This window comes from Muntiacus reevesi, chromosome 4 (assembly GCF_963930625.1).
Source record: "Muntiacus reevesi chromosome 4, mMunRee1.1, whole genome shotgun sequence".
NCBI classification, from domain to species: Eukaryota; Metazoa; Chordata; class Mammalia; order Artiodactyla; family Cervidae; genus Muntiacus; species Muntiacus reevesi.
This window is the reverse complement of record NC_089252.1, coordinates 141,514,878-141,586,966: the sequence shown is the minus strand read 5'-3', so window position 1 is coordinate 141,586,966 and position 72,089 is coordinate 141,514,878. Positions and strand designations below refer to the sequence as shown.

Here is a 72,089-nt window from a genome sequence, read left to right as displayed (position 1 = left end):
GGCAGCAGCGGCGGCAGGTCCGGCGAATTTAGAATTGGCGCCTCTGGAAAGTTAAGGTGGGTCGAGCGATGCCCAGGCCGGTGCTGACCACCTCAGGAGTGCTCGGAGACGCTGCTAGGAGCCGCGTCCCCTGTGGCCAGGGATGCCGCGTAGCCACCCTGTGCTTTGCTGGGGGCGGAGGGCGAGTTGGGAGAAAGGGCGAAACTGGGAGACTTGGGGATGCAGACGGGGAGTTGTGCCCTGATCCGCGTTGCGGAGCGTGGAGAAGATGTAATCGCAAGTGATCGCGTCTCTGATGCCGGCCGGGGCGCTCTGCGGAGCTGGAGCTGTCGAGATAAAGCCACATCCTGCTCCTGGCTCTGATTGCCGCCAAGTGATGCTAGAAGCGCCTCTGGGATGCTTTGGAAGGGTGGTTCTAGTCTTCCCTTTATAAGAAATGTCTTGCCTTCCCTCCATTGATCGGGCTCCGGCACTGCCAGCGGCACTGCCAGCACCTGCTGCCACTTAGAGACACTTAGACTTTTGAATACCAGCTTCTTAAACCATCCCGCTGGCTGCTAATAGGCTAAATTTCCTTGGGGCGCGTAAAGAAACATGTCAGCATACATAAGCAGAAAAAACTACTCAAGTTTAAGAGATGGGACTCGCCCTCTCCCCCCACCTCCTCAATAAAAAAAGAAAGTGAAACATTGTAATTGTTGAAACTGAAATTTTGAGCTGTTGTAAATGCTGGTAACTGGATAATTTTTTGCAGTTTTAATTTTGGAAGTTAAAAAAATAAGCAAGTCTTGAAAGAGCCTCTTTATCCTCTAGCTCTGTTCCCCATTTTTAAGCTTTGTCAAGTCCTGCGAGTTGGAGGCTTGTAAAATTAGCATAGAAATACGACTTTCAGGCCGTGCACTTGAATTCCTTATTATCTCTTAAGTAGCTGCCTGTGGGGTAAAAGTATGGGGGTGGTAACGTTGGGCCTAGAATTCCACTTTGAGTTGTCTTTAAAACCAGCTTTAGGTGTAAACAAGGAAAAAGAATTGGCTGTTCCCTGTATTCAAATTCGGAAAGCCAAGCATAAGTTAAGGACCTCTTTATAGAGTATTTCATAATCACCGTGAGATTCAGTACTCAATTGTCTTGAAAGAGATGAACACTTTGTATTCTTGGAACCCTAATCTTTTTATTCTGAATTTAGCGTCTCAGGATGTTTGAAGAATATTTAATACATTTTGGTTCATTTAGCCTCCCCCCCCCACACTGCAGTCTTTTTAGCTTTTTGTGTATTAGCTATTATTTTGCAATGGATAGCAGATTTTTCAATCCAGCATTTATCATTGTAGACTATTCATGTTGAAATGTAAAGACAGTCTGATATTGAACAAGTAGTTCAGTACATATATTGCAGAAAGTTAGTGTTTGGGGGCTGATTTGGTTGTGCATGCCTTATTTTTCATTAAAAATATTGATTGTCCGAAGTTTTTTAACTTAGAAACTTTTTAATGATTCGTGAATCTGCATTGAATATTGAGGGAGGAGAGGAACAGGCCGAGCTGACTCCATCTTGAAAAAGAAGGAAACTCCATCTTGCACTTTCAGTGAGCTTTGAACTATGTGCCTGGTAGCAATGGGGATAACATGCCTATGGCAGAACTGGCCTCCTGGACTGATAAACACCAGATTCCATACCAAGATTTCCCCTGGCCAAAAAGAATGTAATAATCCCCTATGTAGTCAATCACCTCTGTAATCTTTATGGCACCCTTTGTTGTAGGCTACATTGTATAACCAGCTGACCCTTCTGATTATGAATCATGGCTGTAACCTGATTGTATCTCTCTTTAACACTTTCCAGGCTAGGTTTAAGGAATTTGGGGATGTGGGCTTGAGCGTACACTTAAGGTATTTAAGATTTTCACAAAAGTTGGTTCGGGTCCTTGACTAAGAGGAGACTCTGCCTTGGGCCCACCTGTGTAATAAACTGCACTCTACTATCTGCATTGTCCTTCCGAGTGAGTTTGTTTCTCGAAACGCGTGGCTACAACAGTATAATACACAATAACAAAACATTTGGAATATTTAAAATGGGAAATCCATTGATGATTTGGGTTAAATGTTTGAAGTATATTGTTCTTACCAAATTGTCTTTACCCCTCTTTTTCACAGATTTTTTTTAATGTTATAAAAAGGAATAAGGTATCAATATATACCCTCTACCAACATTTACACCCTTGAATCTTACTGAGTATTATTGATAGCATTTGTGGTTCACAAGAGGATTTCCTGTTTGTTGGATTGCTTGAGGGCAGTCTCTGATTATATTTTATTTGTATCCATAGCACCTGACTTACTGCTTTAACATGAAGAAAAAAACCTCTGTAAATGTTGCTGAATTGGGTTTTTGGTTGGTAGAAGTACAGCGAAAGGCAACATTTTGGCGTTACCAAGAAAGCAGGGGAAAAAATGAGCTTTGAAGTTTTTCTCCTTTCTACAGTGTTAGCCAGAAGACACATTGCCTTGTCCTAATGAAGTTGTCTGGTTGAGGGAGAAGAGAGGCTGGAGCATGGGCTTAGGAGTCTAATCAAGATAGGAAATGTATGTTCAGTCACTTTCTGGATTCAGTAATGGAGACAGTTTTGCCATTAGACCCAGCCCAGGCTCCTCTATCCATGGGATTCTCCAGGCAAGAATACTGGAGTGGGTTACCATTTCCTTCTCCAGGGGGTCTTCCCAACCCAGGAATCAAACCTGGGTCTCCTGCACTGCAGGCAGATTCTTTACTGACTGAGCTATCACTAGGTTAAAATATAAAAGGATTCTACCAATACTGACTTCTGGCAAAGATTACTGTAAGAAGTACAATTGATTTTTCATAGCACTTCAGACATCATAAAATCTTTATTATAAAGAATTCATTTTACATGGAGTTTTACATGCCATAGAAAACTAATTTATAGTCCAAGAATATACTTGTTAGGCTAGATCATAGATGTGCTAGAATAATAGTCTGGCATTTTACACAAAGTGTTTGAACTCAATTTATGACCCATAGTAGAATGCTCAGTCTTTTTTATGAATGTTTCCCCTATTGTTATGAAATTAGCTACAGTAGGTTGGTATAATGATAAGTATTTTGGAACAAAATTGCCTATGAAGGCAATACTTGTAAGTTGTGATGGGTGAGGAAATCAAATAATCTGGCAGCAGAACTTGCTTTTCAGGAGTTTTTTCGTGTATCATCAACTAGCTTCAGTCTCTGTGCCTCTGGAGAGGCGTGCTAGAGACTAGAAGACCCAGGGAAAGAGTCTCCTTTATTGTTTAATAAGGAGTTTCAAGCGAGATCAGAGTAATTACAGATTCTAGATCTCTAGGGGAAGAAAGAATAACCAGAGCTTTTCTAAGGAAAAAGGGAAGGAAATAACGTCATGATTGACAAGGAGACATGCCAAAATACAAAACGGGCATAATAGCTTACCTAAGAAGAAGCAGGGAGAGTATGAGAGCCCATTTTATTTATTCGTTCAATAATTTGTTCATTCAGAAATATTGAATCCCTTTCTATGTACCAGGCACTATGCTTGACCCTGTGCATTTTATGAACATCTCTTGAGAGGAGAGGAACTATGGCAGTGAAATAAATGGAAAGTTGAAAACTGCCTATAAGGAGTGGATAGACTTTACTCTGACACGGTGGATGTCCTTTGCTGTGATTAGTCGCTCAGTCATGCCTGACTCTTTGCAACCCCATGGACTGCCAGACTCCTCTGTGCATGCAGATTCTCCAAGCAAGAATACTGGAGTGGGTTGCCATGCCCTCCTCCAGGGGATCTTCCCAACCCAGTGATCAAACCCAGGTCTCCCACATAGCAGGCAGGAATCTAAGCCACCAGGGAAGCAATTCTGTGGATCATTATTTTCATTCTTATCCAAATGCATGTAAAGATTGTGGTGGTTAGTAACTCCTAAGACCAACATCTTATTGAAATTCCCATTTCTTCATATCTTTTATTATGGAAAATAACAAAACTTCCTACTTTTAATAGCTTTTAGAGGATCTGTTTAGGGTATTTGGTATTTTAAAAGAAAAATCAGTCTTGTTACAAAAATTATTGGCTAAATACTCAGCATATGCCATTCTTTAATATCCATCTCTCTTGGGAAGTCTCAGGATAATTTTTTTTTTTTTAATGAGATAAAGATGATTACTGTGACAGTTTTATTTAAATATTCCACTTTACTCCCAGTGATACATTTTTTTTTCTTTAGTAAGAATAGAATTTATATAAAATGTACATACCCATATCCCAGTTATGAAAGTTTAAAAAATTAAACTTATTCACATGTGGTCATTTGTATATAAAAATATTTTAACAAAAGATGTGTGTGAAATAATCATAGATCAGAGTAGAAAGGTACATATTGTGCCACAATTTGAAAACTCTTACAGGTCATGTTAAAGGAGTTTAGATTTATCATATGGTCTTTTAAGACTTTTAAACAATCCTTTAGTAATCATAAAAGCTGTGCCTATAAGATACACTAAGAATTATATAAAATATAAATCGTATGTGACGATTACTTGAAGTATGAACTGTAAAAGGAAAGTTTCTTAATAGAGCATGATGATGTTATGCTAGTGACTATTCAGATTTTAAAATACTCTTTCTAGAAATGTATACTAGCCATTTCCCTCTTCTTTGTCACTTTTGAAAATAGTAATTTAGCTTGGCTATTTTTGTGTCTGTGTGGTAATGTCTAGACTTTCCTAAAAACATATTTTTAAAGAGAAAAATTTGAAAACTGTGCTACTAATGATACTGATTATAAAATCTAAATCACTTTCACATGATTGATCTTTGGTCCCTAGCCTCTTGTAGGAACTTCCAAAACTATAAGTATATGGTAACTTTCCATGCTTCCTAAGTGTCTTCTAAAGAAACCAAGGTAGAGAGCAAGTAGCCACCTGAGAAAGATCATTGTGTTAAAGATAACTAAAGTTTATAGCAGAATGTTAATTTTTGAAGTAAAAAATTAGCCTTCCTAATTTTTAAGTGATTCTTGTAGCTTTTAGTAATACTTATATTTGGAGGACAAAAATATAAGGGTCTCTACATAACATACCAAAATTTAAAGTAACCAAATTAGGCTTGGGGAAGTATGTCTCAGTTTGCTTTTGTAGAAGATCAATTTTGGGTATCTGAAAATTTGTAGCATGGAGCAAGATACATGGTAGGCTTTGGTTAAGAATAGAGAAAGTAGGATAATGATGTCACACAATATCAGAAAACTTTCTGAGCTGGTTAAGAGAAGGGGGCAGTTTTGGTCACTAGTGATCAGTGACTTTCTATTTTAAATTTCTGATTTAAAAACCATAAAGAAAACTGAAATGAGACCTGCAATTAATCCTAGTTGATAGATTGTGCCAAGAATTTGGTAGCTTGTATGGCTGTAGAACCTATAGGATCTTCATAAAGCATTTACCTTGCTTTTTTTAATTAAGGAAATTAAAAAGATGTTTGAGAAATAGTCCCTCTGTTACCATAGGGAACCTCTCCAACAGATAGGTGGCAGAGTATGGATGTGTACACAAATAAACACAAGGATTCACTTTTGGCCTTTTAGGAAGTTAGGAGAGAACACACTTTTCTTAACTAGAAATACTTTGTGAAGGAGTTGGGGCTTGGAGGGTAGATACAATTTTTAAAAGGTGGAGGTGAGGGAATGAGGAAGATGAGTTCAGGAAATTGACTGGAGATGATACTTTTTGGCATGACAGGAATAATGAGGCAAAGAAGATAGGTTGAAATCTGGAGAATTTTGGAAGCATGACTGGCAAATGTATAATATTTTTCATTGCGGTATTTGAAAACCTGCCCTTTAGTTATTCGTGACCTGCATTTTTTTTAAAAAAAGAAATAGAATAGGAAATATCAGGATACATCATTTTTATAAGAATTGTGAAACTTTTGTGCCAGGTATGTGTGTTATATGTATACACACATGAACCTGATGTAAAGTTTCTCTGAGTCTTTGTTGAAGTTGGAAATTCACTGCTTTATTTGACTATGAAGAACAGAGAATTTTAAGTACAAGTGCTAAAGGCTGAAAGTAAAACTCTAATTTGGCAGGAGAGTAATAAAAAGGAAAGCAAGAGTCCTGATGATGGGAGATCAGTTTGGATATTACTCCTTTACTTGAAGAGTGGTTTGTCCCTAATGAGAGTGATAGTTCTGGAAATGGGAAGGAATAAAGACTTGGGGAATGGTAATCCCTATACACATGGGCTTCCCTGGTGGCTTAGTCAGTAACGAATCTGCCTGCAGTGCAGGAGACCCAGGTTCAATCTCTGGATCGGGAAGATCCCCTGGAGAAGGAAATGGAACCCACTCCAGTATTCTTGCCTGGAAAATTCCATGGACAGAAGAGCCTGGTGGGCTATAGTCCATGGGGTTGTAGGAGTCAGACACGACTTAGTGACTAAACCACCACCAGCCCTATGTATGAAAAATTGAATGTTCACATGGAAAAGATGGGAGAGAGAAGTCAAATAAAACACACAAAAACATCAAAAATTTCTAGCCTGGGTATTTGAATGATAATACAGCATCTTTAATAAGAGAATATTGGAAAAGCTAATTCTGTGATGTCAAGATGTGTAGGTAAGCTGACTTTGAAGTGTGCCTGGCACTGGTTCAGAAAGGTTAGGTCTAAAGATAGACTTGGTAGGCAGCTATCTAGATCTGACCAGTCTCTGTTGGTACAATGAGTTTATTACAGGAAGAGATTTGAAGAGCCCTTAAGATAGATTCCACAAAGTCCTCACTGGGTGGTTCAGTTCAGTCGCTCAGTCATGTCTCTCTCTTTGCAACCCCATGGACTGCAGCATGCCAGGCTTCCCTGTCCATCACCAACTCCCGGAGCTTGCTCAAACTTATGCCCATCTAGTCCATAGTGCCATCCAACCATCTCATCCTTTGCCGTCCTCCTCTTCTCCTGCCTTCAATCTTTCCCAGCATCAGGGTCTTTTCCAGTGAGTCAGTTCTTCACATCAGGTGGCCAAAGTATTGGAGCTTCAGCTTCAGCATCAGTCCTTCCAATGAATATTCAGGACTGATTTCCTTTAGGATTGACTGGTTTGATCTCCTTGCAGTCCAAGGGACTCTTGGGAGTCTTCTCCAATGCCACAGTTCAAAAACATCAATTATTGGTGAAGTCAGGTAGGCCTTAGAAACCATCACTACGAACAAAGCTAGTGGAGGTGATGGAATTCCAGTTGAGCTGTTTCAAATCCTGAAAGAGGATGCTGTGAAAGTGCTGCACACAATATGTCAGCAAATTTGGAGAACTCAGCAGTGGCCACATGCCTGGAAAAGGTCAGTTTTCATTCCAGTCCCAAAGAAAGGTAATGCCAAAGAATGCTCACACTACCACACAATTGCACTCATCTCACATGCTAGTAAAGTAATGCTCAAAATTCTCCAAGCCAGGCTTCAGCAATATGTGAACCATGAACTTCCAGATGTTCAAGCTGGTTTTAGAAAAGGCAGAGGAACCAGAGATCAATTGCCAACATCTGCTGGATCATCAAAAAAGCAAGAGAGTTCCAGAAAAACATCTATTTTTGCTTTATTGACTATGCCAAAGCCTTTGACTGTGTGGATCACAATAAACTGTGGAAAATTCTGAAAGAGATGGGAATACCAGACCACCTGACCTGCCTCTTGAGAAACCTGTATGCAGGTCAGGAAGCAACAGTTAGAACTGGACATGGAAAAAAAAATTGGTTCCAAATAGGAAAAGGAGTACATCAAGGCTGTATATTGTCACCCTGCTTATTTAACTTATATGCAGAGTACATCATGAGAAACGCTGGGCTGGAGGAAGCACAAGCTGGAATCAAGATTGCCAGGAGAAATATCAGTGACCTCAGATATGCAGACACCACCCTTATGGCAGAAAGTGAAGAACTAAAGAGCCTCTTGATGAAAGTGAAAGAGGATAGTGGAAAAAGTTGGCTTAAAACTTAACATTCAGAAAACTAAGATCATGGCATCTGGTCCCATCACTTCATGGCAAATAGATGGGGAAACAGTGGAAACAGTGGATGACTTTATTTTTCCGGGGTCCAAAATCACTGCAGGTGGTGATTGCAGCCATGAATTAAAAGACGCTTGCTCCTTGAAAGTTATGACCAACCTAGACAGCATATTAAAAGCAGAGACACTACTTTGCCAACAAAGGTTCGTCTGGTCAAGGCTATGGTTTTTCCAGTGGTCATGTATGGATGTGAGAGTTGGGATTATAAAGAAAGCTGAGCGCAGAAGAATTGATGCTTTTGAACTGTGGTGTTGGAGAAGACTCTTGAGAGTCCCTTGGACTGCAAGGAGATCCAACCAGTTCATCCTAAAGGAGATCAGTCCTGGGTATTCATTGGAGGGCCTGATGTTGAAGCTGAAACTCCAATACTTTGGCCTTCTGATGCGAAGAGCTGACTCATTTGAAAAGATCCTGATGCTTGAAAAGATTGAGGGCAGGAGGAGAAGGGGACAACAGAGGATGAGACGGTTGGATGGCATCACTGACTCAATGGACATGAGTTTGGGTGGACTCTGGGAGTTGGTGATGGTCAGGGAGGCCTGGCGTGCTGCTGTTCATGGGGTCGCAAAGAGTCGGACACGACTGAGTGACTGAATTGAACCTAACTGAAGCCTTCTTTATGGTCCAACTCTCACATCTATGCATGACTACTGGAAAAACCATAGCTTTGACTAGACGGACCTTTGTTGGCAAAATGTGTCTGCTTTTTGATATGTGTCTAGGTTTGTCACAGCTTTTCTTCCAAGGAGCAAACATCTTTTAATTTCATGACTGCAGTCACCTTCTGCAGTGATTCTGCAGTGAACATGTGGAGCCCAAGAAAATAAAGTCTGCCACTATTTCCATTGTTCCCCCATCTATTTGCCATGAAGTGTTGGGACCAGATGCCATGATCTTAGTTTTTTGAATGTTGAGTTTTCAACCAGCTTTTTCATTCTCCCCTTTAACTTTCATCAAGAGGCTCTTTAGTTCCTCTTCACTTTCTGCCATAAGGGTGGTGTCATCTGCATATCTGAGATTATTGATATTTCTCCCAGCAATCTTGATTCCAGTTTGTGCTTCATTCCAGCCTGGCATTTCGTTTGATGTACTCTGCATATAAGTTAAATAAGTAGGGTGACACTATACAGCCTGGTTGTACTCCTTTCCCAATTTGGAACCAGTCTGTTGTTCCATGTCCAATTCTAACTGTTGCTTCTTGACCTGCATAGAGGTTTCTCAAGAGGCAGGTCAGGTTGTCTGGTATTCCCACCTCTTTGAGAATTTTCCATAGTTTGTTGTGATCTACATAGTCAAAGACTTTGGCATAGTCAATTAAACAGAAGTAAATGTTTTTCTGGAACTCTCTTGCATTTTCTATGACCCAGTGGATTTGACAATTTATCTCTGGTTCCTCTGCTTTTCTGAATCAAGCTTGAACATCTGAAAGTTCATGGTTCACGTACTGTTGAATCCTGGCTTGGAGAATTTTAAGCATTACTTTGCTAGCGTGTGAGACGAGTGCAATTGTGCGGTAGTTTGAGCTTTCTTTGACATTGCCCTTCTTTGGGATTGGAACGAAAACTGTGGCCTGTGGCCACTGTCCTGTGGCCACTGCTGAGTTTTCCAAATTTGCTGGCATATTTAGTGCAACGCTTTCACAGCATCATCTTTTAGGATTTGAAATAGCTCAACTGAAATTCCATCACCTTCACTAGCTTTGTACCTAATGATGCTTCCTAAGGCCCACTTGACTTTGCATTGCAGGATATCTGGCCTTAGGTGAGTGATCACACCATTGTGGTTATCTGGGTCATTAAAAAGATCTTTTATGCATAATTCTATATGTTCTTGCCACCTCTTGTTAGTATCTTCTGCTTCTGTTAGGTCCATACTATTTCTGTCCTTTATGGAGCCCATCTTTGCATGAAATGTTCCCTTGGTATCTCCAATTTTCTTGAAGAGATCCCTAGTCTTTCCCATTCTGTTGTTTTCCTCTATTTCTTTGCATTGATCACTGAGGAAGGCATTCTTATCTCTCCTTGCTATTCTTAGGAAATCTGCATTCAGATGGGTATATCTTTGCTTTTCTCTTTTGCGTTTTGTTTCTCCTTTTCTCAGCTATTTGTAAGGCCTTCTCAGACAACCATTTTGCCTTTTTTGCATTTCTTTTTCTTGGGGATGGTCTTGATCACTGCCTCCGGTAAAATGTCACAACCCTCTGTCCATAGTTCTGGGTGGTACGTATAAGCAATTTTGTGCTGGGGAATCACAACAAGTTGAATATTTTACCTATAGTCTGATGTGTGCGTGAATTAAACCCTTGACTAAAAATACTATATCTAATAAAATTTTGTTTTATTTCTCTTCTAGTCATTTTAGCTTTTTATTTTATAATTGCTTTAATGGTATGCTAACTCTGTAAAATAATTAGCTTTCAACAAGTCAAATTATTTTGTAAACTTTAGAGATTTGCTGAAGGAAATTTTAAAAATAAAGGTACTTATTCATTGATATAGCATGAAAAGTTTGAATAGCTTGGTTTTCTTTGAATAAATTAAAATTTTTGTTGTCTTTAAGCAGTGAAGAATGACAGAAGCTTTCAGAATATTTATAAATCCATCTGTGGTTAAAATAAAGATAGCATATTTGGTTTAAGAAAAGCCTTTTCACAGCTGTTATTTGGAATTTCAAGTGTGAAACTTTTAAAAAAATGTATGAGAAAATGATATAGATAGTTTTAATCTTTATATACAGATTTCATTCAGAACATCTTGACTATTTGTATGTTGCTATTATATATAGGTACAGGTAATATTTTACCAGAATCTATATGGGGAATGCAAAAATGTTTTGTTAATTCTTTGTGAAATGAATATACTGCCAAAAATTACTTGTGCTATATGCTGGAGCCAGAGTTAATACACAGCCTCTCAGCAGTGGATTAGCAAATGAAAAGAAGTGCTCTGAACCCAGGAGAAGAAGATAAGTGTCAAGAAATACTCCCATCCCCCTTTCTTCTCTTCCTGGCTTTTAGTTCTTTGTGTGTTGAGGCTCCTCTGGGGATACCCTAGTAACTCTCTCTGAGCTGTGGCTCCCAGCAGCAAAGCAAACTGGAGATCCCTGGAGGCTGCAACCTGGCTCTCTAGACCCTGCTTTCTTCCCTGCCCTTGCCTTGGCTGTCCACCCCCTACTGGTTTCTTTCATAAACAGACTGGGTGAGTAGGCCCCCTACTCTAAAATATTGATCTCGTGGTCTGTCATTCCACTATTCTGATTTCACTTCTTTGGATTTTTAAAAAGATTTTTTCTGAAAGATCCCCTTTTAAAATGCAAATATCCCTGGGAGAGGTCAGACCTTAGTCCTCAGCTAACATCTCAATTGTCAGTTAGCACCTAAATTCACCTTAGTACACAATTTGCCTGAGAAGAACCCTGGCTAAAAGTGATAAAACTAGTGGGAAGCTAGCATTTATAATAATAGTAATAGTAGTAACATTATTATTATTGGAAGGTAAGATGTACTAAGAGCCAAATTATTAGCAGCCAAGAATTGTTGTAAGTGCTTTACAAATATAAATTTTCCTAAATCCCTCATCAACCTGTTGTTGTTATTACCACTGTTATTTTACAGATAAGAAAACAGGTATGTGGAACGTAAATGCTTGTGTTAGACTCAGGCATTTGGATTTCTTAGGGCTCTCTGTTTTGCTGTGAGACCTTCCCTGCTATATGGCCTGTCAGAGAAGTGGCATCTGATCAACATCACCATTTTGACAATTTTGCATCAAATACAATCATGCTGTTTGATTATCGGCCACTTCCTGTTGAAGGTCAGGGGTCTTGCCATCATCTAAATAGATTTTTTAGTAACAACTGTAATGAAATTGACAAATTCCTTGTAACTAAGAGAATGTATTTGCAAGATATAGAGGAGAAGGAAGTAAAGAGACTAGTTTATAATTTAGCACTATCTTTCCTACTTAAAACTTATACAAGTAACACATTCGTTATTTTGAGGAATTTAAACTATGGATTAATAAAATAATTTACAGTCTGATCCTGAGATAACCCAAAAGTGAATGAATGAATATGTGTATGTATATATACATATGTTTTCTTCTCGAGGCTTTTTTTTTCTTTTGAGCCTTATTTTCTGAATGTTCTGCAAGATGTCAACTCATACCACCTCTTTAAAATTTCAGAATAAGGGACTTCCCTGGTTGTCCAGTGGTTAAGACTCCACACTTTCAATGCAGGGAACGTGGGTTCAATCCCTGGTCAGGGAGTTAAGATCCTATATGCTGCATGTGTGGCAAAATAAAAAATAAATACATAAAATAATAGAGTAAGAATGAAATAATTTTCCTTGAGTGTAAACAGCATTTCCCACTTCATCTCTGCAAGAAGTTGAACTGATAATTATTGTCTGTGACTTGCCAGAAATGTGTTTAACAAAATTTTCTCTGTTTTCTTTTTGTGATCCCTTTCAAATAAAAAATAACCCTAGGTTCTTCTCTTGACCCCCATATTGAGTCAGTTCTTTGAACCAATGTTTGGTCTGCACTGATCTACCTCTGCTTCTATCGTGGCTTCAACAGTGCTGCATCTTTAGTTTCCTTGTAATATTTGGAACAGAAGTCTCCCTTAATCATACTCATCCTTCCTCTAGATCTGCCATTCAGATCCCTCTGTACCTACATATCTGATGGTGTCATTCTCCTTTATAGAATTCTAGCGTGGCTTCTTATTGCCCCTTGTAGACCATGGAAGCAGGCTTTGGGAATGATTCAGGCAGCGAATTCTCCAGGTCCCAAGTAGCAGTTAAAAGGGAAGTTTGGAATGTATTCTTGTTCCAGGTGGCCACGTCCCCTTTACTCTGCTACTGCACATAATGAGGAACAGGAGAGCCCCTAAAGTGTCGGGTCTGGGCCCCCATTGTTTGATAAAGTGTGCTGCTGCTCTGTGGAGAGTAAACTTTCAGTGGCAGCAAGTATCAAAAGTGGGAGACCACTAGGAGCCTAACTGCAGTAATCTGCTTGACTTTGGCTTTGTCCAGGGTGGTGGTGGTGGTGTTCAGTCACCAAGTTGTGTCTAACTGTTTGAGACCCCAGGGACTACAGCATGCCAGACTCTTCTGTCCTCCACTGTCTCCTGGCGTTTGCTCAGATTTCTGTCCATTGAGTCAGTGATGCTATCCAACCATCTCGTCTTCTGCTGCCTCATTCTCCTTTGCCTTCCATCTTTCCCAGCATCAGGGTTTTCTCCAGGTAGAAAAGGTGAATTGGCTCTTTGCACCAGGTGGCCAAAGTATTGGAGCTTCAGCATCATTTCTTCCAATGAATATTCAGGATTTATTTCCTTTCGGATTGACTGGTTGATCTCCTTGCAGTCCAGAGGACTCTCAAGAGTCTTCTCCAGCACAGCAGTTCAAAAGCATCACTTCTTCAGCACTCAGCCTTCTTTATGGTCCAACTCTCATATGCATACATGACTACTGGAAAAACCATAGCTTTGACTATATGGACTTTTGTTGGCAAAGTGATGTCTCTGCTTTTTAATATGCTGTCTAGGTTTGTCATAGCTTTCCTTCCAAGGAGCAAGCATCTTTTAATTTCATGGCTGCAGTCACTGTCCATAGTGATTTCAGAGCCCAAAAAACTAAAACCTGTCACTGCTCCCACTTTGATTTCCGCTTTGATTTGCCTTGAAGTATTGGAACTGGATGCCATGATCCTAGTTTTTTGCATATTGAGTTTTAAGCCAGCTTTTTCACTCTTCTGTTTTACCTTCATCAGGAAGCTCTTTAGTTCCTTTTCACTTTCTTATGTTAGAGTGGTGTCATCTGCGTGTCGGAAGCTGTTGATGTTTCTCCCGGCCGTCTTGATTCCGGCTTGTGACTCACCCAGACGCATCTCTCATGTTGTCCTCTGCACATGAGTTTAACGGGTGATGGCATGCAGCTTGGTCATACTCCTTCCTCAATTTTGAACCAGTCACTTGTTCTGTGTCTGGTTCTAACTGATGCTTCTTGACCCACATACAAGTTTCTCTGAAGACAGGTAAGGTTGTCTGGTAGTCCCATCTCTTTAAGAATTTCCCACAATTTGTTATGATCCACAGTCAGAAGATTTGGCATAGTCAATAAAGCAGAAGTAGATGTTTTCCTGGAACTTTCTTGCTTTCTCCATGATCCCATTAATGTTGACAGTTTGATCTCTGGTTCCTCTATCTCTTCAAAACCCAACTTGTACATCTGGAATTTCTCAGTTCACATGCTGCTGAAGCTTGGCTTGAAGGATTTTGAGCATTACCTTGCCATCATGTGAAATGAAAACAATCATATGGTAATTTGAACATTGTTTGGCCTTGCCCTTCTTTGGAATTGAAAGGAAAACTGACCTTTTTCAGTCCTGTGACCACTGCTGAGTTTTCCAAATTTCCTGACATATTGAGTGCAGCACTTTAATAGCATCATCTTTTAGGATTTTAAATAACTCAGATAGAATTCCATCACTTCCACTAGCTTTGTTCATAGTAATGCTCTCTAAGGCGCACTTGACCTCACATTCCAGGATGTCTGGTTCTAGGTGAATGACCACATCACTGTGATTTTCCAGGTCATTAAGACCTGTTTTGTATAGTTCTTCTGTGTATTCTTGCCATCTTTTCTTAATCTTTTCTGCTTCAGTCAGGTCCTTAACGGTTTCTGTCATTTATCATGCCCATCCTTGCATGAAATCTTCCCTTGGTATCTCCAGTTTTTGTAAAGAAATCTCTAGTCTTTCCCATTCTGTTGTTCCCCTCTATTTCTTCACATTGTTCATTTAGGAAGGCTTTCTTATCTCTCCTTGCTATTCTCTGGAACTCTGCATTCATTGGGATATATCTTTCCCTTTTTCCCTTGACTTTCACTTTTCTTCCTTCCTCAGCCATTTATATAGCCTCCTCAAGAACTACTTTGCCTTCTTGCATATTTTTCTTGGGCATGGTTTTGATCACCACCTCCTATACAATGTTATAAACCTCCATCCATAATTCTTCAGGCAGATTCTTCAGATCTGTCTACCAGATCTAGTCCCTTGAATCTATTTGTCACCTCCACTGTATAATTGTAAGTGGTTTGATTTAGGTTATACCTGAATGGCCTAGTCGTTTTCCCTTTCTTCAATTTAAGCCTGAATTTTGCAGTAAGGAACTGATGACCTGAGCTATGGTCAGCTCCAGATCTTTTTTTTTGCTGACTGTGTAAGGATTCAGGGTGAAAAAGTAGAGATAATAAGTAGTCAGATTCTAGATATATTTTGACAGTAGAACCAAATATTTTTACTTACGGATTGGTGTGTGGGGACAGAGAGAGATTGGAGACAAGTATGATCTCAGGATTATTAACCTCAGGACCTGGAAGGATTTAGGATAATGGAGTGTATTAATCACTGATGTCTTACTTTTGCTATTAGCAACTATTGTTGTTTGCTTACTCAGATAAAATACTGTATTTGAATGGATTTTGGACCTCAGGAAATCTTGAGGGAAGAGGAGTGCACATGTGAGGTCTGGGTTTGGTAATTTTAAATCTATACTTGACACACCCTGTATCTAAAAGTGAAGAAATTGTGGTAGGCAGGAGTATCTGATTGCTAAGACATTTTACAAGCAAAGAGGTGGAAAGAAAGCAAAATCAGCTTTACCTTTTTCGTTTTCTTAGGATCTGGAGATGGCATCTGCAAGTACCGTTGAAATTCATATTGCTGTTCTAAAAATTTCAACGCGTTGATCATGCTGCACACAATATTCTGAGTGTTCTGTATCTAGATCCTCAACTGCAGCCCAAAGTTTGTGTTCAATTTATGTTAAATCAGTGAAGAAAACACTTCATGATGTCCTACTTTTTAACTAGATTTTGTTTTATTGTTTTTAGGTACAGGTAGCAGATGTGTTCCTTTGATTGATAAAGGAACAAGTTTGATCAAAATCAGATTTCTTTTATTATGTTGGGGTTTGGGGATTGTGGGCTTGTTTTTTGGAGTAAGCCTCTAATTTCATATAATGTTTAGGCATGCAAGAATGTAAAAGATCATTATATTGACACTGATTTCTTATTTTTCCTTTTTTTCCTGTTATTTGCTTATACATCTTTGCACATTCCTGAGAGTCTAGTCAAACACAAAAGACAGAAGGGGAGAATACTTTTCTCTTAAGGCAAATTGTCAAGTCTATCAAATCAGAGTATGTTACAGAGCCATGAATTAAATAAAGGTCATTATGGGTATACTACTGGAAAGCCAAATTTTAAATAGTATTTAAAATTAGAATATTTAATATTATTTAAATAAATAGAGTGTAACATTGATTTATTCTCTGTAGATGTGTGTTAAATGTTTATTGTTTACTGAACATTTGCTATGTGCCAGATATTTGGTTATTTCAGTCCTTTAACAATTCAGTGAAGGTGGTATGATTTTCCCTGTTTCACAGATGAAGTTTAGAGAAGTTAAAATGTTTGCTCAAGTCAGATATAAAGCAGTATGTGGCAGAGGTAACATTCAAACGTAAGTTTTTCTACTTTAGCCCCCATGCTTATAACTATGATTATATTTTAGTAACTCCACTTAGGGCTCTTGGAATGTAAGATGTATTTAGGTCTTGCCAGTCCCAAAGAAAAAGGAATGACAATTGGTAAATGGAATGTGAAAAGTAGTCACTACCCATTTTTTACCAGTAGATGGTAGCATAAAATTGAAAACAATGCTTTTGAAAGGGAACCGTCAGAGAAGGTAATGTGTGTGTTCTTTCAGAGCAAGGCGGATGAGAGATTAGTGAAGTCTAGTGTAAATGAAAAGTGAGAATTGCCTTTGGTATTATGACAGGCAGCCCAGATATTAGGACCAGTGAGAGCAAATTAACAAAATTATTCCTGGAAAAACAATTCCTGGAAAAATACCTTGTAAAAAGAAAACTATTGGCTTTTTGTTTTTCTTTTATTAAAAATTGACATTGTTCTTAGTTTTCAGATGCTTCAAGTGTTGTCAACAGAGAGTTGTTTGGATTATGTGTTCCTCAGCTAGATTAAATAAATGCTAACAATGGATAAGTGCCAACACATTGGGCAGTTGCGGCTTGCTCAAGACCATTCCATCCTCAACCCGCAGAAATGGCATTGTGTGGACTGCAACACAACTGAGTCGATTTGGGCTTGCCTTAGCTGTTCTCATGTTGCGTGTGGAAGATATATTGAAGAACATGCACTCAGGCACTTTCAAGAAAGCAGTCATCCTGTTGCATTGGAGGTGAATGAGATGTATGTTTTCTGTTACCTTTGTGATGCTTATGTTCTTAATGATAATGCAACTGGAGACCTAAAGTTACTACGAAGTACATTAAGTGCAATCAAAAGTCAAAATTATCACTGCACCACTCGTAGTGGAAGGGTTTTACGGCCTATGGGTACAAGTGATGATTCCTATTTCTTACATGATGGCACCCAATCTCTGCTTCAAACTGAAGACCAAATGTATACTGCTCTTTGGCACAGGAGAAGGATACTCATGGGTAAAATCTTTCGAACTTGGTTTGAGCAGTCACCCATTGGAAGAAAAAGGCAAGAACAATTTCAGGAGAAATTAGCAAAAAGAGAAGTGAAGAAAAGACGACAAGAACTATTAGAACATCAAGCTAAAGCAGAATTAGAAAGTATGCCTCCCAGAAAGAGTTTACGTTTGCAAGGTCTAGCTCAGTCCACCACAGTAGAAATAGTTCCTGTACCACTGCAAACCTCAGCATTGCCAGCAAAAGATAAAGTAGTATCTACCTCAGAAGATGTAAGATTGAAAGAGGCTGATGACTCCTCTGTTAAACGAAGGCCAACAGTAACTCCTGGTGTAACAGGATTGAGAAATTTGGGAAACACTTGCTATATGAATTCTGTTCTCCAAGTATTGAGTCATTTACTTATTTTTCGACAATGTTTTTTAAAACTTGATCTGAACCAATGGCTGGCTGTGACAGCTAGTGATAAAACAAGATCATCTTATAAGCATCCTCCAGTCACAGATACAGTATCTCAAATGAATGAATGTCAAGAAAAAGAGCCATATTCTGTGCACTTCAGACATCCAAGTTTATCATCAGGACTAAGTGGCGGAGCACCAAAGAGTAGAAAGATGGAACTTATTCAGCCAAGGGAGCCAAGTTCACAATACATTTCTCTTTGTCATGAATTGCATACTTTGTTCCAAGTCATGTGGTCTGGAAAGTGGGCCTTGGTCTCACCATTTGCTATGCTACACTCAGTATGGAGACTAATTCCTGCTTTTCGTGGTTATGGCCAACAAGATGCTCAGGAATTTCTTTGTGAGCTTTTGGATAAAATACAACATGAACTAGAGACAACTGGTACCAGGTTACCAGCTCTTATCCCTACTTCTCAAAGGAAACTTATCAAGCAGGTTCTGAATGTTGTGAATAACATTTTTCACGGACAGCTTCTTAGTCAGGTATGGATTTTTTAAAAATCTTATTGTCATCTTGGGAAATTCATAAAGTGAAGCCTAAAAAATGCATATGCTTTGTATAGCTAATATGTTAGTGTTAGTACTATTCTCAGGTCAAATTAGATCACTTTTACAAGTATGTATGAAGACGTCAGCTCATTCCAACAGTTGTTTCACCTTCATGAATCATTGGAAGTAGTTTTATGTCCATGGTATTAAAGCTTTATGATGGGGGTGGGGCGGGAATTAGGAAACAGAGCTTCTTAGGTTAATAATACCGCATTCATTCTCTGAGGGATTGAGATGAGTTTAACTGCACAAGGAACAGATTTGAAGATACTTTTGTACTAGGAATGGTTTTGGTGCACACTTAGTAGTTTCAGGAACCAAAAAAGTAACCCTGGAGGATTTCCTGTAAAACCAAGGGAGCAAGAACTGAAAACTTAAATAGGTAGATAGGAAAGTTTCAAGGTAAATAGATGTGATTTTATTTAGAAAGATTAAATGGTTTTCCTCTATTTTAATTATAGCTGTAAAAATTTCCCTTTGTGACAGTCACAGAACCAGAATCTTCCATCTAACTGATGATTCTCTAGAATGAGTAGACTCTTGGGTAGACTATTACTAGACACCAGCTCTCTTCTTTTCCAGAGCATAGAACTTTAAAAAATGTGTGTGTTGTTATTTTTTAACTGAGGCAGTTGAGTCACTATACACATATTCAGTTGAACTGTTCGTCAGTTAAACTTTCATGGTAAAGATACCACCTTTTGTTTTTATAGCATACTTTTCTGGAATATAGTTTAAATATTTCTTTGACGTTTATTTCACTTCATGTTTCAGAAATGTCTAGATTCTACATTGTGTGACTTAGCAAATAAGAGTTGTGGTTTTGGGGGTTGCATGCAATATTATTTTTCTATCACCTTTCTTTGTCATTTTTAACTTTTTATGCAAAAGTTACCTATATAGTACAGTAAATCTGTGTAGAAGAAAAGAAGAAAATCATACATTAGTCCCAGAGCTCCACACAACCCACGCATAAAACTATGAATATTTTGGTATATTTCCTTCTAGTTTTTTCTGAATATCTATACATATTTTTGCTCTAATTATATGGTCATGTGGAATTTACCTGCTTCTTTTTCCACTTTATTTAATAATTAAGGATTTTTCATAGTTATTAAAATATTTGGTCTTTTTTTTCACATTTCAGTGTCCAGCATATGTATATACCATAATTCTTTTTAACCATCCCCCTATTGTTGACTTGTTAACTATTTCCAATTTTTCCATTATTATAATGTCACAGTCAATTACTACAGTTTTTCTAATGATTTCCTTAAGACAGAGTCCTGGAATTACTTTGTCAAAGGGTAATACTTTTGATATGTGGTTGCAGATTCTTTTCCAGAAAGTTACCATTTCATGTTTTGAATAGTGTGAGAGTGTATGTACTTGTTTTTTTCCTTTATGGATGAATTTTGAATTTAATAAAAGTTGTTATGCCATCACTTTGCTCTCTTCCTTTCTAATGTGTAATAAATACTTAGAAAATTGGTCTTTTCAGAAGATTCAGAGGTTGGTTGCTAGAATGGCTTTTTGAACCTGCCATATTCAAGAAACTGTTCTCAAAAGGTCAAACCTTGGTCCTAGTGAGTCCCCAAACTATTAACACTAGGGGTATTCTTCTTTTCTTTGTGTCAGTGTATTTAATTTAAAATGTAAATTACAATTGGCTTCTTTATTTTGTTGTGTGTTCCAGGATATATCTTTTGTGAAAATGTTTAGTAATATTTCATATCATGTGGATTATTAGATCTTTAAAGTTTTATCTTCAGTTATGGGCAGTGTTGGCATTAAATCCTGCTGAATGCTTTACCAAAGTTATTCTTTCCTTTTTCAGTTACTATATTTCCTATGTAAGTCATCAGAAAGGCTTCCTGTTCTTTGAGGTTCCTATATTTTGATCAGGATTTTAATGTAGTGTTGTTTGCTTTAAATGAAAGTATTTGTATGTATTTTATATATACTATCTTTTGAAATTAGTGCTTCAAAATTGGTATATACTAATTCAAAATTGGAAATTGGTAGTACTTCAAAATCTGGATATACTAATATACTAACATAAAAGTATGCTATATTTTAAATTTTGCATATAAAAATATACTAATAGCATTTTACTTGCATTATGGTTAAGAAGTTATAGGGATTTGGGAAGAGAAAACCCATCAGTGAAAGATGAGAAAGGAAAAAGGGCAAAGAATTTCAAGTCTAATAATCTAAGCACATTAAATGTATATAAATATATATTATATGTATAGACACACATACACACACATATGTATACACACAGTGTATATCTAATTAAGTGAGCCCATAGTTTGGTTTTTGTTTTTTTTTTTTACTAAATTCAGACTTGACTGAACTTAGTAAAAAAAAAAGCCCATAGAGCATTTTGAATGCCTCATAGTTAAAGCCCATCAATGCATAGTGGGTTTATGGAAGAAAATATTATTCCCTGAAAATAATATAAAGCAGATCATTTAGAATTCTGATAGTACATTTTCAGAAGAAAAGCTTATTTACAGATAATGACTTCTAGTGAAAGGAGTAAATATTTTGACAGAAGGATTGTAATCTGAGAAACTAATATTTCTATTTGCAGGTTACATGTCTTGCATGTGACAACAAATCAAATACCATAGAACCTTTCTGGGACTTGTCATTGGAATTCCCAGAAAGATACCAATGCAGTGGAAAAGATAGTGCTTCCCAGCCGTGTCTGGTTACTGAAATGTTGACTAAGTTCACAGAAACTGAAGCTTTAGAAGGAAAAATCTACGTGTGTGACCAGTGTAATTGTAAGTAGAGGCTGTATATTCTCTTTGTTTTTCTAAGGTTAGCAAAGAGAAACACAAATGAGGGGAAACTGGAAGAAATTCCCTAAGTAACAGGTATAGAAATAAATTATTTATCAAAAGAAATTTGGGCTACATATTTCTGCTTTTTAATTGGTTTGTGAACTATATGTTTGTTTTGCCTTCTTGATGACATTAAAATATTTTTGATCCTATAGTAAGTTGTAGAAAGGATTCATAAAATAAAATTTAAATTTAATATGTGAGTAGAATAAAGTAGTGAAGGGGAATAGTAAAAGGTATTTAGTACTGAATGAAATGATTAGTTTATGAGTCTTTTTGGTGCACATCAAAACATTGATATATAGATAACATATGTATATGTGTGTGTATACACACTTGGAAAATAGGAAATAATATACACTGCTGGACTGCTGCAATGGACATTGGCTTCATAAAAACAAAGATTTATTAAAAAATCATCTATTGACTGTCTCCTGTAATTAGTCATTGTTCTAGTCATTGTGGAAAGAGGAAAGACACTTTCAAGATGCTCAATACCTAATGGAGGAAACAGGTAGACAAGGTCTACTGTGATAAGCTCTTCTAATGGAAGTGAGCATAGGAACCCAGCACTGGGGGATGAAACAGTCGTTTCAATTAAACAGAAGCATCCTCTTCCAGAGAAATGGTAGATAAAACCACATCAGATTGCTACGTCTTCATCCGGTTTCTTTATCTCTAGCAACGTGTAGTACATGGCATTTTAAATGTTTATACTATATATTTGCAGATATTCTCCTTAATCTCCATGTCTGAAAAAAAAAATGACTCTAGGGCGTTAGATAATACACTCCTAAGGTAACATAAAAGAACCAGTGGCTGTTCCAGCATTTAAAAAATGGCATATAAGTTGCTGGTATTCTAGAACAACTTATACCAACATTGTTTTCCGAGTGCTGCCTATTATGAAATCTGTTGTAAATAGGAGCCTAATATTTATAAGATTAGAAGAAAATAAACTTTTATTGATAAAGTGTATAGTGTTTATTTTCTTGAACATAAATGTGAATGGTCCTAGATGTTTTCTTCACCAAATCTGGGAGTAGAAAGATATGAAAATAAATGCAGAAAATTATAACATGTTTATATCTGCTGGGTCCACCAAATAAAGGCCTAAAAGAGCTGTTTGAATTTAATCTATGATGGTGAATGTTTAAAACTATAATTCAAGGAGTTAACATCCTTTGTCTAGCTACACTTGTACCATATATTCTGGGAGACAACCCAAAGTTAAGTCCGTAAGATCCTGCAGCAGTCTGATACCTGGATCTCCGGAGCATAGACCTGGAGGAAAGACTTCTGGTGGAAAGAGGAGTTGGGTTAGAGGACAGCCTCATGGTGGACTGATTCCACTTCCTATAAGAAGTAGCTTCTCCTGTGGCTGGCTTTGCGGTTGATAATACAAGTTGAAGGATAATTCCTGGACATCAGGAGCAAATTTTGGTAGCCAATGGCCTAGAGAGAAGCTGCAGCACAAGGTCCATAGGTGGACCTCTAGAGATAGCAGAGGGTAAAAAGAATCCTCATTTCCCCTTGTTTGACATCTGATACTAAAATAACAAGACACCGAAGGAGATCTCCGATACAGAGCTAATGAAGGCTTGCTTTCTCAGGCGGTGCTGGGTTGGATCTCCAGGAAGTGGGCAGGGGTGCTCTGGGCAGAAATTTTCCATGCCCATGGGATCCTGATTAGTCTCAAGAAGTGAACTGACCATGATTGATTAGACTTTGGTAAGAGTATATTAAAGTATGTGTTTAGGGAGTAATTTTTCCTTTTAGTTGGCATAGCCAAATCCATTAAAAAAATATTACAGCACTATATCTTTCTGTTGCCTTATTTCAGGACTATATTAAATCATGTACAGTGTAATGTAGGGGATTGGTTCCAGGCACACCTACTTATACTGAAATCTGCCAATCTGCCAAACCATCCCTGAAGATTTCACATCTACAGATTCAACCAACTGTGGATGTAAATTTCAATCCATGGTTCGTTGAATCTGTGTGTGCAAAACATACAGTCAACTGTGTCAACTGTGATTGAAAAAGATAAAAATCTGCATGTTAGTGGACCCATGTCGTCCAAGCCTTTGTTGTTCAAGGGTCAGCTGTGCTTATTATTTGTTTACCTGTCTGCCTTAACTAGCTCATAAGTTTTGTGTGTGTGGTTTACATGATTGTGGGATTCCCTGGTGTTTCAGATGGTAAAGAGTCTGCCTGCAGTGTGGGAGACCTGAGTTCGATCCCTGAGTCAAGAAGATCCCCTGGAGAAGGAAATAGCAACCCACTCCAGTATTCTTGCCTGGAAAATCCTATGGATAGGAGCTGTCCATGGGGGCTACAGTCCATGGGGTCACAAAGAGTCAGACATGACTGAGCGACTTCACTTTCACTTTCTTTTACATGATTGTTAAGTGTCTTGAGAGCAAGGCCATGCCTTTATCTTTAGCCCTGTATAATGCCTATAACTCAGTAGATGTTTAATTGATAATACATGTCTGAATTATTTTGAGTTTACTCAAGCATTTCATTGTATCCTTAAATTTGCATCTCATTCTGTCTTTGATATCATAGCAAAACGTAGAAGGTTTTCCTCAAAACCAGTTATACTCACAGAAGCACAAAAACAACTTATGATTTGCCACCTACCTCAGGTTCTCAGACTCCATCTGAAACGATTCAGGTTAGTAGTAGAATAAAGTTTAATACTTGACTGGGAGACTTATCTACTTCTGCTTTTTTTTTTTTTTTAAGGGAAAAAATTTTGTCATTATCTCTAGCCCTAATCATAAACAACATGTTCAGTAACTATCCTTCTGATACTGTCTTCCCTTGTAGAATACATTGCTGATAGCAGACTCCTTGCATTTTGGTTTGTGCAGTATATTATTCTCCAAGTCTCTGCTTATAGTGTATAATATTCAGCATGTTTTAGGTACAAAATTTTGAAATTAAAATTTATAGCTTGAGAGTATTTGACCCAATTGCTTCATGCTTGGAAAATGCCCGATGTCCATATTCTTTGGGGAATATAATGTAGAATTTTTTTCTCAAGATTATAGTCAAGCATTCACAGAAATAATGATGAAGTAGAAATACTAAGTACCACAAACTACATACAAATGAATTTATCAGAGCCCTAGAGGAAGGCATTCGCTGATATCTAAACATTCCCAAAGCCTCCCTAATGGCACAGGGGACTTCATGTAATTTAAATCTCAGTTCATATGTCATCTCAGGACTTTCCTGACCACCCTATTTAAAAGTAGCACCACCAACTGTGTCACATTACCTACCCTATTTTTGCTTCTTGGCAAAAACCAATATCTGCAGTAGTTGATTTATTAATACCTGTTTTCTGTCCTCCTAAACAGAAGTTCAGTAATGACAGTGGTCTTGTCTTTTCATTCCTGTATTCCAAAATCCAGAACTGAGCTCAGTACATAGGTGCCCCAAAATACTAAGTGAATGAATGGGATGTATGCAAGAGGAGGAACACTTTAACCTCAAAGCAACATGAACAAAGGTATGAAGGAACAGGAAAGGGTACACAACAAAAGGTTTAGTGAAGAGTCTGGGTGAGACCTGCCAGGGTGTGTGAAATCAAGTGGAATGAAAATTGTTACGTGTTAATATTGTCCAGGGGGCTTCCCAGGTTGTGCTAGTGGTAAAGAACCCGCCTGCCAATGCAGGAGACATGAGAGACACAGGTTTGATCCCTGGGTTGGGAAGATTCCCTGGAAGAGGGCATGGTAACCCACTCCACTACTTTTGCCTGGAGAATCCCATGGACCGAGGAGCCTGGTGGGCTACAGTTCATAGGGTCCCAAGGAGTTGGACACAACTGAAGCGACTTAGCATGCATGATATCGCCCAGGGCCAGGTAGCAAAGGCCTGGGAACATGGAGAGGTCAGACCATATATGAGATTTTATAGACAGAATTAAAAGGGTTTAAACTTCTGGTATTTAACTGGCTACTATAAATCACTGAAGAACTTTTTGTTCTTCATAATTGCCTCTTTAATCTGCCATTTGAAGCTCAGCTTAATTTAAACCTATTTGCCTCCCTTCCATCTTCTAACCAAAATATTTGTGATGCTTCCATGCCATATTTCTGATTCAGGGACCATTTCTATGCTGCCTTTACCACCACATTTATCTTTTTCCTTTCTCTTCATCTATTAAAAATGTACTACTATATTTGCCAGTATATAAAATATATAGGGCATATAAAAGGGAGAATGGGATTGGGGAGGGGCACACAAGAGCTTTAGAAGAAACGTAAGAAACAGAACATTTCTAATGCCTTACAAGCTCCCCATGTGTGCCTCCTAGTCCTATTCCCTCAGAAATAAATCATGACTTTTTGGTATAGTGTTAACTTGTTCTTTTATCATTTTACTGTATCTTTATCAGCAGACAAAAAGGGATATCCTGCTCATCAATGGAAATAAATTATTTCCTAATTAGACAACTGACAAGTACTTATTTAGCATAATTCAGTAAATAAAGGTTTGAATTTTATGGTATAATACAAGAGAGAGAAACTGAGAATGATAGGAACTTACGTTAAGCAAGTGCCCTTATTTCACATGCTTGGTACTAAGAGTAAAGTTGCACTGGATACAGGACTCTGTACACGTAACAGGGTAAGACTGGGGTATGGCTCCTAGTGTGGCAGGTGACACAATCTGCAAGTCTCATCTTTAGTTCCATACAATTTTACATCACACTCATTAAGCATTTTCACATTTCTTTTCTTCATAAAACCTATTTGCCTTTCTCCCTACTTTACCTGCTGCTGTCTTAACTGCCTGCTTTAATACACTGATACTGTATTTTCAGTTGTTTTTTGTCATTGTACCATAGCACTCCAAGTTGTACTATAATATCTTGAAAGAACCACCATTTATTACATTATTTTTCCCCTGCAGCACCAATTCATACTATTCGATGATAAAAGCATTGCTTTACATGCATAGATCCAGTACTGGGAAGCATGACCAACAGATTGAGAAATTGACAGTATAGGAACGATATCTGAGTTTTGTCACTAATGGGTGTTATACTGATTTACACACAGGAAGGGTCACAGTTTCTTTTTTTTAATTATGAAGAGCTCTTGAAGTGTTCTGAGGAATTAGAGGTGCCTGTTTGGTTTGGGTTTGTTTTTTTCCCCACACCTGGCCAATAAAGATCCAGATTATGTCTCCCAGGAACAAATTCTAGGTCCTGGGATATCCTCCTCAAAGTATTAACAAGACAGTAAAGAATTAAAAACCCTTTGGTGCCTTGAATTTCTCACTTCAGAGGGGGAAAATGCCATAAGGCTGTATTTCTTCTGAAAGTTAATTTTCTTCCTATACTATCCTCTAATTACAGAAGCCAAATAATTTATTTTAGAACCTCACTGTACTTGTTTGGTAAATAAGCCTAAATTCCTCTGTTGTAGCCAACTTCAGTATTGAAAGGATTTACTATTTACACTTTTTATATAGGATTGTACTCTCTGCTCTCTGAGGTTTTCTATCATTGAGTTTGGACCAGGTACATGGTTATGGTCCCTTGACTTTGTTGATAATTTTACCCTGATTTGTTTGCAGGTGGTCAGGACGTAATAACCGAGAGAAGATTGGTGTTCATGTTGGCTTTGAAGAAATCTTAAACATGGAGCCCTATTGCTGCAGGGAATCCCTGAAGTCCCTCAGACCAGAATGTTTTATGTATGACTTATCTGCTGTGGTAATGCACCATGGGAAAGGATTCGGCTCGGGACACTACACTGCCTACTGTTACAATTCTGAAGGAGGTATGAAAAAAAGTATTTTACCTTGGGGTAGGCTTTTGGAAGCCAGGGTTCAGTCTTCAAGGATTTCTAAACTAGACACTAAGTAATCTTAAGAAAAGCCACTTGATTTGTTTTCTTTCAAGAAGAAAAAAAACAGGGGTTTTGTGCAGAAAATGGGATATTCTATGATGCAGGACTGTGGTAGTTTTGTCTCGTAAGGGCTGAAGGGATAAAATAGTAAGGATGGTCTCTTTAGTTACAAGTCAAAAAGTGCGAAAGGCACACTTCCAAGAGTAGGTCCCCTGTTTTCCGGCTGAATTCAGGTAATTTTGTTTAAGAACAGAGCACCTAGGATGTGAGGGCGATCTGGTTGCGACATCTGTCACCCCATTGATCGCCAGGGTTGATTCGGCTGATCTGGCTGGCTAGGCGGGTGTCCCCTTCCTCCCTCACCGCTCCATGTGCGTCCCTCCCGAAGCTGCGCGCTCGGTCGAAGAGGACGACCATCCCCGATAGAGGAGGACCGGTCTTCGGTCAAGGGTATACGAGTAGCTGCGCTCCCCTGCTAGAACCTCCAAACAAGCTCTCAAGAACAGAGCACCTAATAACTGGGGAATCACAGATATTTGGAACAACTTTGATTTCAAGTTCTAACATGAAACTTTCGCATACTGCTTCCATGAACCTTAGAAAAAGAGGTATGGACTAAAAGTCCATATAATCCAGGGGGCAATTAACATTACCATGAGTTGTACACAATTTGCTTTATAATTACCAGCAAAAGCATTAACTGGTAAGATTATACCAGGAATTAAAGATAGTGTCAAGTAAATGAATCAGATTCTGTAACTTCAAGATACTTCTAGGACAAAGGTAGGTTATTCGAGTAACATACTGCCCAAGCTGTTATTTCTACTTTAAAGAAATAAATTGGCTAGACAATCATTTTTACTTAAAAAAAAAACCCTCAACTCTCACTGAAACTCTTTAAATCCATGTTTTCATTTATACTAGAAATTTCTAAAGTTCCTTTGTAAACATTAAGATATATTTTTGTGCTTCACTCTAGGGTTCTGGGTACACTGCAATGATTCCAAGCTAAGCACGTGCACTATGGATGAAGTACGCAAGGCCCAAGCTTATATCTTGTTTTATACCCAGCGAGTTACTGAGGGACATTCTGAACTCCTGCCTCCAGAACTCCTGAATGGTAGCCAGCATCCCAGTGAAGAAGCTGATACCTCTTCTAATGAAATCCTTAGCTGATCCAAAGACAGTGGGGGTTTTCTTCTTGTGATTTGTATATATACTTTTTAAAAGGGCTGACTTAACAATTGTGGGCTTCACTGTTTTTATTTTTACTTACTAATCAGTGCACACTGTGTTTACACTTTTGTATCTAACTGCAACAGATCTTTTTACAGAGATGAAGTTAGCTTAAGTATATGTGTATCAACGTCAGTAGGTAATTTTTGTTAAATACTTGGGAGTTTTAAACTTTTAGTGTTTACCTCAGACTGATGTTACCTCTTTCTTGGGTTTTGATGTCTTAATTGGCTCAGATCATGAATTTGTGCAATCTTCTACTGAAGAAGTTCAGATGGCATCATTTTATACATTTATAGTTATTTTCTATACAAATTCTTATCAGACAAATTAAACTTGCTTCACTAAGTCTTACCAGAAAAGGGGCATTTCTTTCAGATTGGTGTATCAGTTCAACTACTGCAAAGTGAAATATTACCTACTCATCATTCAATACCCCTGAGGCTTTGTGTGTGACAGGACTCAATAGACTTTACTTTGGTAAACAGAACTTCGAGTTTGTTGTAAAAATTATTTTTTACTTGGCATAGTCAAACTGTTATACAAATGAAGATGACAGCTTTATAAATAGCATGTTTAAATGGCTTCAGTACTATGGACATGAAAATAATGATGGCTGAGATATTAATAATAGTTGATTTGTCTGAAAGCAAACATCCAAATTCTAATAAAGCAGTCATTAAAAAAATGTAGCAAACAGTATATTATGGTGTAATACAAGTACAGTTCAGCTTGGATATGAGTTCATTTTATATATTTAACATTAGATCTCTTAAAGTTTTGTACTATTGTATCTTAGGATTTTTGGTTTAAAGGGATAGAAATCAGACTTGAAGAGAAAAAAACTGCATAGGACAGAGAATGTTCAAAATTGGCATTTGAGCAAAATGTTCAGCGTCTCACTTAGAATAAGTAACTAAAGCCACATTAAATTGCTCTTGCTAGTATTATATGACTACTAAAAGCCTCTTAGATATTCAAACATTGGGTCCTTTTTAAAATTAAAATCACACTTGCATTTTATTAAAAAAAATATAGTATGAAATACTCATTGCTCTTCCCTAACAACCTCATTAGATATCTTTAAAGTCCTACTGCTGCTAACTTTATTTGGAAAGAAGAGACTCCTCTAACCTCTATAGATCGGTGTTAACCACTGGAAAATCAATTATCTTTTTTCTTAAGTAGGTTTGCTTGCAGGTTGAAATTATCAGGGGCAGCTGATCATGAAGTGCAATGAGAATTTATCACTTCACAGACAAATCATTCATGCCAAAACTACAGCTTGAGTTTAGATGGCTAAGGTTTAAAATTATTCATCTATTAAATACCTATGCAAGTTGTTACCTCAACTGTCAACGTAATTATACCTCATTAAAGATTTATTGTGGTCAAGATACTTGAGTTTAGCCTTTTTTAACACCAAGGATTACTTTAAACTATACTTTTTAGTGTACCTAGTTTTAGTTCAACAGTTTAAAAACAACTCAGGAAGCTATGTTGTTTACAGTGGTATAGTTGCTAGCCATTTACTTTTTAAACTCTTAAAACTAAAACCGATGGGGGAGGCTGTGTGTGTGAAGTCAAGGAAAGGGGACTACAGGAACTCTACTTTATGCTCAGTTTTGCTATGAACCTAAAACTGATCTAAAAAAAAAATTAAGGCTATTTAACAAAACTAAAACCAAGTCAAGATTTCTTACAGTATATCTCAATGTGGATTTCTACATTGGTAAATTTATCTAACAAAAAAACAACATATTTTGGTTGTAAAATAATTTACTAAAGGCACTATTGTTAAACATCAAACTAATAATTTGTTACCAATAAGGTACATCATTGTAAACATGACAAAATGATTTTTAAGAGATACATCACTACCAGGAAAATACAATTTTTCTTTTTTTTAAGTAACAGCTTTCCTATTCACAGGATCATACTTCTTCCAGCCGTTTCAGGGGCATGCAGTAAAGCCATTGCTCCCAACTTGGGAAGGGAGCTTGGAGCTTACAATTAGTAGAGAGTCACTACTGCTAGAGATCTTACAAAGCTCCAAATTCTTGACTCAGTCCAAAAGTTCTTGGGTTTAGAAATTAAAACACTTTATACCTTCCACCAAATCCCCAAAAGAGCTAGCTGGAGGGTCCAAGCCCTGTAACATGTCCAGGCATGAACTGGCGAGCTCTGCCACTTGCACATCATCACAGGAAATGGAGAAATTATTCAAAAGTAGCTATTGAACATTAGCACCATAATAAACATGGCTCATATAGCTAAAACCTAGGCTGTGTATGCCACAAGATAACATTCATTTGTACCTCTAATATGAAGGAGCAGCTTTTTCATGTATAATAAATGATTTAGTACAGAAGTCAGGTTTCTCCTATGAGAAAAATGTTAAACAAAACACAACCTAAACAGCATCCCCGAGGCAATCTGTGCTAAAGCATATACAAATTAAGGCTTTACCCTGGTACACAACAATTTTGAAATTATGTGGGAACATTCCCAACAAATCATTTACACAGAATTCAAGCGATCTGTTTTAAGAACTGTGGGGTTCAGTTCAAATATTTGGTATCTTACATTCAACTTACATACTTAGCTGCTATGAGTGTTACTGTAACTTCACTTCCTGAAAGTGAAATACCACCCATGATGTTATGACTTCAAACCAGTCCAGGGGCAGGGTGCTAGAGAATTTGGTTCATAATGAAAAAGTAGTAACTGAAATAACTAGAATGAGATCTAAACATGGAAAGTACTGTTTCTCTTTGTGTGGTTTTAAGTGCCCTTTTGGCTTACTGAGTAAGCAAAATACATTTTTCAATAACTACTACCACTGGACAAAGGATCTAAATGTTGAGATGTTAGTAAATCAAGGTTTTAAGTTGGCACAATGTTCCTACTAAGTTATGTTTTAATTATATCTTTCTAATATCAAGGGGTTAAATGAAAGACACGCATTAATACTGTCCTAAAAAAAGTAAAAGCAAAATGTTCCTAAAGCTGTTTTTAACTTATGAAAATTCTCCTCCCACTTTATGTATGTATAGTTCTTGTTTTAGCCACTCAGTCAGAAGGAAAGTTTCAGTGTGGGGGTCTACAATCCAGATAAAAGGCTCTACATTTTCCTACATTATGCTATGCTAAACTATTTCCTATAGAGAATTACAACCACAGACATTGAAATATAGCTCTCAGATCTGAAAATGTCTTTATTTTTTAGAAAATGAATTCCAGGAAGGTTAAAAAGCAATACCAGAGGGTATATAGGTGCAGAACTGGATGTAGTCATTCAAAGCATTCAATTAAGAATATGGCAATATAAATATCTGAAAAGCATCTCTTAGGTGTTTGAAACAAAATGTATGTCATTCCTAACTATCTGGAGCTTTACAGACAGAAAATGGTTAACATTTCAAAGTCCTGGAAGCTTTTTCCTTGGTTAATAACATTAAATGGTTTGCCTTTGATCAAATTCCTTCCTTTTTAAACATGGATAAAAGTATTACATAGGTCCACTGTTAAGACAACATGTTGCAAATTAAATCTGGTATAATGTATTCCAACAAAGCTTACAAAATAAAAGGTGGTGTGGTGGCTTTGGATTAAGTTTAATAGTCGTCTCCTCGGCTGACAACTTCTTTACATGTTGGACGCAAAAGTATGGTATGTTCAAACTGTGCTGTATATGATCCTTTAATGTCACATAATGGTGGATATGGGTCTACAATGCCCAAGTCACACAGATTCTTCAGAGCCATCAAGTATTTACTTTCTCCCAAACGATCCAGCCATCTGCGGCAGAAGGCGAGAGTGCCAAAGTTTTCATTGATGACATTTAACAAGTGTTTTGTTCTTGGAAGCCTAAGAGAAAAGTCCAAGATTAATAGTTGGCTAAAAAGTTACCAACTCATTTCGCCCATTAAGGAAAACTCAAACAAAAACTATGACTTTACTTAGTAATTAAAGTTCAAAAAACTCTCTTTGCTGCCTCTTTCAACTTCCAAAAACCAGAATGTATAATACTCAATTACAGATGGCAGATGGAAAGACGACCAGATGAAGGTTATCTTATATTTACATGTCTATGCACACAGTGTTAAATTTCAAGTACAAACTTATCAATAATATTAAGGTGGGAATTCCCCTTTTGGGGGAAATTTCGGCATCAAGCTGAAAAAGATCTGATCATAAAGAAGATGCTTCAATCACCTCCAAAAAGTTTTTAAAAAGTAAATAAAAATACAAAGTTTACCAATGGGAAAATAGTAAAAACAAAAACCTAGGAATACCAGCAAAATAATAATCTGTAATTATTATAATTATTGGAAACAAGATATGAACAGAATGTTTAGATCATTTCATCTCAGTTAACATTTCTAATAGGGCTTTTTTTTTTTTTTGCTAAATTATAGAAATTTACAGACCTTATTGTTAGGCTATAGAACTGTGCATTTATGAATGTACCACTGTGGATGTCCATCACACATTTTAAAATGCTGTTAACTGGAAAGAGAAACTCATCAATCTTATAAAAAGAATAGCCTCTCACCTTATTGGCACATGTCCAACATCAAAATTTTTCATGTAATGTGAACATTCCATATCATCATGAACCACACCTTTTCCTGTGCTACCAAAGGTTTCGATGGCATATACTTCTCCTTCCTAAAAATATATGAGTCAAGGGAAACGAAGAAAAATTCAGAATGAATTAAAATTCCCATCTTAACTTCAGGTTGAGGTATTCCCCATTTAATGTAAGAAATCACACACCTGGCAGTCCTTATCTACCTTTTCCTGATTTACCTCCTTAGCACTTTTGATCTCTGTGTGGTCTATTAGAATGTAGACTTTATATGGGCAGGAAATTTTGTTCACTACTATTATACATCTCAGTGCCTACTAAAGAGACTGGCACCAACAAGATGCTCAATAAATAACCAAGTATCGACAAAACCTTTGACATGCCTCACTTGCACAGCCAACTGAACCCCAGTATGACCAGACACAATCTGCACATTTACACAGCCCAATTCCTGTTGGGGTTTGTATACAGCCCAATTCCTGTTGGGGTTTGTATGAATGGCAAGTTAATTTTGCTCAACATACTATATACTCAACTACTACTAGCTTCATAGTTCAGAAGAAAAAAAAGTCCAAATGCTTCACAGAAAATAGTGCTAATGCATACATACCTCCATTCTTGTTGCCTCTCCTCCTTTCACAATGGGCACTGTTTTCCCAGCATGTATTCTATATGGCCCAATTGAATGTCCATTTAGATTACGGATTGGTTTCACTGGCATAATAGAAGAAAAACTTATTCATGGTTTCAAGGCACAAACAGATCTCTTGGCCTTTGGTACAGAGTTCAAGCATTTACTTAAAAATCAGGTTTGGTGCTGTTAACCCCACATTCGTGGTCTAGTGGTTTAGTCACTAAGTTGTGTCCAACTACTGTGGCCTCATGGACTGTAGCCTACCAGGCTCCTCTGTCCATGGGATTTCCCAAGCAAGAATACTGGGAGTGGGTTGCCATATCCTCCTCCAGGGGATCTTCCCAACCTAGGGATCAAACCTGGGTCTCCTGTGTTGCAGGTGGATTCTTTACCAGCTGAGCTACCAGGGAAGCCCAACCCTACCTTAAGATAGTTAAATACAAATTGGAAAACTAGAGGGATATAAAAAGTTATTTGTTGCAATGTTATAGATTAAAAACCAGAAGGAGTAGGGAAAACAATGCAAAAAGAATAAATTATGTGATGAGGACATAATGGGGGTCTATCTATGGACCATCTATGGTCCATCTAGGCATAAAATATCATGTATATAAGCATTACAAACAAGGAAAATATGTACTATTATGGTTATGAACCAAAAGGTAATTTGAAAATGAGGATTCTTTGTCAAAACAACAGTATTAAGAAACGCTAAATTTTATTATTATATTAGCATGTCAAGTGGTAAAAAAGAAAATCAAAACAACCCCAAAGTCCTAGAATCAATGACAGAATAAACAAACTGTGAGTATGTTTACACAGTGGAACACTTATTCAACAATAAAAACGAAAAGCTAGGGATATACTGACTGAGATACAACCAAATGAGCAAAAGGCACAATTATATAGATATGGTACAATCCTATATATATACACGCACGCATACAATTCAAAATTAAGCACAATATACTAAATCTTTAGGGATGCATAATTAGGTAAAGATAAAAGGAAATGCAAATCTTTAGATAATGGCTTATTTGAAAAAGCCTTCTGTAACCGAGAAGGGGTATATAAAGCTGGGGGGCTTCTGTAATGCTGGCAATATCCTATTTCTCAAGGGGTGAGGTTACATATGGAGAAGGCAATGGCACCCCACTCCAGTACTCTTGCCTGGAAAATCCCATCGACGGAGGAGCCTGGTAAGCTGCAGTCCATGGGGTCGCTAAGAGTCGGACACGACTGAGTGACTTCACTTTCATTTTTCACTTTCATGCATTGGAGAAGGAAATGGCAACCCACTCCAGTGTTCTTGCCTGGAGAATCCCAGGGACAGGGGAGCCTGGTGGGCTGCTGTCTATGGGGTCGCACAGAGTCGGAGACGACTGAAGAGACTTAGCAGCTTAGCAGAGGTTACATAATTTTTACAACTGTTTAGTTGAAGTTTTTAAGTTGTGTGTATTTTCAGTTTTTGTTATATTCCACAATAGAAGCTTAAAAAAAAAATCTAGTTTTATAGTATTAGAATTCTCTGTAGAATCCAGTGTGAGTTACCTTTCTTCTAGGGCAGAATTAGGTAGCAGGGGTTTGGTTTTTTTTCCCCCAAATCTTTAGCAATGATGAGCATATTACAAATTTAGGGGTGCTCCAGAAAAATAAGACTCTCAATCAGCTTTTTAAAAAAGACTTCCTCCTTATATAAATGACAAGCTAAATTTGCTTTAAAATTCAGCAAGCATTACTATTCCTCCCCTCCAAGACCCGACAAACTGACCCCCTAGATCAACCAAAAACACACTTAAAAACATCTCTTAGCTATCCCAACCTATCACATATAACCAAGTTACATAGAAGAAGCATGGCTCAAGGTATACAGGCTGTGGACAGTGGCAGGCTAATTCTGGAACCAACAGCTATCATGGTTATTTTCTAATTCTATAGCTTCCACTCCCTTGATGGCCTGGCCTGGTTCTGTTACATGGATTAGGGAAATTTCTTCTTAAAGTTCAGCCTGTAGTCCATTTCTTCATCTTCTAAATGTCATGATCTGTCTATACTCTTTCTGCTTAGACTAGTAAAAATGAATCGTGCTACCTAAACTAAGAACCCTGATCAATACAATAACTGAAAGAATAGAACCTAAAATGCTGCACTGGCTTAGTGGGAGAGGTAAGAAAGTAGGTATTAAAATTTCAACATTTCACGCTAGAAACTGTTCTGTGGTGACTAAACATTAAGTCAAACTGTCACCTACTGTGCCTTGAAAGGCAGACCACATTCCAACGAAGGTTGTAGAATAAGGAGAAAATGGAAGGAAAAGATGATCTGAGAGAAACTCAAGTATTACTTGTTGCAGACCAATCCCAAAACTGGCGGTAGGAAACAACAAATATTTTTTGAATACTAATAAATTCCAGGCATGTCATAAAATTTACATTTCTCAAAAATAAAACAGGAAACATGGTATCATGAATCTCATTACAGTCAAAGTTACAGATGTTATCTAAAGCCAGTACTGATGAAGCTAACTGCAGAGCAGCACTGCAGACACAGACCTAGAGAACACTATGGACACAGCTGCAGCAGGAGGAGAGGGTGAGATGGATGAAGACAGCAACATGGAAGCATGTATCACCATATGTAAAACAGCCAGCCAGTGGGAATTTGCTATGTGAGTCAGGGAACTCAAACCAGGGCTAGATAACCACCTAGAAGAGTGGGGTGGGTGAGGAGGTAGGAGGGATGTTCAAGTAGGAGGGGACATGGGTACACTTATGGCCGATTCATGTTGATGTTTGGTAGAAACCAACACAATACTGTAAAGCAATTAATCCCTCAATTAAAAATAAGTACATTTTAAATAATTTTAAACCAAAAAATAAAAAGAAGTTATCTAAGCTCAAAGATAGACTTGCCTAACTCCAAAGCAAGTTTTCTTCATTAGCTGTTAACACCTCCCATCCATGTGTGAGAAGCCGTAAGAATTTTTTTTTTTTGCCTTAAGGATTTTTTATGTGCGACCTCCCTGGTGGTGCAGTGGATAAGAATTCTCCTGCCAATGCAAGGGACACAGGTTCTATCCCTGGCCCAGGAAGATTCCACATGCCATGGAGCAGTTAAGCCTGAGTCGCAAATACTGAAGCCTGTGCGCCTAGACCCTGTGCTGCGTAACAAGAGAAGCCACCACAATGAGAAGCCTGTATACCGCAATAATGACTGCAGGCAGCAATGAAAACTCACTGCAATAAAAAAAAAAAAAAGAAAGAAACAAGTAAAAAGTAATAAATATTTAAAAGAATTTTATTTTATTTGTACATATGTTCATAGGTTTAAGGATCTGCAAGAGAGCAACAAAGCACCATCAAGTCTTACAGGAAAGAAACACTGTGCGGTTGGGAAAGACACCACAGTCCAGAAGTATCAGCAGGGGAATGCAAAGGACACTAAATGATCTGAGTTTCCTGCGGGGCAAGCAGCATGAGAGTCTCCATGCTTCCTCAGATTACAAGGAAGAGTCGGGATCTGGTTAAAGGAAAGGTAGGAAATATCCCACAGGGAAGTTTTTAAGACAGGAGATACAGAGAGCAATGAGCATAGATTAGGAAGGAGAATGGAGGCTGCAAAGTGGTCAGATAGACCCTGGGAAGTGGAGAAAGGCTGGATTGACACCACCAAAATGCACAGGTGACTCTGGGATTGTGTAATTGGCAATGGCTGTGAAAGACTAGGCAGCAAAGGGAATAAACATTAAAGGAAGGGATAAATACAAGGAATTAACTGGCCTCTAAATTTTGAATTCAACATAAAAATAGAGGGAAGAAGTCATCAATGGAAAGGGCCTCTTACTTCTGCCTGAGCCTTGTAACTAGCCACAGAAAATCTAGCCTACATCTGGTCACTCTGGGATAAATCCTCCCATTTCTTAACAGCGACCAGAGTAGACTAACAGTTCCTAGCAACTAGCTACCACAGAATTCCTACCATGAACAGGTCACTTCCCTTGTTTCCCCTCTTTATATTCTCAATTTCCAAGAGAGAAAGATAAAGCAGCTGACCCAAAGAAAGCACTCAACACCATCATGCAAAATTATTTCTGCCAAGTTAAGACATTTCAAAATAAGATGCATTTTTAGATAACATACCTTGATATGTCTTCCCATCTATTTCAACTTCATAGGATTCCATAACTTCTTGGATTGCCTCACCAACATCACAGAGACGAACATCAATTCCGGCACACTAAGAATAGAATCACGTATACTGTTATTCAAGGTACAGAATTTTATGGGAACTTAACTTTCTAATGTCTTAAAATATGGGACAATCAGAAATAACTTCACCTATAAAAGCTTTCTATACACTGTACTACAATAACTCACCAAAAACCCTAAGGGTGGTAGACCAGTCTTACATAACCCAAAGTCCTTAAACAGACTATAAAGTGCTCAAAATATATTAAATGAGATGGTGCTTACAGTTCACATACCTTTATTCCAGTGTTAGTGGCATCTTTTACAGCTTTTAATAATGTATCATATTTGGGATTAAAAGTGACAGTAAAAGCACAATCGATAATCCTACCTGAAAGAGGAAATTTGTGTTTAATTATCAGTTAGTCAAATTACCTACTTTATAGCATCTCCATTATTAATTAACCTTGCTAATTAAAAAAAAAAAAACAAAATGATGGGATTAAATGAAGGCAGAACTTCAAGTACCTAGACAGCATTCATAATCAAATGTTTCAAAATGACAAAATTAATTCCAGGGTTACTTCAAGACAGCACCAATTCAGTATTCACCAGGCAGTTATACAAAAATAAAAACAAATCAAACTGAGAAAGCCTGGAGAACTAAGCAGCACAAGTGGGCAGAGAAAATGTACAGGTCCACAGGACACTAACCATCATCTAGATTCTCCAATTTAGTAAAACCTCAAGTGTTTAAGCTTTGCTTTCTCACCTGTTAAGTGAAAGTAAAAGGAACTTACCTAACAGGGTATAGGAAAGAATTGAGAAAAGCTAACAATTATATTCAAAGATTGGTAAACTCAAAGGTTCTGAGTAAATGTTTATTGTTATTCTACAAATAAAAAAGTCTGAAACAACGACCTGAATGAAAATGTAAGATTCTATTTTTCAATCCTTGCTATGATAGGTAACAAACCTCAATTACCCAACAGTTTTCACTGAATTCCATTAAACAGGATACTTTAACATAAATCTCAAAATCTGCCTCAACGCATTAATAGCTCTACTGAAAACTGAGACATCAAAAAGGGAAAATGTAAGAGTTCAATATCTACAGCCCTACCCAAGGAATTATTTCTAAGAACTCACCACTTATATGTGTTCCAAAGTCTATCTTACAGATGTCATCATACTGTAATACTGTTGTGTCACCAGCATTGGGAGTATAATGGGCAGCACAGTTATTCAGAGAACACCCAGTAGGAAATGCCAGGCCTGCGTTTAATCCATTCTCTTTTATTAATTTTCGTGAACAGTCTTCCAACTTCTCACTAAAAAAAGAGAAAGAACTTCTTTACTTTTACATTCTTACCCTTGATGTACCTTACAGCTCATCAAGTTCAGAAAGTTGACTGAAAACTCTTAAATTACTTTCTGGGAGTGATCTGAGCACTTCTGGATATGACTAAGTAACAGTTCTCCAACTAAGTAACTACTATGAAAACAGTTCATCTCTAAAAAAATAAAGAGAATTTAATCCACTAGAAATCCATTAGAAAAACAGAAAAACATGATCCATTTTCAACTTAATTTATCAGGAAATAAGATTATTGACTTAGACTAAAGGCTGATTACATTTTTCTCAATGTTACAAGTTTTAAAAATTCTTAGAATCAGAGAACTAAGTTGCAGCTAATTATTAGCTATAGCTAATTATTTCTCAAGGGGAAAACTGGAGAAATAATCACTTTCTTCATTGCATTATAAATGTCTTGTGTTCCAGAATTTTAATTTAATATCCCTTGTCAGCTAGCAAAATAACAGGTTTCCAAACAGAAAGTAAGAACCAGTAATGTGTGCATTTGTACATATGAGAACACGAGTACAAAACAGGGTGGATGAGATGCAAACATCCTCTTACAGTTTCCTCATTACATCAACACTATAAGGTTTACAGAAGATATTTCTAGAATCTTCACTTAAAGATTTTTGGCAAGGCAGTAATGAAAGACAAACATAAACCTGAAGAGTTAGAGCTAAGAAAACTTTTTTATCACATTCTTACAAAAACATATTCCTTTTTACCAGATTTCTATCATTGTCATCCCAGGCTTGATCCAGCTCATAACATATTTTCTAACTTGTCGATGTGCTTCTGCAGCTTCTCGAAAATCATTCCAAATCTCTTCACTAGCTTGATCTAATGCTTTCTTTTCTTCACTTGTAGTTCTCCAAGCAGCTGTTCGCCTTTATAGTATGCATAGTATAGCATTAGTTATTTAAGAAACAGCAAAATAAGCATAATAGCTGAGAGATAAAATACACTAAGATATTCCAAGCAAAAAATTACATACTCAGATTTTTATTAAAAGTCAGCAAAGTTTCTGAAATACAAGTACCCAACACAGTTACAACCAAGCCAAATCAAGTTAAACCTTTTGTAAGACTCTTAGAAAAAAAGTCATTCTTTCACTCCAGGTAATATAAATTTTAAAGGTGGACCAAATATTAGCATTTAACTTCACCAACAGAGCAAGTACTAAATCCAAAGACTTGACTTGGCAATCTGCATTCATCTTCCTCAAAACATAAATTATGTGCTTTTGCAGGATTTTTCTAATTTTAAATATATATATATATAACATCTTCCTTGAAGGAGATGGCTCATATTCTAAAACTGCTAGGATGACTGATTTTTATATTCAGTATTTGGGAATGAAGAGATCTACTGACTCCCTTTTTAAGCAGTACATTTCAAAAACAGTAACTTTTCAAATGAAAGTCTTTTGTTTTTATAGTTTTCACAGATTCTTAAGCAATACTGAATATAGAATTCACAAGTCAGTGATCACTGAAGTAAAAATTATACTTAGTATAATAGTGATGTCATCAAGAAATAATTTTTATTTGCCTCAAAGTTAGTGGTCAGCAAACTACAGCCTGCAGGCAAATCCAGCCCGGCACCTATTTTGTAAATAAAACCATTCTGTGACATAGCTTTGCTCATTTATTTACATATCATCCATAGCTACTTTCAGGTTCAACAGCAATGAATTAATACTCAAGACCTAAAATATTTACAATCTGAGTCTTTATAAGAGTTTACCCAATTGCTTTAAACTACAGCCCACTAAAATAGTGACTCAAACTGCTTTGAGTTTTTCTATGTGTCAACATCAAGTTCACTATGATTACTTCCCTGTTGCAGCAGCAGCTACCTCTGTCAACATCTACTACCTCTGATTTGCTAGGCCCAAAGGAGCTGTCCTATGTGAAACTGGGAGTATTTAAAAATCACAGAGGCTTCTTTAGCTGTTTACTGTTTGGAAATATATTTTGGATCTACCTACTGATATTTTCAGAAAACTAAAACATTACAGTACCACCAGTTTAAGGTCAGTTTTAAACCCATTACATACTTATCAGTCTAGCCTTTTCTCTCCCACAAGTCCAAATCTCTTCCCTGCAAACCAGGAACCCAAATGTTCTAAGAATAAATCATTCTTAGGCACAAGAGTACTGGCTTTATTTTCAAATAATTCTGGCACATTACAGCCATACCTGGCAGCAAAGGCTGAAACACCTTTTGCTTCAAAAGCCAAAGATTTTGTGGAAAGCAAAAGTAACAGCTAATGTTTACTCTACAGAGTGGTAAGACAAAAGGCTATGTCCACGGAGAACTGATGGACATAATGAATTCAGGGCAATGAAAATGGAATCGGTCATTATGAATTCCCAATTTCTTCTCAACCCAACCATTAAGATTCTTCAAAGTGATTTCTTATAGGTTAAAACATAAGTTTAATTAAATTTCAAATGATATTTGACATTTTACAATCAGAACATGATACAATAAAGATCCCCAATATTGAAGTCAACAGATCTCATGACTATCTTACACTTTGAAGGTTGCATGGCTGACTCTTGAAGCAGCGGATTCTTCACAAGATTATGTAATGTTCTGCATTGTTAGTGAAGAACTATCGATCAAAAACTGAATTTAAATAAATTTTGCTAAGTCCTGAGTTCAAGATGAAAGTCATTAGAGATACTGGAGAACCTACTGTCAGGGTCTATAATTTTAATTCAAGGCCCAAGTGAAAGAGAAAATATGAAGGAGTCTCCCTTAAGTTTGATTTTTTGATGTTCAGTTTACTTAACAAAAACTTATAAATAAGATTAAAAAATCATTCTAAGTCACAACAAATATTTTAGAAAGGAATTAATTAAACTGACAGGTGACATATCCGTTTTTACAAAATTATGTCTGCAAAACAAAACTATCAAAATAGTTGCTTGCAAGAGAATCTTTACAGTAAATGTTTATAGAATATGTAAATTCTTCACACCTCTTTGATTTCTGAGTCTTAAATATTTCATCACTTTTATTAGTGGATGTGTTAAAAGCAGAAAAAATAGAAGACCAAAAGACACAAACAAAGGTATCTGAAAGGCTCCTCTGTCCATGGGATCCTCCAGGCAAGAATATTGGAGTGGGCTGCCATTCCCTTCTCCAGGGGATCTTCCTGACCCAGGGACTGAACTCACATCTCCCACACTGCAGACAGATTCTTTACCATCTGAGCCACTATTTGCATTTTAAGGTACTACATGCCACATTTACCAAAACCACTTAAAAATGCGTATCTTAAAAAAAGACATGTCGTTAGCCCAGAAATAATAAAGCAGCACGCATGTTGACACCAACTCCTTCCTGTGAAAAGTGGTATTTAGAGAGAAAAAGAGGGAACTCCCTGGTAGTTCAGTGGTTAGAACTCTCCACTCTCCACTGCCAAGAGCCTGGGTTCAATCCCTGGTCAGGGAACTAAGACCCCACAAGCCATACAGCTTGACAGGAAAAAAAAAAGAATGCGTGTTTAAACTGCCTATGAGAAGACAGTACAGTTTGTTCCCAACTACAGTTGGTAAAGGAAAATTCTTCTTATAGAATAATGTCAACAAATAAATGTAGAAAAAATGTTGGAATTAGATATTCATCATTCTGAAGTCCTCATAAAATAACTGACAAAGCAAGGACCATCAACAGGTATTAAAATAATTAAGATTGTTTAAAAAAAAAAAAAAAAAGGAATATTCTAACAGTACCCTGTTAGTAATCTAACAGTAATCTAACAGATTACTTGGAAACTGCAAAAAGAACTTTAAATAAGAAACAGCTGGCTATAACCACATTAATCAAGAGATCAAATAAGGTAAAACTCATAACAGATAGTAAACTGATTTTAATTCACAGACAGATTTACAGAAATTTCTATTTTCTTCTTTTTTGCTTATCTATATTCTCTACTTGTACTACCATGAATATACATTGCTTGTAATATTAACAAATGTCCCAAAAACTGCCTAGTGAATTCAGAAATACAAATCAAGAATTTCAAATAATTCTTTGTTCCATTTCTAGTGACCCAGAATGAGAAAAATTAGATTCAATTAACATACCAAGATGTTCATCACAGAAATTTCTCTAGTGGTAAAAATTGAAAACAGTATTAATACTTGAAAATAGGGAAATAACTAATAAAAATTAGGCTAGATACAGAACAGAACATCATTAGAGCCATTAAAAATTGGTTTCAAAAAATTTTAATAACACAGAAAATACACATAAAATGTTAAAAAAAATTTAAGAGCAACAACACCCTAGTAAAAACTGATTTCCAAAATCATGAATTTCTACATGTAAGGAAGATGTTCCTAAGGAATGAGATGTTTACATTCTCAAAGTAACTTCCCCAAAATTACCAATTACAAGAGGGAAAAGAATAATGATACACCAAAAGAAACTGAATAATATCTTATCCAAATGAAAGAAACTGACATCAGGAGCCTGCATATGTGACAACCACAAAAAGGACAATATATCTACTTATCTAGTAACCCACCAAAAATGTACAACGTACTCTCAAATACTTCAGAAAAATAGTACATGTATTACTCCAAGAGATATTATAGTATACAATATCTTCCTGTATTGTTTCAAAAACAGAAGCTACTTTACTTATACAATGTTTAATTTGCATCAGAAAATGACAGCAAAAAGGAAAGGGTAGTTTCTAAGATATACAAAACTTCAACTTTTTCCTTGTATTAAACGTTACTTCCAGTTTCCTATTAACAGTGTGTTAACAAGTATAGGAAACCAATGGCTTTCTGGCCCTTCAGTAATTAGAAAACAGAAATGGAAATAGAAGTAACTCGTTTACATTAGTAACAGAATAAAACCTTTACAAACAAATATAACAAAAAGAGGACATACGCTAAAAAAAAAATCAGAATGGGCTGGAAAATATATGACAATGGACACTATGATACAACTGTCAATTTTCTGAAACAAATACATAATTATGATGGGATTCCAGTAAGAAGGGCATTTTTCTGTGCATATGTGTGTTAAAACTAAAAATATGACCAAAAGTACCTAAGAAAACTATAGAAGAGTTATGTTTGGTTGGGCTGTATAGCAGAGAAGAAGCACACTGACTCATCAAACTATCAAAATAAATACTATAGAAATAGAGATGAGTGGAACAGAATAAATAATACAGAAACTGGTTCCATTATACAAGAGAATAGAAATAGAGTTCTATTACATGAGAATAGAATATGGCAAAAGCAGTCATTCAATTAAATAGAATGAAACTACTAAACAAAAACACAACTGACTACCCATTTAAAAGAAAATAAAATTAGCACTCCCAACCTTAGACAAAAAATTCCAGACCAATTCAAGATGTAATAAAACAAAAAAAAAAGTTTTGAGAAAATAAGAGACTGCTAAGAACACAAAAGTACAAAATATGAATATATACTGTTATTTAAAATCTTTAAACTTCTATAAGAGCAAAAGAATAAAACCAATAATCAAAAGACACTCAAAATCACTAGCAATGTGGGAATCATAAAATATTAATATGTTAATTTGGCAATTCCACTCCTGAAGAACTATCACATAATAAAACTGTCAGCATATATGGAGATATATATGTGTCTATCCAAACACATATATGTATACATACATATATATGCATAAGTATATATACATGCCTATTGCAAATGGTTTATAATGGCACAAAAAAAAAAAAATTGGAGGCAAAGTGAATGCTCATAAATTAAAATGGTGGAATAAAGCACTATATGATCACACCACAGAATATTATGCAGCCATTCAAAAAAATAACAGAGCTTATTAATCAATCAACATTTTGATTGACTTGGGACTCCCAAGATGCAGCCCTGATGAGAAAAGCACGGAGGAGAAAAAACTATACCTACAATTCTATTTTTGTACACCAAATAATGACCGAAACACTCTCCTTACACAAGTAGAGACAGATGTACACATACATGGACATAGAAAAATATGGAAGGCTACCTGCTAGGTGGTTACATGGGTCTGGAAGAAAGGGAAGGAAGAGGAAACAAGCAAGCAAAAAAAAAAAATCAAAAAGATTATATTGAAAACTAAGTGTGATCACATCGTATGTACCATGAAAATTTAGGTAATTAATACAAAACTCCATGTTTATGACATCTTAAAATGCTTAAGATAGGGACAGTGACTGATGTATTCAAATTCAAAGAAAAAATGCCCATGCCATAAGACATAACATCATGTTCCTTTCTAAGTTTAAAGAAAAACAATGATGTCTTTATATAGGTCAAGGAAACAATAGTACAGTAGAAGCTTTCTTAACCAACTATTGCAACCACTGGATTAACCAATGCTCCTGATTATCCTTATAAACTATATGGACCAATGCTCACTGTATTCTGAATATTAGTGGTTGGGTTCCTGTTCTGAATAACAGTAGCTAACACTTAATGCTTACTATGTGTCTATCACTCTACTAAACACTAAAATATTATTCCTCACAATGCTATTAAGTGCCCATGTTATGGATTAGGATATGAAAGCACAAACATGATAAACTACTTGCCCAAGTCACAAAGCTAATAAGTGTTAAAACTGGGATTCAAATGCAGATGGTTTGGTCAAAGCATCCAGAATCTTAACTAGTCTGCTAACCAGAAAAAATGTACTCTTTCAGAACACTTCCAAAAGTCAAGTGATCTGTACCCAAACCAGTCATCTGTACTTGTTACTGCAATGATGTAATTTACTTATACATTACTAAAAAGAATTGTTTCTATGAAAACTAAATTGACTACTCAGAGAAGTTTCATTAAAGGCAAGCTATCAAAAAATACTTCTGCCAAATGGAAATGATTTCATAAAAAAGATGTAAAGACACAGCCATCAGCCCTCAGATTACTTAGTTCTTGCTGTTCACAGAAACTCAAAATGGAATGGACTCAGTGCATTATGAATATAGCTCACAGGAAAAAAAAAAACTGGAGTCCAACGCGATCTACGCTTAAGGATCAACAATGATGAAAAACAAATGCCTGTTTTAAGTTAACTCTTATCAGTAACGATTAACCAACTACTGGTCCCAATCATCTTGGATAAGAGGGCTTCTACTGTATTTTCTCTGCAACAAATTCGTAAGTTTTTTTATTTAGGTAGTAGAGCACAGTTCCACGAAAAATCAAATCCGCTTTATTGCTAAGCTACAATTTTTGAACGTCAAACTGCAAGTTATTTTGTGATCCTTACCCATCTTGTGTGGGTGGGTATTCGCATTCTTGTCCTTTAGGAAATACACCATTAGGATACAGGTCACATATTGGAACTGAGGGAGGGTCTGTTTGAACTTTTGCTGTGAGATACAAATAAAGCATTAACTTCTGTAGTTAAAAACAAAATTAAGCAGTTATCATTACAGTTTTTCTCAGTTCCTAATTGTTATTACATGTCCTGACTAAGGAATCTCCTTGTTTAACTTTTACAGTTAAAAACAGAAGATATTTCACCACAGTGGCCATCTTCTCTTATTTACAGTTATTTAGGAATAAAAATATCCAACTCCTCATAATTCCATTATGTATTTAAACAGTATATGCTTTGGCACAAAGAACACTTCTAATGTTTCTGTCTTCATTTACTATACTGGAAACAGAATAGCATATAGAAGAAGCTTTCACAAATAAAAATCAAAGAAGTGACAAGAAAATAAAGAAATCCTACAGCAATAAAAGAAAAATATAAAGCCATTATGTATTAATAAAACAGGTAAAAAAATTATTGGAAGGATATATGACATATAAAGGTTAAAGAATATACATTCTCAGTGCTAAAAAGACTTTAGAAACCACATACAAATTTCCAAATACTTGCAAAGTTTCAGTACTTAGCATATTTTTTAAGGACACATTATTTCCCAAACTATATTCTAAGACACCACTGTTCCAAAATGCTTTTTAAAAATATTTAGAGATGTGTCTTTTAAAAGTCTGCATAAGACCTAGTTATATACTTCTCACTCTATGAAGAACAATGCTGTATCCAAGGAATGTCAGGAAGTTACATAATTTATTCAATAATACATGACTTTTGATGTATACCTGCAGCATTTATCAACTACCAAGTTGAAGTGCTAACTCTAAACCTACTTCTGATTATAACCTTGGTTATCTTTTGATTATAACCTGTCTTATGTTACAGGTTTTTTATCTGAAATTTTAACACATACTTTATGACAATCATTTATCTACAGAACCACTTTTTGGTTCCTTCTTTTAATGGAATACTCAGTATTTCACCAACACTATTTTCCTCTTTTTGCGTAGTGTTTAGAATTGTTCTACGGGCAAGCAAACTTGGGAAACACCATTTTAGCTTCCTCATAAGAGGGAACATTTAGAATTTTGGAATAAAAATGACCTTAAGTGTCACCTAATTAAGCTTCACATTCAAATCCAGGAATCCTCTAACATCCCTGACAATGAAGGCAGTCATTAACTCCACAGCTAAAACCCATTCACTCTGGGAGAATTGTAACTGTTAGAAAGCAATATCCCCATTACTTTCATCTCTTAGCTCTACTTTAGTCTTTGCAGTTAAAAAAATTTTTACTCTTCATTGCTACTGCTTCCTTCCTCTCTATGATAAGAAGGCACTTTAACACTTTCACTCATACTCACCAGCCTTCTCAGTGTTTAAGTTGGTACTAGATTTGACTTCTACTAATAGTTCAAATAAGGTATAATCAGTATAAGACTACATTATTGATTCTAAAAATCCTGCTGCTACTGAAAGGTCTGGATTCCTAGCATTTTCCTTCATTGTACAAGCATCCAAAATCCTTAGGATCATACCTATCACCTTACACTAATTTTATATATGCCTATTTAAATTTCAGATTGTTAATAATTCAGTTTTCTTTTGAAATCTCGTTTTTTGTCAATCAAAGGATTATCTCATAATCCTGAAAATTATTTCATCTACAAATCTAATAAAGATGCCTTTTATATTGTCCACAAATTACTAAGACAAGATAAAGGACTCAAAAAGATCATCAGAGAAAATGTAAAGAATTTGTAATCAAAGTAAGTTGAAGCCTAACCTTTACCACTTATTAGCTGTGACTTGGACAAATGGCTAAATGTGCTAAGCCTCAGTTTCCTCATCTACAAAACGAAGAACTAGATGAAATCTTGGATAACCTTTGAAAACTATAATCTACTATGTCCAAGCTATTATCTAAAACTATGAACAATTAGAAGTATCTGTATTGCACTTAATTGTTAACTATCATTTACAATTCTCTCACTTTATAGATGAGGAAAATGAAGGCAATAAACTGCTCCTGATTACATTACTTGGATTATTTCAGAAGTGATTTATGACACAAATAAGACACATTCAAAGCAAATTAGAAAGCAAAAAATCAGAACACAGAAAGAATCTAAAATAGAACCTGAAATAAGGCCAATACAAAACTAGATTTGGCTCTAAATCCTCTAGCAGTCAATTAAAAAAAAGGGGTGGAGGGGGTTAGATTATTTGCATAGTTCATATTTCTGCAACAAAACACATTAACTACTCAGGAAAAGCACAATTATTCTTGATACTAAGATCAGACAAAGAGAGGTCTTTCAAGAGTGCTCATAAAGAAATATAATTAACAGCAAGTTCAACAACCTCCTTAGCTAGAGGCACAATAAAGGCTGACGGTATCATACTAAAATGCCTATCAGTGGAAAAGTCTATCAAGTGCAAATACAAAGCAGCCTCTTAACACTCCTCCCTGCTTATCTACCTTCATTAGGAAGCAATTTTAGAGTATTTGAGAAATAGATCTCTCTCAAGTCATTTTCAGGTAACATTATGTCTTAAAAGTAGTCTATGAACAATTTTTGAATGAAAGGAATGTGACATTATAATTCCTAGAGATTCCTAGAAAGCAAGTAATCTATGCTCATTAAATACAGATTATGCTAGAGGCAGAACTGAAGTCCTGAGTAGAAGGCTCTAACCAGAATAGATGCCTGACTAGAAAGAAAGCAATCCCATCTCCATCTAGAGATGTATCAGGGAAATGTCTGGCAGAGTTAACAGCTTTTTTAAAAAATAAGTATTTTCAACACAGAGATAAAAATGAAAGTCAAACCCTCAATATTCTCATTCACAAAACTTTATCCTAAAGATTTAGCCAGACAATCAATGGTCCCTGATGCCAAAGAGCATACAAGATTAGAACTCATTCTGATTCCCAACCCAATCTTTGTTCCCCAGTACTACAGTCACCCCTTGTTCTCCCTAAGAGTTTCAGGTCCCTTAAGATGTTTGGCTGTATTATTTATAGAAACAAAATACAAGCAAGATCATATTTTAAGTGAATCTGAAATAGCACAATTCAAATATTCCTAATAAAAATTCACCATATTCACAAATTTTAAATAATGTGATTCCTCATTAAATATATCAAGAATCTCTTTAATATCAAAACTGGTAAGTGAACTGCAAATTGTTTATTCTATTACCATATGGTGGCATTATTTAAGTTATCACTGACAAAATTATCTAAATTATTAAGATTTTAAATTATAAAAAGTTTTTTAACTTGCAGTAAAATGCAATAAACTTACTATTAATATTCTTTGACTAAATAACTGAAGAAAATAAAATAACAAGACTGTTAAAACTACTTGCCAAACACTAGTAAGTTTCACTAAATTCTAACTCTATTAGGCCATCACTCATTTCCCTAACATATACCAGGATCTTAAGCAACTTCAAACCTACTCTTCAAGCCTGTTGATTAAAAACCCTTGTAATTTGGCAAGTAGGATCAACTAAAGACACTAACGTCCTCTCTTCTTCTTCTTCTTTTTCTTCTTCTTTCCAGCTGCTCCATCTCCATCACCATCTCCATCTAAGAGAAGACATGTCAAATTCATTTAAACCTTATAAGCAGAGGGACAAAACAAGCACACAAGTACATAGAGTGCATCTTAAATAGCACAGCACAAAGTTGACCCAATACTCTTAGAATTTTGTATATTGTTAGCTTGAAGTATCAGAATTTGACTTGTGCAATCAAAGGCACTAGTAAACTTTACTTTATTCTAAATACAAGAATTGTTGACTAAGACATTTTAAGAAACAATGTATTAAACAACATTTTTTTTAAAGCTAAGAAAAATAATTAGTGCTACTTAAATGCCAGTATAATAATGACTATATGACTTCATCTGAAAGAATACTAGTTACAGTTGATATATGCTTTGCAGTTAAATACTTGTATTTCACAACCTCATGTGATTCTCAAAACAATCCTAACAAGAAATGTTTAAGGGACATGCCCAAGATAATTCTAATAGATAAATAGTAGAAATGGACCAAGAATATCACTTGATTCCTAATCCAGTGAGAAGGAAATGGGGTCTCATATATTTTTTTTCATTTATTTTTATTAGTTGAAAGCTAATTACTTTACAATATTGTAGTGGTTTTTGCCATACCTTGACATGAATCAGCCATGGATTTATATGTGTTCCCCATCCCGATCCCCCCTCCCACCTCCCTCCCCATCCCACACCTCTGGGTCTTCCCAGTGCACCAGCCCTGAGCACTTGTCTCATGCATCCAACCTGGGTTGGTGATCTGTTTCACCCTTGATAGTATACTTATTTCAATGCTATTCTCTCAGAAAAAGAGACACAGATGTACAGAACAGACTTTGGGGTCTCATATTTTAAAATACCTTTTCCTACCTAGTTGTTATCAGAGAAAGAGTTCTCTTTATGCGTCAAATTGTATACAAAAAAAAAAAAAAAACTTACTTTTCCTAGGTTCATAGTTCTCAGATTCTCAAAAGCACCTGATGACCAAAACTGAGAACTATTTCAAAAAACAGTTGGCAAAAAGACTATCCAAAACAGCCACAATATGCTTGTCAGTTTTCATGATAACTTTCTATGCAGCCCAAAGCCCATAAACTTAGAGAAAAAAACAAAGAATATAATTATGACCAAGATTAAATAGGAAGTTAAAAGTATTTTAAATAAAGGTATCAAAAATAGACCTAAGTATCTGAATTTCTAAAAATGCTGCTCAATACATTTTAACAATCATTTCTGAAGTATGCTTATCTACCCACAAATAACATAACTAAGAAAAAGGGATGAATGGGACACTGTTTCCGATAATTAGAAGTTGATAGTTTAACAGTATGCCTAGCATATAATATTTTTTAAAATGTTTCACCTAGTGGTAGTAACTCATGTTTATTTAGCATTAATAATTTTAGTAAAATCCACACTCATCAAAAAATGTCAAATGAGTGCTTATATTTTCTGTTCAAAGTGCTCCCTTTTTACTGCTAGACTGATAAAAGCCATAAAAGAAATCTCACCACACTAACTATATATTCTAATTATCACTCAATCACTGATTTATACTGACCTCTACTTGTCTGTGAGCTCCTTAAGGATTAGACACCATTAAGCACAGTGCCAAGCACGTGATAAATATTCAATCTATTCAATAAATGAGTGTCCTTTTAGTTTATTGTTTATATTTATTTTCACCAAATTGAGAAATAGGAAACAGCAGTTTGGCAAAGAGGAAGGTAACATAATCTAAGGCTTTAATGGGCTGAGTGATAGGAAACTACAACTATTTGACAATTTTTGACCAACAAAATTACGTTTCTTATATTCAATCTTATTATATCAACAGAAACACAGTAGGGAAAACAAATACTACTGATTTACTCATTAGTGGTTTCTAAAGTCAAAGCTTTAACAAAAACAACACTAAAAATTTTGGAAAACACAACTTTCAACATCCTCATGTGTCATATAATCTAATTAGCATATTGTGCTTTACAGTTTTAACAGCAGCCATCTTCATTCATTCAATAAATGTGTGCTGAGTTCTTCAGTGACAGAACAGTAAACAAGATAGTCTTTGTTCTGGACAAATATTCAACGTAGCACACTGCAATTTACTTAGACTGAACCTGCAACAAAGGCTTTATGATGTGTAACCAGTTTTAAACACACATTCAAAATCATACCAGCACTGTGACCTTGATCAAGTTAATTAGCCTCCACCACCATGGTATCTTCAACTTTAAAATGGGTAAGATGAAGCTCCTCCTCTGATACTGGATCATCCTTCTAAGGTTAATTATTTTATCCAATGTCCAAGGTTGCTATTCAGCACAGAAAAACGGCCACTTGTGCTAGAATGATGGTAGAGCCAGGATCTAAATTTTAATACCATATGCTCACACTTCCACCTATCAGTGAAGTGAAATCATGTCCGACTCTTTGCGACCCCATGGACTGTAGCCTACCAAGTTCCTCCGTCCATGGGATTTTCCAGGCAAGAATACTGGAGTGGGTTGCCATTTCCTTCTCCAGATCTTCCCGACCCAGGGATTGAACCTGGGTCTCCCACACCGTAGGCAGAGGCTTTACCGTCTGAGTCACCAGGGAAGTCCTTTCCACCTATCATACCATGCTACAATTTATGTTTTTAATGTCTGTCTTTCAGAGCATCTCAGGATACTCTAAATAGACAGAGACCGTTCTTTTCTGCATTAGCACCATGCCCAAATCAATTAATACTTGATATGACAACTGGACATCAATATGTAAAAAAAAAAAAAAAAAAAAGAATCTCAATCCTTACCTTATATAAAAATTAATTCTAAATGGACATAGACCTAAGCATATAAAACATCATATACATAAAGCAGTTCTTCCTTTTAACATTTATGACACATACAAAACTTACTGAAAAGAATACAAGAGAAAAATCTTCATGACTTTAAACACATCAATTATTTAACTTTTGGACAAGACACAAAAAAACATGACCCAGAAAGGAAAAAAGTTGATAAACTGGACTTCATCAAAATTAAAATCTTTTCTGCTACAAACAATACAAGCATGGGGGAAAAGGGCTGCAAAATATGTAACTGATGAAGAACTTGCATAAAGAACTACTTACACCTCAGTAAGACAACAAATAACCCAACTGAAAAATAAACAAATGGTACTGAACATACACTTCAAAGATAAATGAAAGACAAATAAAAATATGAAAAGATGACATACCACTATACACCTACTGGACTAAAATTAAAATAAACAGTACCAGTGCTTATGAGGATACAAAGGGACCGGAACTTTCAAACACTGTTGACAAGAATGCAAAACAGTTTGATAAGTTTCTTATGAGGTTAAACATACACTTACCACATTACCAGCAACTGTACTCTTAGGTATTTACTCAGAAGAAATGAAAACATAAGCCTACACGTATGCAAATGATCACAGTAACTTTATCCATAAGAGACAAAACCTGGAAACAATCCAAATAGTCACTAACTAGTAAATGGACAAATTTGGAATATTACTCAGCAATAAAAAGTAATAAACTACTGATACATATGCCAACTGGGTAACTCTCAAAAATATTATGCTAAGTGAAACAAGCCAAACACCAAAATGGCTGCATACTATAAAAATTCCATTCATGCAGTATTGTAGAAAAAACGAGAGGAACAGAAAATATATCAAAATATATAGAGCAAGAGAACTGACTACAAAAGGGCAAAGGGAACATTTTGTGTGGGAATGAAAATGTTAAATGGATATGGTATATGGTCTATATGTTGGGTGTGGTGCTCAGTTGTGTCAGACTCTTTGAGACCCCACAGACTGTAGCCTGCCAGGCTCCTCTCTCCACAGTTTCCCAGGTAAGAATACTAGAGTGGATCTTCCTGACCGAGGAGTCAAACCCCAGTCTCCTGCATTGCAGGCAGATCCTTTATCATCTGAGCCACCAGGGTTAGCACATCGTCAAACACCCACAGGATTACCTTTCCACATCAATACCCCCATTTGCAAATAAACAAATCTAAAATTAAACTCAGCATAACCTTTTTTGCCTGCAGCACCCTCTTCTAATCTCTGAACCAACTTTCCCTCTTTACCTCACCATTTCAATCAGTGGTACCAACATCCAGTCACCCAAATTCGAAACCTAGACCCCTAGAATCTGCTAATTTCTCCTCTATCCTTCTCTCCAGATTTCGTTGTTGTTTAGTCATTAAGTCATGTCGACTCTTTCATGACCCCATGAAAGCCCTCTATCCAGACTGAAAGCCACTAAATCCTTTGAATTTTGCTTCCAGGATCACTGTTCCATTGAACCCTTCCTTTCCATTCTCATTACCACATGCCTGAGGCTATTGTCAACTGGCTTCCAAAATGATCTCCATGCCTCTATTTCCTCACTTCTAACAAACCTGCATGTACATGAAGAATATATTATCTTTTCAGAACATTCTTCTTTTAAGAACGCTCAAATTCATAGAAAAAGAGATTAGATTTGAGGTTACCAGAGACAGGGTGGGCAGATGAAGGTGGTCAAAAGGTACAACTTCCAGTTAGAAGATAAATTACTACGAGGGCTTCCCTGGTGGCTCAGATGGTAAAGAACTTGCCTGCAATGTGGGAGACCCAGGTTTGATCCCTGGGTCAGGAAGATCCCTGGAGAAGGGAATGGCAACCAACTCCAGTATTCCTGCCTGGAGAATTCCATGGACAGAGAACCTGGCAGGCTACAGTCTGTGGGGTCACAAAGAGTCAGACACAACTGAGCGAAACTCTGTCTTTGAGAGATGTAAGGTACATGATTAACATAATTAATATTGCTTTATGTTATATATGAAAATTCTTAAAATAGTAAATCCTAAGAGTTCTCACAAGGAAAAAAATTTTTTTCTTTTATTCTGTATCTATATGAGCTGACGAATATTCACTAAGCTTACGTGGTAATCATTTTACAATGTACATAAGTCAAATCATTGCGCTGTATACCTTAAACACACACAGAACTGTATGCCAATTATAAAACTGGGAGGAAAAAAGAATTAACAAATGAAAAATGGGAAAAAGGAACTGATCGAAGACTCCCTCAATGAATCACCTCATAATGAGGCCAGTATGCATTGTTTACTACACTTTGAATACTCTCTCAGCATTGTCCTGCCCCACAATGGTCCTGTTTGCTTGGCTTTTATTTAAGTTCCATTCCTTCAAATGAGCTTTCCTTCAGCAATCAGCTCACAATTCCACCTCCAAATTTCAGTAACTTTTACTGCAGGTACCAGTATACTTTATCACCTCTATGTTTTGTCCTCCACAATGATCAATTTTCCTTAGGAACAAAGATGCTGAACTATTAGCTTTCCAGCCACTCAGACTTCTCACACAGTTAAACAGTATTGGCTGATCCTCATTATCAAAATGAATTAGGAATATGATGAACCAAATTGGAGAAAACTAGTATTTCTAAAATCTGCTTTAATACATTGAAGATTTCCATTCTGAAAAGCAAAATTTCCTCCTTCAATGTCTAGGGATTCATATAACTCTGTAGAAGTGCAATGAAACAAGGCATTATCTTCAAAGCAGCTGATACCCTACACATAGTGAGTCAACAGCAACCTGGAATTTATAATTACTGTTCTTGTTAAGAGTTCAATATATGTTCATAATCTGAAGTATAAACCAAGGCAGAATGGACAAGACTTCTGCTTAAAGAAAACAAAAATCTAACTATTTTCCTTTTCCTTGAGTCTGAAACCAAGCAGGACTCTGTGGGACAGATCCTGCCTCTTGGTGGTAAAAGAGCTTTAAACTCTTGGGCTTTCCCTGAGTTCCAAAGAACAAATTTAACCAGAGACATGAGAAAAACCCAGAAACAAAGGACAACAGTCCAACAACACAAAATCATAATAGTTTAGCCACACAGAGTAAAGGACCTTTAGTTTCTCCTCAAGGGCTATAGATAATACTGAGCCACATTCTTGAGTTGGTTTGCAGATACTAAACCCCCTACCAGGCAGAAAAGTTAGCTGTATGCTGACTCCAGATAAGTTGAAGCCAGAAAACTGATAACTGAGATTCCCAAAAAGTCACCCTGATAGTGCACAAACAACCAATCAGAAGAATGTCCACAAGCTGATCAGACATATGGCAACCCTCACCCCTAATGCTGCCTTTAAAAATCCTTCCCTAAAAGCCTTGTTTTAGAAGTGCCAAAGAACAGCAAGGAGAAAAAGAAAGCGTTCTTAAGAGAACAACGAAAAGGAAAATAGAATGGGAAAGACTAGAGATCTCTTCAAGAAAATTAGATACCAAGGGAACATTTCATGCAGAGATAGACACAATAAAGGACAGAAATGGTATGAACCAAGCAGAAGATATTAAGAAGAGGTGGCAAGAATACACAGAAGAACTGTACAAAAAAGATCTTAATGACCCAGATAACCACCATGGTGTCAACCAGTCACCTAGAGCCATACATCCTGGAGTGTAAAGTCAACTGGGCCTTAGGAAGCATCACTACGAACAAAGTTAGTGGAGGTGATGGAATTCCAGCTGAGCTATTTCAAATCCTAAATGATGCTGTGAAAGTGCTGCACTCAATATGCCAGCAAACTTGGAAAACTCAGCAGTAGCCACAGGACTGGAAAAGGTCAGTTTTCATTTCAATCCCAAAGAAGAGCAATGCCAAAAAAATGTTCAAACTACAATACAATTACACTCATATCACATGCTAGTGAAGTAATGTTCAAAATCCTTCAAGCTAGGCTTCAGCAGTATGTGAACCGAGAACTTCTAGATGTACAAGCTGGATTAGAAAATGCAGAGGAACCAGAGATCAAATTGCCAACATCTGCTGGATCATGGAAAAAGCAAGGGAATTTCAGAAAAGCAACTACTTCTGCTTCACTGACTATGCAGATCACAACAAACTGTGGAAAATTATTTAAGAGATAGGAATACCAGACCACTTTACCTGCCTCCTGAGAAACCTGTATGCAGGTCAAGAAGCAACAGTTAGAACCGGACATGAAACAACAAACTGGTTTCAAATTGGGAAATGAGAACATCAAGGCTGTACACTGTCACCCTGCTTATTTAACTTATATGCAGAATACATCATGTGAAATGCCAGGCTGGATGAAGCACAGACTGGAATCAAGACTGCCGGGAGAAATATCAATAACCTCAGCTACACAGATGACACTACCCTAATGGCAGAAAATGAAGAGGAACTAAAAAGCTTCTTGATGAGGGTGAAAGAAGACAGTGAAAAATCGGGCTTAAAACTCAGCATTCAAAAAACGAACATCATGGCATCCAGTCCCATCACTTCACGGGCAAATAGATAGGGAAAAAAATGGCAACAGTGACAGACTTTATTTTCTTGGGCTCCAAAATCACTGCAGATGGTGATTGCAGCCATGAAATTAAAAGATGCTTGCTCCTTAGAAAAGCAAAAACACCATTTTGCCGACAAAGGTCCGTACAGTCTAAGTTATGGTTTTTCCAGTAGTCATGCACATCCATAAAGAAGGCTATGTGCCAAAAAATTGATGCTTTTGAATTGTGGTGCTGGAGAAGGCTCTTGAGGGTCCCATGAACAGAAAGGAGATCAAACCAGTCAATCTTAAAGGAAATCATTCCTGATTATCATACTGGAAGGACTGATGCTGACACTAAAGCGTCAACACTTTGGCCACCTGATAGGAAGAGCCGACTCACTGGAAAAGATCCTGATGCTGGGAAAGATTGAGGGCAGAAGGGGAAGGGGGTGACAGAGGATGAGATGGTTTGATGGCAACACTGACTCAAATGAACATGAGTTTGAGAAAATGCCAGGAGATAGTGAAGGAAAGGGAAGCCTGGAGTGCCACAAGCCATGTGGTCGGCGAGGAGTTGGACACGACTGAGTGACTGAACAACAAAAAGCTTTCAGAGCTTTTGAGCATGAGATGTCCATTCTCCCTGTTTGGCATTTTGCAATTAAGCACTGTACTTTCCTTTGCTACAACCCAGTGTCCATGTTCGGTATCAATTCTTGGCAATTTTTTTTTTTTTTTTTACTAAATTTGACCATAATCTCCTTGAAGGCTTACAGAACTTATCTTCCTAAAGGAAGCACAACTGCTTTGCATTATCCTAACACGAGAAAAGTACAACAGGTATTTGTTGCTAAAGATTGGAAGGCATAAGCCCTAGTTGGCAGTGCTTGAGGAAGAACAGCTCACAGCAGTATATAATTAAGAATGGGAAGCCCCATCTCCTCTTCTGCCTAAAGAGGCTATAGAATAATAGTTCTCCCAACTAATCACTCCCTCTGCTGTCTTATTGATAGTATCAATTCCTACAATTCCAAGAATTGCTGTCTCTATAGAAACCTTTGGCAAAAGCTCCAAAATACAAGGATTTGGGGCCAGTAAATTCATAATAGGTTTTAGAAGCACTCCAATGTGCTCCTTTGAAAATAAATACAAGTATCTTTGATATAGTACAAGGAACAGACTTGGAATCAGGAAGATCCCCTGGAGGAGGGCATGGCAACTCACTCCAGTATTCTTGCCTGGAGAATCCTATGGACAGAGGAGACTTGCGCTACGGTCCATATGGTCACAAAGAGTCAGACATGATTGAAGTGATTTAACATGCACAGGTGCTAGATTTGAAACTGACTTTATTTACACATACTAACTGTGTCAGATTGGGCAAATCATGTAACTATCATTTCCTGTTTGCTAGGTTTTTGTGAGGGTAAAATAAAAATGGATGGAAGTATCCTAAGATAGTGCCTAGTACATATTAGTTGTTCAATAAAAGTAAGATCAACATTCATTCAATTTTATCTTATTAATACTCATCTACTACTTGGCTTTTTACCAAGTACGTTTTAAAAAGCTGAGATCTGTGTTACTTAAGCATTCAACATATCCAACTTTTTAAAGAGTTGCTAATAAATACCTTTTTGTTTTAACCTGTGACATTAAGGTTTTAACATCAATTAAGTAAAATATCTGAGAATATTGGATTATATTGACAAATAAGCAGCTTTATATTTTCTTGCCCTCCTAACCATAAAATTCAAATGAACCATTTACCTTCATCGTCATCATCTCTTTCTTTCTCTTCCAATGCTTGTCTTTCCAATTGTCTTGCCAACTCATCAACTGAGGCTCCTGCTTCTTTATCAGGTTCCTGTTGCCCTGTTGATCAAATATAACAACTAAATCAAATCTGACAAAGGTATCTTCCCACTAGAATATGTTCTAAGGAAGCTAAAAATCACATAACTCTTCCTGACAAGTGTTCAGGAAACAAAAACTGAACCATTATAAGGAGAATAGAATTTATTTAATGACAGAAAAATCTTCCATATCTAAGTGGTACTGCCCATTTAACAAGATACTCATTAGGCATTCTCTGTGCTGAGAGCTAATGATGAGGTGGTCCTACCCTTAAGTAGCTTAACTTTCTAAAGTATTTAACAATTAATCTACAGCAAATATTTTATTAACCAAGCAGGAACTTAAGATGAGCAATAAATGCTGAAGGCCTTAGTAAGATGATGTCTGTGGGAAATCCTGGAAGCTTCAGGGGTTCAGACAGAAACTCAAGCTGAGCAGGGTAAAATCAAAATATATAGGAATAGTTATTCCATTACTAAAAAAAAAAAAAAAAAAAATTCCCCAACAGCTAAACACAAGACCAGGCCCTGCTCTAGAAAGGATTACAATCTAGCCATAGGAGTAATATGTAAAAAGAGGTAGCATTACCAGGTAGTACATGAGGTGACATGCTAGCTACCATAGAGAATTCATACTGAGATACACAACTGTTAAAAACATATTAGGGTTGGTCTGCTAAACACCGTAAAGGACAAATTGAAGAGTTTGGATTTCATCTGAAAGCCAGGAACAGCCACCAAACTATGTCCTGAAATTAAATTTTGCTCTGAAAGTGTCCCAGCATCTACAACTCTCCCTCTTCAACTCCCAACTAATCAAAATTTCAGAAAGATACAGATTAACCCTCTTCAACCTCTCTCAACTCCACTTCATCATTTCTGGCCTTTCCATTTTTCTCTCATTCTTTCCGCAGCTGATTTTAACAGTACAAATAATTTTTCCTAAAATGAAGGCCTTGATGCACCAAAAACAATGACTTCTCATATTCAAATATTTAAGTTTCTAACTTATAATCTAACTGTAAACTTCCAGCTGTTTTCTTTGAGTTACCAGTGGATTTAGAGTAGCTTCATTTGGACTCAAGCATATTCTACCCAGACTGCCTACAAGTGGCATCATAATTCAGGCCTAAAGCCCCAAAGCTTAATGATACTGTAGGATTAGGCGGTGAGGATTCACACCGCCGCCACACATCCTGCTATTACTACTCAGTGACAAGAGCACATTCTCAGACACACACACCCCCAAATTCACACAAACACACACACCCCAAAAGTGCAGCGCGCCACAAAATCACACATCCACACACCTACCCACCCAAACAGTGACAAGAGCGCGTGGGCATTCTCTCACACACACCCCAAATTCACACACACACCCAACTCCAAAGTGCGGCGCGCCACAAAAATCCCTCCGTAAACTAGGATGATAGGGGGAGGTGCGATCCAGGCACTAAGACTTGCCCACTCCACCCCCACTCTCGACGAAAAGATGTCCCACGTCTCTCCAGCACAGAGGCGGCAGTGTGGTCAGAACCAGATTCTCAAGGAGGAGGCCAACCCGCAAGGTGGGAGGGCTGGGCCCGGTGCATGGCTTCAAGTCCTTCGCATCGTCTGCGTGGGAGCGAAGTTCCGGCAATTTAGAAGCTCTGTCCCAGCAACCCCACAGAAACCGAGGCACCCTCTTCTCCGCCACCTCACATCCAAAAGACGCCTGGAAGAAGTCACCTCTTCCCGGGACTGGGAATCTGTAGCGCTCCCGTGACACACGTTCAGTCCTGGGAGTCAGTCCACGGTGCTCAGTTCCCGGGCCCTGTCACCAACGCCGAGCCCAACCGAGCGGTTCGGCCATCCCGGCGGGGACTGGGAAAACATAAAACTCCCCTTTACCTGGGGCAGCCCCTTTACTCTTCTTCTTCTTCCGTCTTTTTTTCTTGGCCGCCTCTTCAGCCGTAGAGGCAGCTCCCTCTTCCCTGTCGTCTGGATCCAGGTCGCCATTCAGGTGGCTCCCGCAGGACGCTGCCTCCTCCACACCCGCCATGTTGCCCGAGAGAGCGCGAGGCACTGAAACAGAGGAGCGAGGGCCCGCTCCTTATCAGCGACGCCGGAAGTTGCTCTCGATGGTAGAGGCGCGGGGAATGCTGGGACTACGGAGGACTCGACTGTGAGGGCGGTGCGCGGGGAGGGGCCGGACTCACCCCCAGCACGCGCGAGCGTGGCCGAGGAGACGTGAAACACCTAGCGAAACCAGACTTTTCCCCCTTCTCTCGCTTCGGGCAGACTTGCCTGCTTAAGGTCAGGTTGAAAGCCCGCGCCTGATTTGTGGACAGGTATTCACCCCGCGGGAGAGAGGCTCCTCGACTGAAACCGAAAACTTTTAGATTTCGTGGTTTTATACTGGGCACCAGAAGCGAGGAGAAGGTCGAAAAAATTGCATTAACTTGTACACAGCTCTTTTATGACTCGAAGGGACTGCGTTTTTACTCACTATTACAGCTCACAGCGAGGCTGTCCAGGCTGTTAAGAAGATATACCTATAAAGGCTCTGACTGAATCAGTCAGAGATAAAAAGACGTTTATTCATAGAGAAGCCAAAGGAAGACAGTGTCTCAAGGAGGGAGTGACCAACTGCGTTGAGTGCTGCTAAGAAGTAAGAGCGTGAAAAATGTCAGATGTATATAGTAGCGTGGTAGCCACTGGCAACTTTAGCAAGAGCTATTTAGGTAGAGAGATGGAAGTCCGTCTAAAGAGAGTTGAGGAACGAGAGGAAATAAGAGAATCTCTTCATCCTTCAAGTTTCAGCTTAAATGCCATTCCCTCAGAGATCCCTCCTCAGCAATCTAAATCAGTCCCTACTCTCACTAAATTCTTAATTTTGTTTCATGGCAGTTTGTAATTAGTTTATTTATGTCATTATTTGTTTTTTGTGTGTCTCTCCAAATGTTTGAAGTCCGTGAAGACAAGAACATTACCAGTTTTGTAATTTTCTTAGCAGCACCTACCTCTAACTAAAGCATTGTAGGAACCAAGTAGACTCATTGTATATATAGCACTTAAGAAGTACCCTGTACTTTACATTCATTGTCCTATTTCATCCATTTTTGAGTTGGGGAAATTCAAGCTATAATTTTGGTAACTTGCACCAGGTCATACAGGAAGTAAATAGGGTTAGAATCCAAACCCAGGTTACTAAGCACCAGAAATTTAGTAATTCTGTATTCTAACTTTCCCATTGAAATTTCAAATCAGTCCAATAAATATCTATTGATTGTACATTAGCATTAATTTTTCTTGGTGGAAGCTACAAAGTGAAAAAATGAATACTCTCAAGAAAGTTTTGCATTCAATGAGACAGACATATCACTTCAGTTTAGTCACTCAGTCATGTCCAACTCTTTGTGACCCCATGGACAGCAGCATGCCAGGCCTCCCTGTCCATCACCAACTCCGGGAGTTCGCCCAAACTCATGTCCATTGAGCTGGTGATGCCATCCAACCATCTCATCCTCTGTCGTCCCCTTCTCCTCCCACCTTCAATCTTTCCCAGTATCAAGGTCTTTTCAAATGAGTTGGTTCTTTACATCAGGTGGCCAAAGAATTGGAGTTTCAGCTTCAGCATCAGTCCTTCCAATGAACACTCAGGACTGATCTCCTTTAGGATGGACTGGTTGGATCTCCTTGCAGTCCAAGGGACTCTCAAGAGTCTTCTCCAACACCGCAGTTCAAAAGCATCAATTCTTTGGCGCTTCAGCTTTGTTTATATCCAACTCTCACATCCATATATGACTACTGGAAAAACAATAGCCTTGACTAGACATCCTTTGTTGGCAAAGTAATGTCTCTGCTTTCTAGTATGCTGTCTAGATTGGTCATAACTTTTCTTCCAAGGAGCAAGCATCCTTTAATTTCGTGGCTGCAATCACCATCTGCAGTGATTTTGGAGCCCCCCAAAATAAAGTTTCTCACTGTTTCCATTGTTTCCCCATCTATTTCCCATGAAATGATGGGACCAGATGCCATGATCTTAGTTTTCTTAATGGTGTGCTTTAAGCCCACTTTTTCACTCTCCTTTCTCACTTTCATCAAGGGACTCTAGTTCTTCTTCGTTTCCTGGCATAAGGGTGGTGTCATCCGTGTATTTGAGGTTATTGATATTTCTCCCGGCAATCTTGATTTCAGCTTGTGCCTCATCCAGCCCAGTGTTTCTTACGATGTACTCTGCATATAAGCTAAATAAGCATGGTGACAATATACAGCCTTGACATACTCCTTTCTTTATCTGGAACCAGTCTGTTGTTCCATGTCCAGTTCTAACTGTTGCTTCCTGACCTGCATACAGGTTTCTCAAGAGGCAGGTCAGGTGGTCTGGTATTCCCATCTCTTTCAGATTTTTCCACCGTTTATTGTGATCCACACAGTCAAAGGCCTTGGCATAGTCAATAAAGCAGAAATAGATGTTTTTCTGGAACCCTCTTGCTTTTTCGATGATCCAGTGGCTGTTGGCAATTTGATCTCTGGTTCCTCTGCCTTTTCTAAAACAAGCTTGAACATCTGGAAATTCATGGTTCATGTACTATTGAAGTCTGGCTTGGAAAATTTTAAGCATTACTTTACTAGCGTGTGAGATGAGTGCGGTTGTGCGGCAGTTTGATCTTTCTTTGGCATTGCCTTTCTTTGGGATTAGAATGAAAGCTGACCTTTTCCAGTCCTGTGGCCACTGCTGAGTTTTCCAAGTTTGCTGGCATATTGAGTGCAGCACTTTCTCAGCATCATCTTTCAGGCTTTGAAATAGCTCAACTGGAATTCCATCACCTCCACTAGCTTTGTTCGTAGTGATGCTTCCTAAGGCCCACTTGACTTTGCATTTCAGGATGTCTGGCTCTAGGTGAGGGATCATACTATCGTGATTATCTGATTCATGAAGATCTTTTTTGTACAGTTCTGTGTCTTCTTGCCACCTCTTCTTAATATCTTCTGCTTCTGTTAGGTCCCTACCATTTCTGCCCTTTATTGAGCCCATTTTTGCATAAAATGTTCCCTTGGTATCTCTAATTTTCTTGAAGAGATCTCTAGTCTTTCCTATTCTATTGTTTTCCTCTATTTCTTTGCACTTAAATCACTGAGGAAGGCTTTCTTATCTCTCCTTGCTATTCTTTGAAACTCTGCATTCAAATGGGTATATCTTTCCTTTTCTCCTTTGCTTTCGGCTTCTCTTCTTTTCACAGCTATTTGTAAGGCCTCCTCAGAGAGCCATTTTGCTTTTTTGCATTTCTTTTTCTTCGGGATGGTCTTGATCCATGTTTCCTGTACAATGTCACGAACCTCCATCCATAGTTCTTCAGGCACTCTGTCAGCTCTCATCCCTTGAATCTATTTGTCATTTGCACTGTATAATTGTAAGGGATTTGATTTAGGTCATAACTGAAGGGTCTATTGTTTTTCCCTGCTTTCTTCAATTTAAGTCGAATTTGGTAATAAGGAGTTCATGATCTGAGCCAGCTCCCAGTCTTGTTTTTGTTGACTGTATAGAGCTTCTCCATATTTGACTGCAAGAATATAATCAGTCTTTTTTGGTATTGACTATCTGGTGATGTCCATGTGTAGAGTCAGACATATAAATAAGAATAAAATAATACTAATACTTTGCTTACATCATTTATTATTTTCTATTCCAAGTTAGTCTGTCATAAAGGTGAGGAATTTTAAAAGGACCTAAAAGATCTTCAGTTTGGAGGCAAAGATGTGACTATCAACCTCTGGAAAAATCAAAGTTCACCCTTGTTGAGGTGCAAAGCTACTTCCAGAAGCTTTTTAACATACTTATGAGTAAGATACGCTGTATTAAAAATGCCTTCTAGCTTTGTTGTGACTCTTCCCTGTTCCACAAGTTCAGGGAACACTTGGGCCATGGCTATTACCTTAGTCCTAGTGCAGGACACTCAGGATCTTGGGGGACAGAACATATAGGGTCAGTAGGTAAATTCTGACAGAAGGTTTCTTGAGGTATAAGTTGATCTACAGAATTATCAATGTCAAAATAAAGTCTTTTCAGTGAAAAAAATAAGATGCTAAAATATAGTGATAAAATACTATTTCTTTGTTGCAAAGGAATTTACTCTACTTTTTGCCTTTTCTTTTCTGAAAAGAGACAAGAAAACAAAACTTCTAAGGTAATAGTAAAAAAAAAAAAAAAAATCCTGACAGTATGGTAGTGAATATTTGCTGGATACTAATTTTCCATTACTCTCCAGAATTTGAAGTAACTGAGTAATTATATTTAAAAGCCTGTAAAAGTGAAGTTGCTCAGTTGTGCCCAACTTTTCACAACCCCATGGACTGTAGCCTACCAGGCTCCTCCATCCATGGGATTTTCCAGGCAAGAGTACTGGAATGGGTTGCCATTTCTTTCTTCAGGGTATCTTCCTGACCCAGGGATTGAACGCAGGTCTTCCACCTGTTGCATGCCTTATTTTCACCATTTTTCTTCATTTGTTTTTTTTTAAAAGAGGAAATTGAATGGGGTGAAGGAATGAGAAATGTGGAAACCCTAAGTAAGATTATAGGGGATTGAACACAGGGAGCCAAGCCTGCTGCTCTGTGATGACCTATAAGGATAGGATTGGAGGAGTGGGTAGGGAGGCTCAAAAAGGAGGGGAGATATATATATATATATATATATATATATATATATAAAATATATATATATATGTATAATATATATATATATGACTGATTCATGATGTATAACAGAAATCAACACAACATTGTAAGCAGTTATCCTCCAATTCCCTGATAGCTCAGTTGGTAAAAAATCCGCCTGCAATGCAGGAGACCCCAATTCGATTCCCGGGTGGGGAAGCTCCCCTGGAGAAGGGTAGGCTACCCACTCCAGTATTCTTAGGCTTCACCTGTGGCTCAGCTGGTAAAGAATCTGCTTGCAATTTGGAAGACCTGGGTTCAATCCCTGGGTTGGGAAGATTCCCCTGGAGAAGGAATAGGATATCTGCTCCAGTACTCTGGCCTGGAGAATTCCATGGACCGTATAGCCCATGGTGTGGGTTCAATCCACGGTCTGCAAGCTAAGATCCCACATGCCTTGCAGTCAAGAAACCAACACATAAAACAGAAGTGATATTGTAACAAATTTAGTAAAGACTTTAAAAATAGTTCACATCAAAAAAAAATTATTTAAAAAAGAGAAGAAACCAGAACTCCTGTAGATCTCAAGACCAGCACAGACTAGGATTTTTTTTTTTTTTTTTTTTTTAATGCCAGAACAGTTTCTTATTTTTTCAGGAGCCTTGTGAGCAGTTTTCCCTTTTGGCACCGAATATACAATCCAATACAATGATAATAAGGATTTCTCATTGATAGCTACATCATGGCTCAGAAAAATCTGTCCCATCATATTATATATACTTTTCTTTTTTTGAAAATATTCAAGGGACTGATTCAGCATGTCATGTTTCCAAGTATCTTTTTAATATTGCTGGCTTAGTGATGCTTTCATTGGCAAGAGTATCATTACAAATAATGCATTAGTATATGTCACTTTTGGTTTTGTACATTTGATAAAGTCTTTTAAAACACTGTCTTACTAAACTTATCCTTTTTTTTTTTTTTTTTTTTGGCTGTGCTCGGTCTTCCTTGATGTGTGGGCTTTTCTCTAGCTGCAGAGAGTGGGGTCTACTCTCTAGATGCGGTGAAAGGGCTTCTTATTGCAGTGGCTTCTCTTTTGGAGTACCGGCTCTAGGGCATGCGGGCTTCAGTGGTTTTGGTGCAAGGGCTCAGTAGTTGCAGCTTCCTGGCTCCAGAGCACAGGATCAATGGTTGTGGCACACAGGTTTAGTTGCTCCAAGGCATGTGGGATCTTCTCAGACCAGGGATCCAACCCACGTCTCCTGCCCTGGCAAGTGGATTGTTTACCACTGAGCCACCACGGAAGTCCCTACCCTTTCTTCTTGCTGCTGCTGCTGCTGCTGCTAAGTCGCTGCAGTCGTGTCTGACTCTGTACGGCCCCATAGATGGCAGCCTACCAGGCTCTGCTATCCCTGGGATTCTCCAGGCAAGAATACTGGAGTGGGTTGCCATTACCTTCTCCATAGGATATTTTTTTAAGCTAATTATTTGAAGCCATTTTGTCTCAGCTGGTTAACTAGATAAGCAAGCAAAAATAAGATTTTTTTCCCTTAGCGAGATACTTTTCCTACTGTAAAATCAATTTATTGCAATAAAATATTTATTATTTTGTCCAAAAAATGTATTTTTTGTGAGAAAACCTTATTCCAAAGTGGACAACATAGTTAGCCTCCACTTTCTTTTCTTTGAAGTTATTGTTAATGGTATGGCTTGGGACAAATAACTTGATCTCTCAAATTTCAGTTTCCTTATTTGTAAAATGAGGGCAGTAATAGTGCCACATCATAGGATATGAAAATTAAATCTCAAAATGGAGAGAAAGCACTTACAATAGAATATCTGACACAACAGTGATATGCCAAACAGTGATGCAGCCAAGGTTGCTGTTAATAAGCCATGGTCTTGAAATTTTTCTATTTGTATGGATTTCATGATGGCCTAAATATTTTCAGGCACACACATATTAGGTGACTTTTGGCAATGGGTTAATAAGAAATATATTAAGAATAAAATGGAAAGTTTGTTTTCTTGATATTAAGGGAAATACTGAGGATATTTTTCATATGTTTATGAAAAGTGTTTTATAAGTTTTTAAATATATAGATATTATGGTATAGATACAGATATAGATATAAGTTCAGTCACATTTGGGAGTTGGGCTTCAACATGTGAATTGGAGGGAATATAATTTAGACCATACTGCTGAAGGAGCGTGGGCGGGAGGGAATTGCTCCTGACTTAGAGCCACTGACATAAAGGCATGAAAGAATGTGGTGAGAAATAAAATATTTCCTGCCATAAACAGACAGTAAACAAAGGATGTCAAAGTCATCAGTGATTGTAGCCACCCCTGATGGTGAGCTCTGAAGAATTCCTGCCATCTAGCAGTCATCAGATTGCAGTCACCCCTAATAATGCAGCCTAAGGACACTCCTGATGAATAAACAGGATACTGGGCCCAGATAGCTGAGGTGCATATCAAAGGAATTATTTCAGTGATCCCAGACTGTTACATCATCCAATACATAGAAAGGTGCTAAATTCCTTAACTTGGGATATCTAGTTTTCTTTTATTAATAATAGCCTTTTATTCTGACTATGTGGTGGTGCTGCAGAAATTCTATGTCCTGGCTTCTCTCTCTTACTCTTTGGAACAGTTTTCTCAATGTTTATCTGAAAGGCTGTCTGCCAGGCTTAAAGTCCTAAATATATCTGCTGAATAAAATATAACTCTGTGCTTTTAGATTGTGCATTATTTTTCAGTTGGCAGTGGCATGTTTAGGGGAAGTTCTTGCCGAGGAGTAGGTAAACTGAGACCAGATTATAAATGGCTTTCTACCCTACCCTAAAGAGTATGGCTTTTATTGTAAGACCTCAAGGTGATATGTGACAGGGAATATTTAAAATTAATATTTTTTAAAATGCTTAAAATAAACTACCACAGGCATGTCCATAGCATGCAAACACAATGAACAACACTGTGTAGCCGGGACCTCCCTGGTGGTCTGGTGGTTAAGAGTCTGCCTTGCAATACAGCGGACTCGGGTTCAAGCCCTGGCCAAGGAAATAAGATCCCACATTCGGCAGGGCAGTTAAGCCCGTGCCACAACTAGAAAGAAGTCCACGTTCCCGCCACAAGTCCATTGGCACAACTAAGACCCATGCATGCATGCTAAGTCACTTCAGTCATGTCCGACCCTGCGAGATCCTATGGACAGCAGCCCACCAGGCTCCTCTGTCCACGGGATTCTCTAGGCAAGATTACTGGAGTGGGTTGCCATTGCCTTCTCCACAACTAAGACCCAATACATCCCCAAAATAAATATTTTTAAAAAACTGTATAGCCATTAAAAGCCAGTAAAATGATATTCATGTAGACTATGTGGATAAATGTATATATTTATGTAATACTTATAGATGTCTTCAACCTAGGAAAACATTGTCATTTGTAAAAGATCACTCTGATGGCAGTTTAGATTCTAGAGCAGTGGTTCCCTTCAAGTAAATCCCTTCATTTATTTAAAAATTCAAACACATTTAAAGAACTGTTTTCTGAGAGTATGGTACTTTCTAGTTTTTGAAGTTGGACAGTCTTCTAAAATTATTATTATGAGCTAACAGAGTGGAGAGTGATTTCTTGTGTCCAGACAAAAATTTGTTTAAAGGGGGCCTGGACTATGTCAGTTCTCAAAACCATTTTTAAACTTTTATCAGTAGTGATATCCCTAAGTCTGATGGCTTATATTCTAAAGAAAGTATTGGAAATGGCAGAGCCTGCTGGTTGGGGAGACTTGCTAAGATGTTATTGTTGATAACAATATTGATGAGAACTTACATGAAGGCTTTTGGGGGACTAGAGAGAAGAGATTGGGTTGCAGAAACACTTCTAATTTAAAATTAAGAGAACTTAATGGTCCATTATGATTCCCTGGTGGCTCAATGGTAAAGAATCGGAGTGCAATACAGGAGCCACAGGAGACATGGATTCAATCCTTGGGTCCAGAAGGTCCCCTGGAGGAGGGCATGGCAACCCACTCCAGTATTCTTGCCTGGAGAATCCCATGGACAGAGGATCCTGGCAGGCTACGGTCCGTAGGGTTGCAAAGAGTCAGACATGACTGAAGCGACTTAGGATGCACACATGCAATGGTCCAGTATCTGTGAAGAGGGAGGAATTGAAGATGACACTCCAGGCCAGCTTTCTGGCTTGGGTTTCTGGGTTGATAGTAGTACCACTCCCTGAGATAGCAAATAAAGGAGGAGGAAGAGGTCTTGGAGGAGGTTCAGGGGAAGATAAGCTTTGAGCATTTTAAGTTTGAGATGCCTACATGGCATCCAGGCAGAGATATCTAGTAATAAGTTAGAAATATGGATCTGGAGATAGAGACATGAGAGTTATTAGGCTTGGGTGTGGTAAAGGCTAAGAATGAAGTAGTTGAGAGAAAAGTCTTAAAAAAAAAAAAAAAAACTGAACACAACCTAGAGGGACACTAGTATTTGGTGGTTTTGTTTATAACAAACAGGGGTGTTATAAGAAACAAGGAAGGGAAATTCTGTAAAGGAAACTACAAAAGAAATGTAGAACAAGGAGAAAATACATTAGAAATAATCACATGGAAGTAAGAAGAGAAAAAAGTTTTACAAAAGTTTGGTGAGGTATATGAAACTGCTGAATAAAGATCAAGGAGTACAAAGTCTTAAATTAGACCATTGATTTTAGCCATTGGTGACTTTAATGAGATCAGTGTAATTAAAGCATATCAAAAAAATAATTCTCACAAGAAATTTTGCTGCACTATCTTAGACACTAGGTCATGAAGCAAAGGATCCTTTTATCTTAAACCTACTTCATCAGCGATCTTGCAATGCTCTCCTCTTTTGTTCTTTTCAAGAGTGACTTTCTTGAAATTAAATGTGACTCTCTTGCCACGTTCTCTTCTGTAATCCTTTACCTATTTTAGCTCTGTCCAACAACATCTTGTTACCTTTTATATTACAATATATTATTATCTCTTTTTATAACTGGAGAATAGTTAGATCCTTAATGATAGAACTTTACATTCCCCATAATTTCTATGTAGCATCCAAGTATTTAGTCTGAACTTTGGGAAAGATGTATATGGCTCTAAGCAATGTTCCCATAGGCAAGAGAGCAGGAGCATTATTGCCCACGTGGAAGTTTCAAGTGTTCATTGACCAGGGCTACATGGGAATCGGTATCCAGGGTTCACAAAAGAAAGATCAGAGTCACATGAAATACTGGAGGACAAATGACAGTTTTCTTCACTGCTCTCTCTATCCATCTCTCCAATTAATGATTCCCACTCCTTATTAAAGAATGAAGGTTATTTTAGTGTTGAAGGCAGAGGTAAGTAGAGTTGAACTAGGATTATTCTGTGGGTAAGATTTTAATATGGAAAAGGATTAGACAGAGGTTCTCAAACTTTTGGTCACAGGACCTTTTTTATACTTTAAAACTTATAGAGGACCCACAGATTTTATATACATACACACACACACACATATATATATAATTTAGCACAGACGACATTTGTTTCCCAACTTCATATGTTGGAACCTATATGATGGCGTTTTCAGGTGGGGCTTCTGGGAGGTGATTTGGTCATGAGGGTTCTGCCTTCTTGAATGGGATTAGTACTTTTATGACAGATCCCAGAGAGCTCCTTTGCCCCCATCCACCATGGGAGGACACAAGGAGAAACCCACTCTCTATGAACCAGGGAGCCAGACTTCACCAGACATTGAATCAACTCAGCATTGTCTCATAGTCCCTGAGGCTTTGTTGATTTTGGTTTTATTTATTTTTAAAATAATTTTGCTTATTTATTTTTGTCTGTGCTTGTTCTTTGTTGTCATATGGGCTTTTCTTGGTTTGCAGCAAGTGGGGACTGCTCTGCAGTTGTGGCCAGTGGGCTCAGGAGTTGCAATTTCCAGGCTATAGAGCACAGGTTCAGCATTTGT

The 72,089-nt window shown here is 37.3% G+C and overlaps 2 protein-coding genes across 2 annotated transcripts; one reads left to right on the top strand and one right to left on the bottom strand.

Annotated features, from left to right (window-relative positions):
- Positions 1–17,141: 17,141 nt before the first annotated feature.
- Positions 17,142–28,536, top strand: USP44 (ubiquitin specific peptidase 44). Its single transcript, XM_065935490.1, has 5 exons — positions 17,142–18,560; positions 21,226–21,421; positions 24,056–24,164; positions 27,086–27,291; positions 28,340–28,536. The coding sequence occupies exons 1-5, from the start codon at positions 17,142–17,144 to the stop codon at positions 28,534–28,536; spliced, it is 2,127 nt and encodes a 708-aa protein (XP_065791562.1).
- Positions 28,537–30,357: 1,821 nt separating this feature from the next.
- On the bottom strand, positions 30,358–61,556 carry METAP2 (methionyl aminopeptidase 2). The gene is made up of 11 exons (XM_065934233.1): positions 61,359–61,556; positions 59,383–59,487; positions 50,245–50,310; positions 46,650–46,752; positions 40,097–40,258; positions 39,161–39,342; positions 38,308–38,402; positions 37,964–38,060; positions 33,801–33,904; positions 33,155–33,270; positions 30,358–32,466 (listed from the first exon to the last, which is right to left on the bottom strand). The coding sequence occupies exons 1-11, from the start codon at positions 61,507–61,509 to the stop codon at positions 32,214–32,216; spliced, it is 1,434 nt and encodes a 477-aa protein (XP_065790305.1). The 5' UTR covers positions 61,510–61,556; the 3' UTR covers positions 30,358–32,213.
- Between the last annotated feature and the right edge of the window lie 10,533 nt (positions 61,557–72,089).

Coding starts and splice junctions, on each gene's coding strand:
- USP44 (XM_065935490.1), top strand. CDS start 17,142: ATGCTAACAATGGATAAGTGCCAACACATTGGGCAGTTGCGGCTTGCT. Junction 18,561..21,225: donor ACGGACAGCTTCTTAGTCAG/GTATGGATTTTT, acceptor TTCTATTTGCAG/GTTACATGTCTTGCATGTGA. Junction 21,422..24,055: donor CGTGTGTGACCAGTGTAATT/GTAAGTAGAGGC, acceptor TTGATATCATAG/CAAAACGTAGAAGGTTTTCC.
- METAP2 (XM_065934233.1), bottom strand. CDS start 61,509: ATGGCGGGTGTGGAGGAGGCAGCGTCCTGCGGGAGCCACCTGAATGGC. Junction 33,271..33,800: donor GAGAGGCAACAAGAATGGAG/GTATGTATGCAT, acceptor ATATATTTTTAG/GAAGGAGAAGTATATGCCAT. Junction 32,467..33,154: donor GTTGGACATGTGCCAATAAG/GTGAGAGGCTAT, acceptor CTTTTCTCTTAG/GCTTCCAAGAACAAAACACT.